General features: G+C 42.8%; 3 protein-coding genes across 5 annotated transcripts; 2 read left to right on the top strand and 1 right to left on the bottom strand.

Moving 5' to 3' along the window:
• The first annotated feature begins 2,621 nt into the window (after positions 1-2,621).
• PWP1 (PWP1 homolog, endonuclein) lies at positions 2,622-21,213 on the top strand. Of its 2 annotated transcripts, XM_061371815.1 has the most exons (15): positions 2,622-2,760; positions 2,845-2,903; positions 4,829-4,983; positions 5,424-5,509; positions 7,761-7,857; positions 9,114-9,224; positions 9,860-9,990; positions 11,304-11,377; positions 13,590-13,686; positions 14,646-14,707; positions 16,635-16,746; positions 17,730-17,820; positions 18,668-18,789; positions 19,786-19,891; positions 20,621-21,213. In XM_061371815.1, the coding sequence occupies exons 1-15, from the start codon at positions 2,695-2,697 to the stop codon at positions 20,719-20,721; spliced, it is 1,470 nt and encodes a 489-aa protein (XP_061227799.1). In that variant the 5' UTR covers positions 2,622-2,694; the 3' UTR covers positions 20,722-21,213. The 2 variants fall into 2 exon arrangements, with proteins under 2 accessions (XP_061227799.1, XP_061227800.1); XM_061371816.1 differs by lacking the exons at positions 2,622-2,760; positions 2,845-2,903; positions 4,829-4,983; positions 5,424-5,509; positions 7,761-7,857 and having other exon boundaries at positions 9,113-9,220.
• Positions 21,214-22,650: 1,437 nt separating this feature from the next.
• On the bottom strand, positions 22,651-40,725 carry PRDM4 (PR/SET domain 4). Of its 2 annotated transcripts, none has more exons than XM_061371812.1 (11): positions 40,471-40,725; positions 38,799-38,932; positions 37,962-38,147; positions 35,112-35,906; positions 31,659-31,808; positions 30,312-30,451; positions 29,492-29,577; positions 28,231-28,358; positions 27,368-27,682; positions 25,274-25,442; positions 22,651-23,861 (listed from the first exon to the last, which is right to left on the bottom strand). In XM_061371812.1, the coding sequence occupies exons 1-11, from the start codon at positions 40,479-40,481 to the stop codon at positions 23,552-23,554; spliced, it is 2,424 nt and encodes an 807-aa protein (XP_061227796.1). In that variant the 5' UTR covers positions 40,482-40,725; the 3' UTR covers positions 22,651-23,551. The 2 variants fall into 2 exon arrangements, with proteins under 2 accessions (XP_061227796.1, XP_061227797.1); XM_061371813.1 differs by having other exon boundaries at positions 30,312-30,430; positions 40,471-40,724.
• A 5,942-nt stretch (positions 40,726-46,667) lies between these two features.
• Positions 46,668-49,858, top strand: ASCL4 (achaete-scute family bHLH transcription factor 4). Its single transcript, XM_061371814.1, has one exon. It carries the CDS (start codon positions 47,977-47,979, stop codon positions 48,541-48,543), a length of 567 nt encoding a protein of 188 aa, XP_061227798.1. The 5' UTR covers positions 46,668-47,976; the 3' UTR covers positions 48,544-49,858.
• The last annotated feature ends 11,090 nt before the right edge of the window (positions 49,859-60,948 follow it).

Genomic DNA, 60,948 nt, shown 5'->3' with positions numbered 1-60,948 from the left:
AATGGGTCTAAGAGAGATTCCAGGCACAAACTAGTGCTGGAGGAGAAATACTGCTGTGTCTGGATTGATCTCTGATGATGGGGGGGGGGGGGGGAAATTAAGCCTTCAGTTTTAGAAGCTAGTTTTTAGAAAAGGCCCAAGGCCACCCCAGAATGGACTGTGATGAGAATGTTTGATGACAATGCTTCTGGTCAGAGACCCTTTATTTCCAATGGTCCCTTCCTGGGACAGCCATTGAAGTCCTCGTCTCCTGTTGTATGTATCTTTCTTCATGGCCATTTCTTCCACCTCACAGAGATGCAGAGAGACTTCTGTCAGCTACACAGACTCATTCCCAATTAGGACAGCTCTCTGAGTTCATCCCAAATTTCCTCCAACGGTTGTGTCAGAATTCCATCCAAATTAAGAAATGAACATCTGCTTTCTTCCCGAATCTTCACACCTCTGTGGCCAAGTCATCTTTGGACACTAAATATCAAGACCACTTTTTACTGGTGTGTTATCACCTATGAATAGTCCTGGCTGGTTCCTTGGGGTGAGTGGGCTGTACTGCACTAGCTCCCAGTTACTATACCAAGTGTCTCCAGGGAGCACCTTTTCAACCAGCTCTCTGTGATTCCCAAGGCACCCTGGAACAATAATATCTTTAACAGATTGGTATTTCTTTCCTTAAGACTTTAAGACTCAGCTCCACACCCCCAGCAAGTGTGTGACTGAGAAGTACTAGAATCACGCAGCATTTTGGACTGGGTCTTGAAAAAGAAGAAGATTTATTACTTCTAGCTGCAGTTCTCTAAGCTGTAGTATCCTACATCAACTGCACAGTTGATACCTATTTTCCTTCCTTCCTCCTTCTCTAACTCTCATTTTTTGGTACCTCTGTTGTTAAGCCTCACTGCAGTACGCTATTTTGTGATTATGTACACAACAGGAGGGAAGGTAGAGCATGTGTGCCCCCTTTGGGTATTGCTTCAGTAAAAGCAAGTCTGGCTCAAGTGTTTGCTGAGCAAACCTCCACACTGTAAATGTATATATCTGCAAAAACACATACCTAGGAACCACAGCCACTGGAAAGTAACCTTGCTTTCCTTGTCTTGGCTGCATAATGCTCCCCTCTGCTTGCACAAAACTGACAGGCAAACCATAGCCAGCTCATGTGTGGAAGGACAAACAGGATTTCTTGACGGCTGTAAGAGAAGGTGACCAGTAAAGCAAATAATAACAGCCCAGCAAAAAGGCAAGCATACCAAAATGCAAGACTGGTCATTATAGCCCCCAGGTAGGACTAAGATGCCTGTGCTACAGAGTAACACAAGGAATAGCTAGAAATAAGCAGCTTTTGCCTTAGTATGCTTGTGTCTACACTAAGACAAAACGTAGCAAATGGGTGAAATGCACAGGGTATTTTGACAGAAATGTATTTCTCTCTCAGGCCAGAACCACAGAATAATCAGGATAAAAATAATGAAATTGAATACAGTTGTGCTGCCTAGTGACATGTGGATGAAATAACACAGCCATCCTGTCTGCCAAGCTGAAGTTCAGTTGCCAAGTCCTTGAGCTTTACCATGAGAAATGCTCCTTCCCCTAACCTCAGCGGCCCATCCATGTAATTTGCAGTTATCCCCTGAATTAAGATCTTGGTGATGGAAACAACAGTGGTTTCTGCATGTTAGTAAGAGACTACCTTCCTGTGCATTCCAGTTGGCTTTCTATTCTCTGATTTAATAAGTTAGCTAGTATAGGAATCTGACACTTGGGAGGGCAAAAAGCAGCACCTCCCATGAAGACACTGGTCCCTCCAACTTCTGTAACTCCCTTTCACTGTTGACTGTGCACTGGTTTCATGGATCAATTTCAGGAATCAGTAAGAAGTTTCTAAACCTTTACTTTTGGTGGATCACTACTGGGGTGCTTCAGAGCCAAAGTGAAAGCCAATGTCAGCAGGGCAGGCTTCTCCCTGCAAGTGGGGAATGCCGGGGGGGAAATGGAGGACCTGAAAAGGCTGAAGATGGGGTTGTGCACTGATGTGACCTGAGCACCTTCAGCTGCACAAGGACCTATTGCATGGAAAAGCATTAATTTCTGTTACTAAGAGCCTCTTGGAGCTCCAGCTGGGCCCAGCCACAGCTAAAGATAGCAGGGTTACCATGTGGGCCAGCCTGGGCATGAATCATAAGACAGAATCAAGCAGGTTGGAAAAGACCTGTAAGATCATCGAGTCCAACCTTTACCCCAGGACTGCTAAGGTCACCACTAAACCATGTCACTGAGGGCTTCACCTACACGGTCTGTGAACACTTCCAGGGATGGTGATTCCACCACTGCCTTGTTCCAATGCCTGACCACCCTCTCGGTGAAGAAACCTTCCCTAATACCCAACCTAAACGGGATCGCCTCAGGGATGCCAACAGCCACCCGCCTGTCCTCAATGGCCGCGCAGGCCCCACCCCGCTGCCCCTCCCGCTGAGGCCCGGCCCCGCCGCTCCCCTCCCCTCCTTCCCGGTTCCCTCGGCGCTGGGTGATGACCTCACGCGGCTCCATCTCCGCCCGTTCCGTTTTCCTCCGGTGCTGCAGGCGGGGTCTCGTGTCAGACACGTCACTCGGGGCGCGCCGCGGCCTCTTGCACGTGTCTCTGCGCACCGCACCGCACCGCACCGCACCGCACCGCACCGCACCGCACCCCGCACCGCCATGAGCTGCCCGGTGACGTGCGCCGCCTGGGTGCGCTGCGGCGTTGCCAAGGAGACGCCGGAAAAGGTGAGGCCGGGGCTGGGCTGAGGGACCCCCGCTCGCTGTCGCCCCCCGCCATTGCCCTCACGCCTCTGTGTGTCTGCCCCGCAGGTGCAGCTCAGCCAGGAGGAGCTGAACGACCTTATCGGGGAGGCCCAGGACAGGATGAGGTGAGCCGGGGCAGCGGGCGCGCCCGTCTACCGGGACCGGTTGGAGCCTGCCGCGTCTCGTCCCCACTGACGGAGCAGGGAAAGGGAAGGGAGGAGGGGGGGCGGCGGCACAAAGCTGTCACACCTTAGGGTTTTGTACATAACAGAATGGTTTGGGTTGGAAAGGACCTTAAGATGATCTAGTTCTAATTCCTCTGTCATGGGCAGGGACAACTCACACTAGACCAGGTTTCTCAAGGCTCTGTCCAGCCTGGCCTTGAACACCACCAGGGATGGAGCATTCACAACTTCCCTGGGCAATCCATTCCAGTGCCCCACCACCCTCACAGTAAAGAACTTCCTCCTTATATCCAGTCTAAACTTCCCCTGTTTAAGTTTGAACCCGTTACCCCTTGTCCTGTCACTACAGTCTCTGATGAAGCGTTCCTCTCTGTCATCCTTGTAGGCCCCCTTCAGATACTGGAAGGCTGCTATGAGGTCTCCACGCAGCCTTCTCTTCTCCAGGCTGAACAGCCCCAACTTTCTCAGCCTATCTTCATACAGGAGGTGCTTCAGCCCCCTGATCATTCTCGTATCCCTCCTCTGGACTTGTTCCAACAGTTCCATGTCCTTTTTATGTTGAGGACACCAGAACTGCACACAATACTCCAAGTGAGGTCCCACAAGAGCAGAGTAAAGGGGCAGGATCACCTCTTTCAACCTGCTGGTCACGCTGCTTTTGATGCAGCCCAGGATACGGTTGGCTTTCTGGGCTGCAAGCGCACACTGAAGCCGGCTCATGTTCATTTTCTCATTGACCAGCACCCCCAAGTCCTTCTCCGCAGGGCTGCTCTGAATCTCTTCTCTGCCCAGCCTGTAGCTGTGCCTGGGATTGCTCTGACCCAGGTGTAGGACCTTGCACTTGGCATGGTTAAACTTCATGAGGTTGGCATCAGCCCACCTCACAAGCGTGTCAAGGTCCCTCTGGATGGCATTCCTTCCCTCCAGCGTATCAACCGAACCACACAGCTTGGTGTCATCGGTAAACTTGCTGAGGTCGCACTCAATCCCACTGTCCATGTCAGCGACGAAGATGTTGAACAAGACCAGTCCCAACACCAATCCCTGAGGGACACCACTCGTTACTGATCTCTAGCTGGACATTGAGCCATTGACCACAACTCTGTGTGTGGCAAATGAGAATTGTCTTTACTCATTGCTGCTTGGGAATCCTGAGGGCAGAAGGACAGAAGTACAGTGTATTCGGCAGGGATGAATTCCTCTGGATCACGTTCCATTGAAACATCTCAGATGCCTATTAGGCCCTCAATTAATCTTTAATGCACACTTCCTTTTGCTGAATTCCTTGCATGTGGAATTGTTCCACCTAAGTGCCAAGTTATTCAGATGTTGCATAGTTTACCCCATAAGAAATAACCCACAATATGTCCCTACCTAATGAATTTTATGTTGTTTTTTCTTCTAAGGTAAGTATGGGAAATATGAGCAAATAAGGTCTTGAAAATCTTGAAGAAATGCAAGAGTCATCACTCATGACCGGGCCTGTGAGTATGGGAGAAAAAAAGGAAGGAAGGAATTGGACACATGCAGATGCACACAAGTGAGGTTGAGAGCGTTGTATGCATAAAAAAATAAAAAGGTAAGAGAAAGGGATTTAGACACACAGATTATCTCTGACAACCAAAATGTGTGGCAGTTTGTCATGAAAACTTTCAAGGAAAGCTTTCTTTGGAAGCCTGTGTATAATGGTGCCATTTATTTTGGGAAAAGATAGGAAAGGAGTGGATGGATTTCCAAATTATTGGCATAAAGGCTACAGCAGGCAGGATTGGGTGCTGAAATCTTGTAAGCAGTCTCCTAAGCAGTTACCTGGAAGAATTCTAAATGCCTGCCTTAGTTTCTCAGGGATGTGTATCTTTCAACAGGGATGCTGCTGATGGTAGCGATGAAGGCCAGATGGCATCTGATGTGAACGTAGATGTTCCTGGCAGAGCTGAGTCTTCTCATGAAAATGAAGACCCACCTGATGATGAACTAGATGAATATGATTTGGAACACTATGATGAAGAGGAATGCACAGGTAACAAAAAATGTTAATATCAGATACACAATATAAGTGAAGAACCTTTTCATGTTTTCGTTGTATTTAAGGCATTTGTATCCTAAAACTTCACAGGTCTATGTTTCAAATGCTGAAAATCCACATTTTTAGTAATCTGTTTGTCCTGGTTTTGGAAATCGTTTAGTGAGTGAAGCCCTTCAGTGTTCCTCTCCCTAATGTTTTAACCAAGAGCATGTTGGAAAGATTATCACTCCCCTTGCTGTAGTGCTGGAGCAGAGCAGCAGAAGTCCCCAAAACCAGTAAGCAATGTAGCTTACTGAGGTTCTTATGTTTGGAGCTTGGAAGTTAATTTAGCCCACTCCTTTTTTACAATATAGGTAATCCAGGTATTGGTACAAGAGTTTCTAAATTCACCTGTCATTGAAACGTGTTAAAGATGTTCTGAAATTCCCACCTAGGTGAGCTAAAACTTGGAGACTCCTTGGCTACCCTAGCAGTATATGGGAATAATGATAATGATCCTTACATCACTCTAAAAACCACTGTAAGTATTATAAAAATGTTAAACATCTTAAACCATAAACTTAAAAATCAGTTAAATTTTCCATGCTGCCTCAGGGTCTGTAAGTGCTTGCAGTCCTTTTCCAGAGGTGTGCCAGATTTTTGATCAGATGGAACTCCTTTTATAGTTGCTTTGTGCAGGCCCCTCTACATGTGCTTTTTATGTTTGAGTCAGCTGTTATGTGAAACTGGCTCATTATCTAACCACACAGTTCTGTGTGTGGTGTGGTTCGTCATTTGTCCAGTAGGACACAGAAAATTCTTGGAAGAAGTAACAAATCTCAGGCCACTAATGACCCAAATATTAAAACTTCCCAGAGTACAAGACTTTTACACCTTCTGCCAGTTTGTGGAAGAAACCAAACTAAGGTAGACTCAGGTATGGCAAGAAGAAATATGTCCCTGTGAAGCATACATGCCCAGCATACTGTGTAGTTAACTGCTTCTGCCTCTGTTAGTTTCCATCAAGTATCAGATGGGAAGCATCTTTGCAGGAGCTGGCTTTGTAAGAGCTCTGCAGGGAGTGAAGAAGTCTCTGGCTGTAGTCTAACAAGCTGTGTCAGCAGTGCTGTCCTGTTATGCAGCCTGTTTGTCTTTCTCTAGTGAACATTGGTACTGCCACGGCTAGGATATTTGGTCCTCCTCAGAAAAGATAGGGAGCAATTCCAGAGACTATCCCACATTTTAGTTCAGAAGGATAGATTGCAAGTTGCGATTGACTTAATTGACACAGATCACTTAAATTAGTTGGAAGATGAGGTTGCAGGAGAAGATTCAATGTAACATAGAGCAATCAGGAGAGACTATGGTCATCTGGGTCAGGGTGAAGGTATAGGTGAATTTTTGGGACCTCTTGTAAGCATAAAATTTTTCTGGGTGCTGTTTAAAAACCTATTTTGGAGCCTTACAAAGCTAGTAAGAGCGAAAGAAAAGAGGAGTCATAGGTTTCTGCCACAACATCTAGTTTGTGTGTCAGGGGGCTTTATCAAATGTGTGGTCTTGGACAAGGAGTTGTTAATGTGACTTCATATACTTTAACAAAGCTCAAGGAGGAAGGCATACATCTTACTTTAAAATGAGGTCACTTTCTGTGTTCATTTTGAGACACTCTATGTTTTTTCTGTGTTCCACTGACTGCTGATGATTTTTCTTGTTCCTGTGTAGCAGTAGAGGAGAGAAATGCTTTCAAAGTGATTTTTATAGTCAAAGAGGTATTTGCACAGGGCTTCAGAGAGAATATGAGCTGCATATATTCTATGTCAGAAAAGCTAACATTCTTCCAGACAGAAGGAGTGAACATCTTTTTCTTGGGCCTTTCTTGCTACACTCAGGACCATTACTTAAATTCTGAAAGAGAGTATTTTTTAGTCTTTAATGTGCATTTTATATTGTCTTTTGGTATTTACTGCTAGTACTGTTGAAGGCTAAGTATTGTGTAACATGAAATTGATTAATTCAGAAAAGTGCAGGACTTGATAGAATTGAAATATTGAAAAGATGCTTGCAGTGAATAAAATAGGAATTAAAAAGCTTGCAGCAAGTCCAAAAAGTCTTGTATGTGTTGTATATTTGAAGGATGGTACTCTGTGTAAGACTATTGACTTTTATGTACAATTCTTAGTTTTCCAGTAGCAAAAATTCCCTGAATGCCTTCCATTCCTCAGTAACAATGAAAATTAGATGAGATGTTACATCTGTTCTGGTACAGCTGAATGCCCAGTATAGCTGTAGGCAGCACTTTTTGTGAGATATTTTCCATAAAGTAGACAATGCTTCAGTGCTCTTGGAATTGCTTCTTGGATGTGAGGAGCAGTTACAGTATGCTTATTGTGTAAAATGATGTTACACTATATAGATGCTCACGGCATGAGAGCACAAGGGAAATAAGCTGCATGTCTGGCCTCCTGGCAGTGATTTTCTTTTCAGCAATGGGCTGCATCAGGGTAGCCTCAAAATATGGTTTCATATTTGATAATTAAACATCTCTCTAAATCTACCTAGGTCCACATAAACAGTCCTTCAGTCTCTATAATAACTATCCAATTCCCCATGACTGAGTCTGGTTCCTGCCTTTCTTTGTTTACCACTGTAGGATGGCTTTAGGCAGGTGGGCAGCAGGGTGTTGGGTTTTTGAGTGTTTTCAGTTGCAGTTAAAAATTATTATGGATTCATGTGTAGTTTTATGCATTTATGTGCTCTGTTTAATATCCACTGATCTCCTTTTTGCTGTTCAGGATCAGTATGAAGAAGAAGACTTCTTGATTAAGCCCACTGACAATCTTGTCCTTTGTGGCAGAGTTGATAAAGACTACTGTAGTTTGGAGGTCCATGGTAAGTAACATAGGATTTGTTCTTTACAGTGAACTTAGGGAGTGTGTCTCGCCTAGCCTGTGCCATATGGCTCTGTAGAAGGGGGAGAGGGTTGGTTTTTGGAAGGTTCTTTTTCTCCTTGTCTTTCCTGTGTCATGGTGCTTTAGCCACTTTCTGGAACTTGAGTGTTTCATGTGGTGGTATTCTTATTTAGAGGGTAAAGTGTTTTTTCAGCTATATAGCATTTGCTTTTCTTACTTCATTTCTAATGGCACTTAGAAAATACTATGGCATTTTTATTCTCTGAACATATGATCTTTCTTCTAAATCATGCGAGCTTCCTCTACTGGCTTCATGCTAGGAGCAGAAGAATCAACACCTCTATCATCGTAGTTTTAGAAGAGATGATCCTTAATGAGGTCTGAATACCACTTGTTCTAGGGATGGTGTTTACAAATTTTATTAACTGTGTAATTTTCCCAGTATACACTTATAAAACAATAGCACAGGTTTCTGCTGTTTATAACGTAGGGTGGTCCTGTCTTAGTTAACTGCTAAGACTGCTTAGTTAACTGAAGACTTCAGTTACTATCTACATCTGCCACGTGCACTTAAAAATGGCACAGTGATTTTGTGTATGTGATGATACCATGTTATTAAAATAATTAATGGGTTTCTCTGCTATCCAGTTAGTAAATTCTTTTATTATAAGAAAAAAAATAGCTGGCCAAAGGGAATGCTGTATTTAGTATATGGTTGCTTTAGCAAAAGTCCTCCTGCAGCTCAGTCAAAACCTGCTAAAGGTAACTTCTGACTTCTTCAGCTTTCTCTAATTTGCAAACTGTTTGTCTTTTATCTTCATTTCCCCTTTGATTTCCTCTCAAATTGTTTCTGATTGTATCCTGATGTAGAGAGGGTTGGATATGGAACATCAATTTTGAAGTAGTAGAAACAAAGTAGTGTAGTATGCTCAGAGTCAAGTGTCTAAGCTTTGTTGAACTTGTCACTTCTTTGTCTAAAGTATGCGTGAGAATGTTTATTTGTTTTGTGTAATTCACAGGCCATAACATTAAGTAGGCATAATATTAGTAGTTGGAGGCACTGGCCTCTGCGCTAAACTCTGAATGTACTGAGTTTGTACTGGAATGTAAATTTACATTCTAGATCTCCTTGACAATTTAGCTTTTGCTACATCTCCCTTTTGCAGAAGTGAACTGTTCATAGTTGCTTACTTTTCTTCTTCACTGATGTCTTGTATGTCTTTAATTCTTTTTCAGTTTATAATCATGAAGAGACCTCATTTTATGTACATCATGATATTATCTTGCCTGCTTACCCTCTAAGTCTGGAGTGGCTGAATTTTGATCCTAATCCTGATGAATCAGTAGGTAAATTACAAAGGATATTGTAAATGTCCATTTTTTTGTTTGTTTTGGCGATACAATCATCTTAGTGATGCTGCCATAACAAGTGATTTTGCTGTAACACTGGCTTTATTACAGATAATTAAGTTATTGCCAGTTAGACCAAAGCAAGCTCTTCTCTAATTTGCTTTATTTTCCATTTGCAAATGAAAAGTTGCTTTTGTTCAAACTCATTATGGCAAATCCAGTTGATTAACTGTAAAACACAGCAAAATTTTTATGTATTTATGTATTCAGTAACTTTTTTCCTGTGTTTTACAGATTTTTTTTTCCAATAGTACAGGGAATGTGGGATTTTGTTTGTTTTTTCATCAAAAAATAAACCAAAACACGTGGAACTGTATACAGCTGCTTTGGGCAGTTACTTGTACTGAAGGAGGAGAGCAAGTAATCTTTAATCTTTTTTTCTGGCAACATCTGCTGTCAGTTGATTTTTTTTAAAATTGCTCCTAGTCAGTTATAAACATCAAATATGTTCAAATGGAAAATTCTGGCACATAAGTTTTACTTAATCAAAGAAAGAAACAACAGTTGGATTGCCAAATATGCTGTTTTGTAATTTTAAATAAATGTGGTCACATTTGTGTTTCTGCTTGTAGGAAATTATGTTGCAGTGGGTAACATGACCCCAGTTATTGATGTTTGGGACCTTGATGTAGTAGAATCCTTAGAACCAGTCTTTTCTCTTGGAGACAAGAAAGAGAAAAAGAAGAAAAAGAAAGGGAAGAAAGTAAGTATTGCAAAATTGTTTATCTAAATCGTAGATAATTGGATTTAATTCAGTCTGTCATGTTGAAAGATGGTATTTAGACAGGTTACGGAAGATAATGTCATGGTCATCTGCAGTAGGTTAAAATTGGTATTTTCCTGTGACTCGGAGTTGAAAAGGCATTGAGGAATAAAGGACAAAGTTTACACTACTAAAATACATTTACTCAGGATTCACCTTGTTAGCCTTATCTGTCTAAAATTTAAGCGTATTTCAAGATAGTCATAGAAATTGAGGTAAAGGCATAGAGGCACAACCTGCGAATGGCTCAGTTTCTCTTAGTGGACTACCGAGAAAACTTTAACCACCAAAGAGGAAGAGTGAGGTTGAGACTGGATGCTAAGTTATCTGAGATGAATGTGATCCTAATTGTATGCCAGAATGTGCTATGATTTATCCTAATCCTTTGGTATATGAAACAAGTCTGGAAGTTGACATCACTTAAATTTGCTAGATTTTGTGTGTAGTAGATGCTTCAGGAAGTGCTTAAAGACTCCCTAGAGTAAATAGGGAATGTGGATGCTAAATATATAGCTAATCTTGGCTTCCCAAACGAAGGAGCACTACAGTGTTAGCCAGATAAACAACCTTTTTATTAAAGAACTTTACTGTCATTGTGTAGGGGGTTGACTACTGCAGCTCTCAGACCTAGTAATTTTAAATATAATAGAGAAAATATCCTTGGAAGGGAAATTTGTTCTATGAAACTTGCTTCTGAAAATCCCTGGGTTATCAGAATTGCTGTTGAAGATACCATTCATAAATGTTACCTCAGATTGAAATGCTAATTGTTCTCTGCATGGATAATTAAAACCTGGAATTGAGAGGAATGGGGTGAGTTATGGGTGGTTTCCTGTTGCTGTCTTTGAAGCTTAACCATTTTAAGTTAGAAATTGTAGGAGCTGGCAGTTACAAGGACTTCAAGCTCAGTGAATTTGAAGGAGTGAGGGAACTGCCAGGAGTGTTTAGAGAGAAGCTGAAGAAGCTGCACATTAGCTGGAGACAATGAAATTCTGCTACTAGCCTGAAGGGAGTAACCAGTTCTATAAGTGCAGCAGCTGTGAATGAAGCGATCTGACATCTGGGATAGGAAGTGAGGTGCAGGTACTGAAGAAACACTTCTACCAAAAACCTTGTTGCAGCAAGTGAGAGTAATATAAAATATGAAGTTGCTTGTGAAGGTATTAAGAATTTCATACTAACGCGTTATAACGCTTGACTTCCATTGGAGCTGTAATTTTCAAAAGTCTTCTTTGTTTTGTATCTACATATAGAGCTTATCTTCAGGGGAGACAGTGAAAGGACATACTGATGCTGTGCTTGATCTTTCATGGAATAAACAAAGCAGGTAAAAGAATACTTGAATAACAATGGATGTTTACAAATTTGTGTGTTTAATTTGGCATGCATTTTTCACAGAAATCCAAAATATAATGTAGTATAACATTGAACTTGAAGGCAGTGCTGGAATGAATCATTTCTCAAAACTACACCTCCCTCCCCCCTTTTTTAACTGGAAGTCTTGATTATATATTTTTTAATTATTATTATTTTTAACCTACATATTGCTGCAAATCACTGTGTGTTTGCAGGTTGTGCAGGTGAGTGCAGGGCTAAGGTGGGTTTAAGCCATTTGTTAAATGAGCTCCGTTTAGGTCAGATGCACAGACAGAGAACCAGAGGGCTGCTGTCATCTGTGCTGATCTGCCAGTGACCTAAAACACCATTTCAGCAGATAGTAGTAGATTTGTAGAAGGAAAGTCCTTGCTATTCTCTTGGGGTTTTTTAACTGTGGCTTTTGCACCTGAACTGTGAGCAGAAAAGTTAGTGTAAAAGCCCTAATAGCACAGTTACAAAAATGCCTCTGACCTTTGGGTTATCCTAGACAGAGACAATTCTTTGTTGCCTGAACAAACTAGCAATCAAGTGCTCCTACTGAAGCAACACAAAGCTGGCCCATCTTGGGTGAGGGGTCAGGGGCAATGTGATGACTGAAGTACAGATGCTGCTGGTTTTATCAATTAAGGTAGTTGTTAACAGTTCAGCTGTCAGAGGATCCTCAGCGTGGGCCCTGAAATAACTTCTTCCTTATATCTAACCTGAACTTCCCTGTTTTAGTTTGAACCATTGCCCCTTGTCCTATTGCTACAGTCCCTGATGAAGAGTCCCTCTCTGGCATCCTTGTAGGCCTCCTTCAGATACTAGAAGGCTGCTGTGAGGTCTCCATGCAGCCTTCTCTTCTCCAGGCTGTAGTCAACTCTGTATAGTCCTAATGAGCAGGTGTAAGCCTTCATTTGTAATGACTTTTACCTAGATACTGAAGGAGGAAACATCCATATAGACATGCAATAAATGTACATAGATTGCACTCTTCATTTACAGCGCTTTGCTGTTGTTCCTAAATTATACACGTGTGCACAGTGTGGTAGTGATCTTTCTGTCTGTCTTACCAAAGAGTAGTTTTCACGTACATATCACATCTGGTGATAATATAGAGACAAGTCATAAAAATTAGAGCTACAATAATTAAGTGTTTGGAATGCATAATTCTGCAATGGGCTGAGTTACAGACTTATTGATACTGGTAGATTTTTCAGGAAATTAAACCAGCCTTGAAGTAGGAAGCTTATGGAGCAGCTTGTATTTAACTGTTTTGTTTGTTTTTTAAGCAAGATATACTGTGACAGCTCTCTATAAATAACTTTCTGCTTGTATGTCATAATGATGCTACTGTAAAATGTTTTCAGAGCCTTCACTATGCATTTTCTTAACTTTCCCTCACAACATTTGGAAGGACAGTGTTTCCAGGAGGATGTTAGCTCTTTCAGTCCATAATGCTTCATTAATACACAAAAAATAAGGTGATGGGGGAGCAGTTTTGATCAGAAACAACATGTTGAGGTAATAAATCAGGTTTTAAGAGCAATAGTAGTGGTACTGTGTATTTGACAGGCCTTTGGGAATGTTTTGAGGGGTTTTTTTCTGATTAAAATTCTAAATTGCATGTTTATTGCTCTTAACACAGTTGGCCAAATTTAAGTTGAAATAGGGGGTCTGTAAACTAACTAGTATGTTAGTGGTTCCTTTTAGCATTCTCAGAAGGGTGTACAGTGTTAAGTCTTCAGCAGGTAGATAAACACTCAGATATTAGAGATATAGAGAGCAAAGTTATTTTAAAACCAGGTTTGTCTGGCACTTGGCTGTATGTGTATGTAAGCAGGGCTAAGTTGCTAAGGAAATGAAATGCTTAAAAGCCTTTCTCACTTCATTTTGTTCAAGAAATCTTCCAATGAATGATATTTTAAGTGATGTCAGGGGGGAAATACAAGCAAAACTGTCAATGTTGTTACTGTAAGTGTTAAATAATGTAATATAGTCTGTTTGTAGTCTTGTAACTTAGAATTACCTTCAGGGAATTACCTGTCAGGCTTGAGAAATACAGTCTATAGTCCAGAGCATACTTGATCTCAGAATCGGGCTCTGTATGTATTTTGGACTTTTGACCATTTGTTTGTATCTGCATAAAAATACTTAAAACTTGTTTCTTGATCTGTTATCAGGAATGTTTTAGCAAGTGCATCTGCTGACAGTACTGTGATTTTGTGGGATATGTCTGTGGGTAAGCCAGCAGCCAACTTGATGCTACACACAGACAAGGTAAGTAACAACTGCTGTGTTTCTTCCACTGTAAAATACAGAGAAAAAATAAATGCAGTTTTTCATTAACTGCTTGGCGGTGAACCCTTACAACAACAATTCTGTAGTTGTTTAAGAACTGTGCAGAATTCTTTAAAGTTCTGAATTAGTTGCCTTTGCAAACAATATTGTATTTTCTTTTTAAAATGCTGTTTGACTTGTCCTTTAGGTAGTTTGTGAGGATTTGCAGCAGTTTTCTAAAATGCCATTTTTGTGAAAGCCCTAATGGTGGGAATCTGATAGTGCTGGAATAAGCTCCAAAAAATAGGTCTCTGAGAATAAGTCAAACTGTAATTCTCTCTGAGGAAACAGTGAGTGTCAGTTCTAGGTAAGAAAGGTTTAAAATAGATGATACTAAAATACCACAGTGGTGGGTACTTCAGAAATGAATTAATCTCATAGTAATTAAAATGTGGAAGTTAGTTATTAATAGCTGTAACCTTATTCTGCTGTTAACAAAGTCACTGCTCTTGGCCAACTCCTGATTTTCATTTTTTGCTAACATCTGTGTTTTTTCTATAACTGGAAGCAGCTCTTTTTTTATCTCCTCTGATTTTGGGGTCTTTTGGGGTTTTGTTTGGTTGGGGTTTTTTTTTTTTTTTTTTTTGATATCCAGGGCAGAAGGGGGCCATGTGGTTCTCTTCAGTTCATTTATATATATATACAAATATATATATATAAAACAAGGAAAGTACCTTGTTTCCACTGGGTGGGGGTGTTTCAGTAAAAACAATGTGCCTCTCTTGCACTGTTTAATGAAAAATCTGAGTATCAACAAGCTTAATAGGATCGACTTGGTGGGGGGAATGTGCTGTCTTTGGGAAGGAGGGCTTGTGCTCTTGTTTGTTCAAAGATAGATGATGTATGTGCGCATTGTATCTCAGTGCTTATTTTTAAATACAGAATTTTCTGTTATCTAGGTCCAGACATTGCAATTTCATCCATTTGAAACTCAGACCCTTATTTCTGGATCTTATGATAAGTATGTCAGGGTCAAATGTCATTTTCATTGTCAATTCTGGATCTTATGATAAGTATGTCAGTATGTCATTTTCAAATGTTACACATAGGGAGGGTATTAGTATTAAATAAAGGCTGTTAAGTTGCTTCATGTTTTCTTTTTCGTTTGCTTCTAACTGTGCCAAATTTGAATAATGCTATTTATTTTTTTCCAGCAAGCTAGCCAGGTTTGTATGTGGCCAAAATGTAGTTTTCCTTACCTCTTTCTCAGGACTAGCCAAATGCTTTAACCATCTGGACCAGCATTTTCTGTGCCAGGTGTCTATGCCAAACTGAATTTATTCCTTAATTTGGCCTTATGGCATTTTCTGCATTGAGAACGTGACACTGCGTATTCCTGTGAAAACCTGTGCAGGTCTTGCCAAGCTGTAGGACCAGGGTGGGTGCATGAGGGACCTTAACATCCCAGTCTGCTGCCTACAGCCTCTATTAACAGGAGTGCCATAGCCAATGTTTAATGGGCTACCTCCGGTGACAGCAGGCTGGAGATGCTGTGAAATGGGTTGTGTCTGCACGCTTTGACTAATGCTGTAACTGCCAGTAGCTTATAAGCCCTGCCAGCCCAAAAACTTCCCCTCTGTTCTCCCATCCCATAGGGGTAACTGTTTAATTTTGTTCTGTAACTGTGATTTTCTTATATTGACTTTTTTTTTTTTATTCTTTTAAGACTTTGTCCTTGTGGTATTTATAGACTTGTCAATCTTTAGCCAGGCCTTTATATTCTCTAGCTTCTATTGTGCTCTTGCTCCATCTGCTTAAGTGAAAGTAATGGAGAAAATCCTTTTATTGCTGTTAGGAGCTGCTCTGCCTGCTTTCCTCCCTCTTGACTTCCTTCAGTAGAAAGAAAAAAGTCCACACCCTGAGGCAAGCTACTCAATGCTATTTTAGCTAGCCCTTTGATACCATGGACACCTGTAAACCAGTTTACTGTCTATACACCACCTTTGTGGATTTTTTCCTATGAAGCCTTGCAGAAACACAGGCTATTCAGTGAATATTGGCAGATGCATTCATAACCTAAAAGTCAGACCATTAAAAATTGCATGTATGCTAAAACTGTTGTAAAATGCCAGGTAATAGAGATCTAGATCACATCTCTTTGGTTTTAATTATAGGATAAAGTAGGAGCTAGTTACACTGTGGATGCTGGTTGTGATGAGATGCTGCAAGAGTGACATCATCACACCTCTCTTGCATTCATACCCAGGAAATTTTTGGGTTGGGACACATTCTGCAACCACTGGTCTAAGCACATACCTGTAAAGAATCCCAGGGGACCCATTAACTTCCATCCACTATTTCTCCTTGTTGGAGCAGCGTTTCCCTAATCCCTTGTAAAGATTAATTTTGTATTTCTTAAAGCATATTTTTAAATGCTTGTTTATATATATGTATTCCACAAATGTGGAAGGTGTCCTTGCCCATGGCAGGGGGGTTGGAACTAGATGAGCTTTAAGGTTCCTTCCAACCCAAACCGTTCTGTGATTGAATCCTGAAATGGGTTTCCTAATTAGTGCAGTATTTTTGAAAGTCATTGCTTGACTTTACTGAAGTGTGTTCATAATTCAGTGATATATTTGCATAATTATGGTCTCCTGTGCGGTAAGTATCTTACGCATTGAGTAAATTCAAGCTCTATTTGCTTAGTTTCAGTAGAACAGCTGTTTGTAACCGAGATGAAACTTGGAAGGCATATGGGAAAGTCTTGTGATTTATCTGAGAAGTTTTCATCTATTGTTGAGTTGGAAGACAGTGAAGTTGTTTCTGTTTTAACTTTTGAATTGTAGTTTATGTGGGCCTTCTATAAATGCCAGTGGTAAAACAAAATTTGTAAGGTGTTCTACCCTGATTTTTCTTACTTATTTATTTCCTCTCCCTTTTTCGCATAGATCAGCTGTGCTGTATGACTGCAGAAACCCACAAGATAACCATCGCGTGTGGCGGTTTAGTGGTCAGGTTGAAAGAGTAACTTGGAATCATTTTTCACCTTGTAACTTCTTAGTGAGTACATGCTCTTCTATTCTCAGTTTGTAGACTGTTGCCATTTCATTTAGCCTGTATTTTTGTGTTCATAATGTTTCTGAATCAAATAATGGAGGTGATGGAGTTGGACTGTTGTTGTTCCTTATTTTTAAGATACAGTGCATGTGAGGATGGTTTTGGGTAATTTTTTCAACAAGTATATGAAGACCAGCTCTTTACCCAATACCTTTATTATGACAGTAGAAAAGCAATTGATACTGATGCTTTTTGACTCCAGAGGTGGCATCTTTGCCATGTTGTTATAGTGTTCAGTGGCTGGGATATATTTTCCCTTGCATAGTTGCTCTTGTGTTTCATGTAATGAAGCAATTGCAGCTGAGAAGTAGATAGAACTAAGATCCTGAATATTGTTTCAAATCAGCACTAGAGGGCATTGTCCACCCTGCTGGGGTACCTTGGGTTTGTGAAGATTTTTATAATACAAGTTTTAAACAGAAATTAAAAAGAAATAATTTTTATTACCTCAGTGGTTGCCTGGTTCTCTGTTGCTTTATATATACAGCCAAAAAAAAGCAGTTGCTCAGTTCTCTTGGGTTTGTGATACAGATCTCTCAGTGTTGTGTATGGCCATTATGTACTCAGTGGATAGCTCCAGAAGCTTTCAACTGCCAATTAGGAGACTAATGGCTCTGTATTTCATTGCCTACCATGACAGCCAAGTGTAGTAGTGTATCTTCAAAATAACAATTTGAGAAATTTGTATATGATTAAAGCTTCCATGTAAGTCAGTGCAGCATAATTTAGGTACATAGAACAGCTCAGGCACTAGCTGGATGGAGCTTTTTTTGCGGATGCAGATCCGTGTAGTATGACATGCCCTACCAAGAAGTGTAAGTCTGTCTCAAATCACAGGGGTTTACTAGAGGGTAGGTGTTACTTTGTAGGAGCTTTTTTCCAAATGAGTGACTATGGCTGTTTTCACAATCTTGTGTTTTCCTTAGGTGAGCACAGAGGATGGCTTTGTGTACTGTCTGGATGCTCGTTCTGATAAGCCACTGTTTACTCTGAAAGCCCATGATGAAGAGGTGTCAGGTAAACACTCTGTGTGTGTGTGTTGTTTGTCCCCAATGGCGAGGCACATCTGGAAGATGTCTTTAATGGCTATGACTGAGGTGGTAGCAATTCGTTGCTTAACAAGTTGAGGTTGTGCAAACTCACTATGGGTAACTAGCGAGTGAAACAAATCTGCTGAGAAGCTGTTGTAAGCAAAATATTTTAACAACAGTGAACTTTTCTCAGTGAATGTCATGAATAAACATGTCAAAGCAGATCTGTTCACTTCTGTTCACTTGGGACACATTCCCTGTGGGGTTTTTGGTGAGGAGGAACAAAAGCTATGGAATCTGGTCCAGGATCATGAACTATAATGTTTACCTCCTCTATCAGTAATTATTTTATACTGACATTCAAGCTGGAGATGATTCACGTATAGCACTTGGGAAAGTTTATACACTGCCTCCTTCAGGCTACTTTAATTACTTGATCAGTGTAAGAGCCCCTAAGAAGCAACTTGAAACACCTGATTAGGTGTCTGAAATGAAATTTATATATATGCCCCATTATCTTGGATAGCAAAAGAGTCCTTGGCAAATGAAACCAGAGAAGCCAGATTATGTGAAGAAAGAAGCATAACAATAGCATCCTTGCAGTGCTACAGTTGTTGGAGTGGGAAACAGAATAGGGTGGCATAGCATCAGTTTGTTGTCACTATGGGAAGCAGTGGCAGCATGAAACTTTATCACTTTGCTCCTTTTTGCTGGAACAATTTAGTGTGAGGAGAATATTTGATTTCTTGTGACTTTGCTTCAAAAAGGGTCCTCATCTCTGTGAAGTAGTGATTATTTGGTGCTATCACACTGCTGTATTCTTAATCTTCCAGGGCTACAGCTAAGCAGTCAGATCAAAGGATGCCTTGTGACATCATCTGCTGACAAACATGTGAAAATCTGGGATATCCTGGGGGACAGACCAAGTTTAGTCCATTCCAGAGATATGAAAATGGTAAGAGTAATATTATTTTAATTCCAGGAAGGTTTATATCTGCTTATTCATTTTTTGTCTAGCTTGAATCATGTTTTACCTAACATACTAACTTTTAGGGGAAAAAAGTCACACCTGTATATTCTGGGTAAATCACTGTCATTACAGTGCAGTATTCAATTCATCATCTAATTGGCAGACCTGAATATCAGATGCAGCATTCTGAGTAGAATTGTAGGTGCTCCAATATGTAACTTCCAGGTTCAAGACAAAGATGTAATTCACTGTTTGTAACTAGCAGCTCCTGAGTTTAATTTTGTGTCTTCACAAAATCAGTTTCAGGAAACTGTTGTGGTTTAAGCCCAGCTGGCAACCCAGAACCATGCAGCCACTTGCTCCCTCCCCTGCTTCTTCCCCTCAGCCCTGGGGTTGGGGAGGAGAATCGAAAGAATGTAACTCCTGTGGGTTGAGATACGAGCAGCCCAGTAACTAAGGTATAACACAGACCACTACTGCTACCACCAATAATGATAAGGGAAATAACAAGGGAAGAGAATACAACCGCTCACCACCTGCCGACCGATACCCAGCCCGACCCAAGCAGTGATCTCACCCTTCCAAGTAACTGCCTCCAGTTTATAGAGTGGGCATGATGTGCTGTGGTATGGAATACCTCTTTGGTTAGTTTGGGTCAGGTGTCCTGTCTCTGCTTCCTCCCAGCTTCCCCTCCTCCCTGGCAGAGCATGGGACTCACAAAGTCCTTGGTCAGAGTAAACATTACTGAGCAACAACTGAAAACATCAGTGTTATCAGCGCTGTTCCCAGGCTGAAAGTCAAAAACACAGCACTGCACCAGCTACTGAGAAGGAGAAAAATGACTGCTACTGCTGAACCCAGGACAGAAACTTAGAGAGATTATATTTCTTAAAACTTGCTTGGGATTTTCAGATGACAGATTCATTTTAGGATGGTGAGTTTTAAAGTCTCCTCTTGTTTTTTTCCCTTCCATCTTCCCAGGGTGTTCTCTTCTGCGCGGCCTGCTGTCCTGACCTCCCATTTGTTTTTGCCTTTGGAGGAGAGCGAGAAGGGCTGCGTGTTTGGGATATTAGCAAGATTTCTGCGGGTAAGATTCTCATTTCTTTGGATCTTGTGATGCTCCCCTTGCCCCCAGGGTGTATTTGTATATTCAGTGATGTACTGTGGCTCTGAGAGTAACTGTAGGTTAGTATTTTTAAATGCCCCAAGGCTGCAGGTGTGTCACATTTTCAGTTTAAAATAATGGGATTTTTTTCTAACTTGGAGACCTGTGTTTGCCATATGATTTTCTTGTAGCTGAAGTGTAATACCTGATTTCTTGTAATACCAGTGGTTTACTTTGTTCTTAATGTTCCTGGTGTAATCGAGTACCACATTCTTGAGTACACGTAGGCATAAAGGCAAGGACTGGGTTTGATTGGTGGTGGTAGCTACATGTAACTAAACGGTGTGAATTTCTGGAGGAGTCTCTTAAGAGCTTGGTGGAAACCAGAGAGACTAAAACCAGAAATAAATCATTTAAACATAATGTTTTGCACTACAAAACTCATCCATTTCACAGTACAGGCACAGGAATTATGCAGAGGGAAACCTCTAGAGATGCTTTGGAGGAGAACTAACAGGACTTGTAATTTAAATATCATATGTGGGAGATTGTTCTTTAGCTTTAACTCCCTACACAAAGGAAGGGGAAAAGCTTTGCAACTGCACCAAGTTAGGATTTCCATTCCATTCCATGATGCTCACCATGCTCCAGCTGCTGTACTTCTCTTGCCTTTGGGAGAATAGCATGTACCAATCCCCATCTGTTTTGCAGTGAATGAAGTTTTTGGAAACAGAGAGAGACTTGTTCTGGTAAATGCCAACTCTGTTGCCAGCAGTAGCAGCAACAATTCGGAGACAGCAATGGAATCGTGATGGACCAAACATCAAAAATCAAAGTAATTAATGGCACTACGACTAATGTGGATTCTACAAGTCCCCCCATTTGGTGAGAGTTCGTAGAAATTACTCTGGTGTCTTGCAATCTGCAGGCTTCTTCATCTTAAAGAAACACGGTGATGGGGTCAAGCTCTAAGTCAGCAGTTCTAAGTTCCTGCCTCTGTTACTAGCTTTGAAAGATTAAATGACTTGCTTTTTGCCTGAGATTATGATCCCTGTAGCAGGAGCTACTATGTGTAAAGTTGATACATAAACTGAAACAGGCACTAGAAGAGTATTTTGCTACTACCAGAAGTTTGAATACTACAAAGAAGATAAATATCTTCTAAAGGCATAAGGAAAAATACTTCAGCCAGCAGGTGTGTAAAAAAAAAAATGAATGAAATGACAAGTGTAAATAGATAATTTATACTTGATTTGAGGCTAGATTTACAGATTTCTAATACAGATTTTAACAGTTCTATGTAACTTCTCTAAGTCTTAGCATATTTCTTGGGCAGTTAAGTTAGGAGTCCCCGAGTAGGATCTTGAAATGCCTTTATAACACCTTAGTTCACCAGTATCAAACCAGAAACATCCCGTCTCCATCCCGTCAAGATCCAGGGGTTCTTTTTTGTGGTTCCACAGCAGCTGAAGCTTATTAATGTCGCATGTGAATTGGGTTTTTCTTCAAGCTCCAAATGTTACATATATATGAAGGCAATTTGAACTGAAGTAAGGGGTTACTACTCAGAAGAGAGCAAGAGGCTGTCAGGACACAAAACAAGGATGGGGATCTCAGCTGGTCACTGGCACTGGTGAAAGCTGACCATATTGTATGCTCGTGTTCCTAATTCCTCCCAGGCATTTCTGCCTGAAATCTGAAGGCACAAAGGAACGTTTTGAATATCATGAGCCTAACTGCTGACTTTTAATCGGAGGTCAGCATGGAAAGGACCTTAAGATCATCTAGTTCCAACCCCCCTGCCATGGGAATGTGACTTAAAACACCCAAGTGCCTTACCCCAGGCCAGTGATTCTTCTGTCCTCCTGGGATGTGTTTCCCTGTCTTCATAGTGGAAGGTATCTGTGTGTTAAGGTGGTACTGCTGCAAGAAGTCCCTGTGTGTCAAAGCAGCCATAGTGTTCGGGCTTGTTGTTGATGGGATCTTACCACCACTTCCCATCCCAGCTCACTGTAACTCCTGGTGAGGTGGTGAGGCAGATCGACTGTATCAATACAAAATGCAGATGGTGAAAAGGCAGGGCTGGCAGTTTCCTTCCCATCCCTTTAAGTTAAATGGCTGCTTCTAAGTCCAGTTTAGTTGCTTCTAGTCTGGTGGCATGTACCTAGCATGGCTCTGCAGGAACCAAGAATACTTTGGATGTGTTGGGATTCCTGCTGCAGTCCAAGCAGTAGTGAAGGACGTGATGCGAACGGTAAATGAACCACCACTTTTGTGAAACTGAAGAAGGTGAAGGCATCAAAACCACCTCTGTTAAGTGCTCTCCCTCTGTTAAGTGCTCTCCACTGAAAATCTGTAAGTTTTTCAAAGCTTTCCTTTGAAATAAACGCTTTGTGTTAAGCTCTTGGAGGGTAGTTGTTTCGGTTACCTGTACCTCTGGTACTAATTTGCACTGTAGCACTAGCTTTTGCTTTTTGTTTTGGGAAGAAATTGTGTTACTGCAAGCAACACATCTTTCCCTTGACTAGATAAAATCCCTCAACCTGTCTTTCTGGAGCTTTTTATTCACATCCTGATCTCGGAGGGCAAGTAACATGCATTTATCATGGGATTCTTTGGGATCTCCCTAGGAAATACAGCGTACAGGTGATGAAAAAGTGGTGTTACTTCTCTTAGCATCACTATCAGAAATGGGATCCTTTTTCTTAAGAATGTGTAAATACTAAAAAACCCCAAAACCATTAGAAAAGAGCCACATTTTTAATTTTTTCAAGGGAAAACCACCAAGTGAAAATACATCTTAATTCCATAAATAATGTTAGCAGCAAACCCTCCCATCATTCCAGGTGGTACAAGGTTTACAGCATGAGAAGTAATATATACTGTAAACACCATCTGAGCATCTGTAAGCCTTCTCCTTACTGAGTCTGTATAGTCTTTATGTCTTCACCTGCTGCCATGTTCTTGTGAACCAGAGCAAGAAGAGGCAGTAACTGTTCTCCGAAAGCCAATGTCCAATTTTCTGTACTGGGGTAATTGCTTTGTCTGCAAATGTGATTTTTGCTGATTTCATGGGCTTTTTTTTCCTTTAACCGAAGTTTTGTTTGAGGTTTTCTTTAAGAAGGAGACCTGAGCATTGCTAAGTCTTTGCTTTGTACCAAACCACATCTTTCAGTTAAAAAGTATTAAAAAGCAGAATACCTCACATGCCACCACCATTTTTTGTTCATTTCTCTCATTGTCATGGCTTTGGCAGCTAAGGACAGTTGGCTTACAGGTCACTGCAATCACTCAACTACATTTCTTCTGGTTTGTGGCTCTTTATTCAAAGGGCTATGCAAGTTGTGTCATGTATCCCGGCACTGGATGGATTAATCTGAGTGATTTTGAAGAGGAAGTATGCACAGCGTGTGTGAAAAAGTCTGCTTGCCTCACATTTCCTTCTTAGCAACTCTTTGACTTGTATGTGCATGATCCATTCTCATTCAGTGTTCTGGCTACAGTTTAATAAGCAGTGGTAGTGTGGAGACAAAAACAGAAGGAAAAATCCTCATTCAGCGTATGCTGTTGACTGGGAAAATGAAGAAGAGGGTGTTTTTCCTCAAGTTACAATATCCGAGGAAATTTCCCTCTCGCTTTTCTTCATTTGTGTCCAGAGAGGGCATCACCAGTTGAACAGACCCCATTGTTAATCCTACAGTCTTCAGTCCTTATAGAGTCTATTAATTCCTCCTCTGAATCGTCTTCTTCTTCCTCCTCTGGGGCTGACAAGCTGGATGCAGGGCCTTTACATATTTTTAAGTGGCGAGTGAGGTGATATTTGGTTAGATAAGCCTTGGAGCATTTTTCACAGACATAGTCCCTCTTTCCTTCATGTGAATTGAGATGCTTCTTCAGATGATTTGTCCTCAGAAACAGCTTGTCACACTTGGGGCACTTGATCTGCCGTTCTCTGTAAGACATGATAACGTTAGTTACAGTCTGCTCCTGCTATAAGGCAGCTGTTCCTGTATTAAATAGCGGGGTAGGTGGTGATAGGAAGAGTGAAAAGGTCAGTCTGACTCCAAAATCTTACTTTCAATATACCTGAAGGAGGAGCAGACCAGAAATAACAGTGCTACTAGTGTAAATACTGCTCAGTTTTCTCACACAGTACACACACAACCATCTTCCCTGAGGCAAAAGTCTGGCTTTTTAGGTTAACTGCTAGCTTGGGACCAATTGTTCTTTCCCAATGACGAACTGAAAAAGAAAGAATTCTACAAGGGTTTTGTTTGTTGAGTAAGACACAGCTCTGGTTGAGCTCCATGTTTTGGCATTTGGAAGAAATGTCGCCATGGTGGAAAGGCTGGTCTCCAGCCTTCCTACCCTCTCACCCTGCATAAATGGGTGCAGGGGGGCAGGGAAAGAACAATGAAGCAAACAAAACTGCTGAGTTTTAACAACCCTCTGTCTGTAAACGCCAAGCAGAGGCTTACCAGATTGCAGCAGTCAAATTCTGAAGACGACTCTGCAAAACACCTCCCAGCAGTAGTGCTCTGGGCATAAGAACAAGCAGCCAAGCAAGACTGTCTGTCTGCCTCTCACTCATGCTAGCTGTGCTATCCTGTCTCCTAGGCAGCATGACAGAAGCAACAATCAATTCCAAGTGAGTACAACAAACAGATGCTGAAAACAAAGTAAGCAAAATGTATGGCTTTGGGTGAACAGCCTTTAAGGGAAGACCTTGTCTTGGGAGTAACAAAGCAGGATGGAAAAATCTCACAGCAGAAGGAAAGATCTGGCCTGGCAGAGAGCTGATGGGCAGGGGAAGACCTGTAGGTCTGGAGTAGGAGGACCTGTGGGTAGGGGTCTGCCCTGACCATGGACATCTCCCTGGAGGAGGAGCAGGAGACCAGGTGCATGTATGAGACCTGGGGGGAGGTAAAAGCTGGGAATGGCTGCACCCCACCCCAGGTGCAAACAGAGAGGAAGACTTCACTAACCAGTTACTCAGGATAACATTGAGGAGTTTTACAATTTTGATTTATATGATCTATGATTGGGGCCATGTTCTCAGCAGAGAACTAAATGTAAATCAACTAACCCCCTCTCTCTCCAAAATGATGAACACTCCAAAATGCCGTTTCATGGGACAACGTGCATGTCTGGAATTTACTGTCATTAAAATACTGTGAAGACCAGAATTAGGACAACTTCAGCCAGTAACAAGAAATTTGTCCATCTTCACTTCTCTGTCATTTCAGAGGATGAGCCTATACTCCATAGGCCAAACTATCTGCAAACTTGAGATTCTCTCTCAGACTGTCCAGCTTCATTATATATTGCACTGGCCAGCCCAATGCATCCTGTGGGATCACTTACTGTGTGTGAGTGAGTACATGCTGCTTGAGGTCCTGCCTCCGCATAAACAGCTTTTCACAGTAATCGCACTTGAGGTTCTTCTCTCCGGTGTGGATGACCATGTGCGATTCCAGGTGAGCCTTCTGGGTGAACGACTTGTCGCAGAGGCTACAGCGGTAATTCTTCTGCCCTAGGATTGCATATGTACACCCACAAACTGACAGTCAGTGTCCCAAGAAATACAGTAAGCAAACAAGCCTGACCACTTCCCAGAAATACATTTTACCCTGCAAAAAGCAGATTCGTTGTGAACAGGACCTGTTTCCTCCTGCAGTTCTTTTAGATTTACCATACAGTCTAGATTTAGCTATGCAAAACCCAGGCATGGAATCACAGAATGGTTTAGTCTGGAAGGGACTTTCAAACTCATTTAGGTCCAAGCACCTGCCACAGGCAGGGACACCTTCCACTAGACCAGGCTGCTCCAGGCCCCATCCAACCTGGCTGTGGAGCTGCCAAGGATGGGGCAGCAACAGCTTCTGTGGGCAACCTGTTACCATTATTGCCAGTGTCCAGTGCATCTGACTTCAGCATTCCCAAAGCTTTTCATGCCCTAGCCCATGCCCCCAAGCCAAAAGCCCCACTTGATGCTACTGTTTCAAACCACTGAGCCCTTCATGAGATGCAGTTATGCATCCTTATTGGTCCTTCTAAACACTGATTCCTCCAGTGCATGTGGTCAGCCAGCCTTTCCGATTCTTGCCTACACCATCTGTGCCTCCCTGAGGCATGTTCTGCATAACAAAACATAACCAGCAAGCTTGTAATTTTTCCAGCAAAGAGACTGAGGCAAGCACCTAAAAAGACCAGGGTTATCCAAGATGAATTCTTGAGGAAAAATAATGGTAGCCTCCCTTTTAATAGTAGCCATGGTAGCCATCTAGTTACTGTACAGTAGTACATCCCTATCTCCACTGATTACCCACTGGAACAGCATCTGATGCCTTAGTGGAGCCCAACAACATTTGATGTGCTGTACTGCCTTTGTCTAGAAAAACAAGTTCTCTTATGTAACAAACACAGGTACAAAGCTCATTGGCTCTCTGGTAACTTACGTGTTTTATCCCATTTTCCCACTTACCTGTAGTTCTTCCATTATTCTTTGCCAGAAAACCCCTACACACCACTGCATTCATACTCAGTTTGAATATCACTAGACTCCCTCTCCCACTGAGTATTCCGTGGTTGTGTATACCACATTTGATCAGTTTATTAAAACTCCTCTCTGCTGTGCCTACAGCTTCCTGTGCTTGACTCAAGTGCACTGAACTCCCAGTTTTATTTTGTTTCCAGCTCTGTGATTTGCAGTCTGCCATTCCCAATAGCTGTTTCAACCATACTGAAAAAAGGAGGCAAAAATGCACACTATTGCTAGCCTGTACTTGACCTTCACCTTCTCCCTATCCTCACACTGTGCTATATCCATGCTTTTTGTATTTCTTCTTACACAGATGAAAAATCTTTCACTTTTTAAGCTCTTTTAATGCTCATTCACTGATCTGCTGGCAACTCTGCCTTTATCCCCAAAGGCTCTAGAGATACCCAAATGCCCACAGAAGTCAACAGCATGTTCCAACCAATTTCAGTCTTGTGCCATTACCTTAAGATGAAAAACAGTTCAGGTAGGAAAGAGGGGAAAGATCTCAGACTTTATACCAAGGCCTGTAATGACAGGACAAGGGGCAATGGTTTTAAACAGATAAATTTAGATTTGACATACAGAAGACTTTTTTTCAGTGAGGGTGATGAGACACTGGAAGAGGTTGCCCAGAGAAGCTGTGGCTGCCCCATCCCTGGCAGTGTTCAAGGCCAGGTTGGACAGCGCTTGGAACAACTTGGTCTAGTGGAAGGTGTCTCTGCATAGGCAGGAGATTTGGACTACATGATTTTTAAAGGTCCCTTCCAACCCGAACCATTCTACAATTTTATGTTTCTTACAGCTTAGATTTATAGGCACAAGATATGCCCTGACAACTGGCCAAAGGATCAGAAAGAACAAACCCTGCCCCAGTGTTTTACTAGCAGACGCATCTATTTAAAGTCCCCAGCCCTTACCTGTGTGTATCTTGAGGTGTGTCCGTAAGTTGCTAGGATCACTGAAAGCTTTGCTACAGAAATCACACTTGTGTGGCTTCATGCCCATGTGCCCCATGAAATGGACATGGAGCTTGGACGGGGAGATGAAAGCCTGGGGACACATGGAGCACTTCCACTTCCTTTCCTTGCCATGGCCTGCTCCATGGCTGCTGCTGTGCCCCTGACTGGGGAGGTGGCTGTGAATATGGCTGCTCAAATGGGCCTTGAAGTCCGTATAGGAGGCGCATTCCTTTCCACAGTGGCAGATGTGCACGTCTGGATGTTCAGGTACACCTTTGGGCACAAAAGCACCACTGTTAATGAGGCACAGCAAGGCCTAACAGGGTGTGATCCATGTTAACACTTAGTCTGTGGTAACAAAACCACCTACAGAGATTTTCAGCCCTGTTCCTCTCAGCTCTGATGCTTGCTTTTCAGCACTTTTAGGTAGGCCATTACTAATGTTTTGGGGGACCAAACTTTGGAATGGTTTTGAGCACAGCTCCACCAAACCTACATTATCATAAGCACACATACAGGAGGATGGGAAAATCTTCAGCTAGCAAAACTCCTTTAGCACCAGATGGATGAACAGAAGAAGAACCCTTTTTCTTTGAAACAGCAATCTTTTACTCCTATCAGTGGAATTAGACAGTGAAATATTTCTTTCAGATGATGATACTCCTGTAGTCATGGAATATAAAAGGAAACTATGATGTGCATCACTAGGAACTGAAAAGGAACATAAGGTACTCCCAAGTCACGGTGCCCAGAGATGGCACGAAAAGGGAACTCAAGCCAAGTACTCCCTGCAAAGCCAACAAAGATGAGTGCTTACTTACCAAGCTGTCGTGCATAGTCCCGACTGTAATAAAAGAGAAGCTCGTGTTCAGGTGGGATGTCCCGAGAGGTGCAAAAGTAAATCTTTCCATCATGAGGATAAGCTACGAGATTCTGCTCTTCCCGGTTCCTGTGGGAATAATGAGTGTTATGAAAAAAAACCCTCCAGAAATAATGACTTGCAGAGAAAAAAAAAAAAGGAAATTCCTACAAACAGGTAATAAGAGAACCTCAGTGCTTGTCAGGACATAAACCCCTTCATGTCTGTCACTTCTGTCCTTGCTTATTAAAGGAAAGTAAAAGAAAACTGGACCTTGAGAGCCAATCTGCTTCACTAAATGATGTATTTTTCACAGCACTTTGGTATCTTGCTGAGAAAATTATTAATACACACTGGAGTGGGTTGAGAAAGGAGAGTTTATGATCTCTTAAGGAACTACAAAAATATATATATAAAACTCCCTTAACAAACAGATAACGCATGAGGGAGAAATAAATATCAGTAAAGCCTTAAAGCAAAATTATCTTCAAAAATAACTCTTGAAAAGCATTTCCAAGATGTGGTAACTCATCTTCTGAAGCAATTTTTTGCACATATTTGTTCCCAGTACCGGAAACCAGCAAAGCTGTACCCCACTGCAACGGGAGATCAAGCATTAAGTTCTTGACTCCTACATATAGCAGCAATGAAATTAATTGCAGGGAAAACCTACTCGAGTCACAGAACAAGAAGAAAGCCTTCCCAGTGGACTATGTATGGAGCAATGCTGGATAGGTTTCACTGCAGGCTCCAGAAAGACTGAAAAGGACAGTTCTTGTGAGCTGTAAGAGCCTGGAACTTGGCCAAAAGAACCCAGGAACACTTTGTTGATATATTATTAAAATCAAAAATACAATCAATATAAACTTCACAGATGTATCCAAAAGGACTGGGACAGAGTGAAGGCAGCAAACAAGCTAATACACAGAAAGCCAGTATAAAAAGAAGCTGGTTTAACGCTTTAGAACAAGAGAACAGAAGTTCGTGGACAGGTTTGGGGCTGTTTTACTACAGCATGTGTACTGGCTCCCCTGTAACATTCTCCACTGGATGCTCTGTTTCAGTCCAAGATGCCTGCATGACTCCTGAAGGGAAAGTCCCCTGGTCCCAAGCTCATTACCCTTCTGGGCAGTCAGTGCAGCAGTGTACATTCTCCAGTACATCCTCCTATGAGACCACAGCTCAGACTCAGAGATATTCAGCACAGTACAGGTAGTTCTCACCTGGCTTTGTGTACAAACATCATCCAGTTACATTCATTTTCATCAGTTGTAATGATGCAGAACTCCAGGACACCATTGTGGTAGATCTACCAGGAAAAAACAAATGCAATGTTAGGACAAAACACAGCAGGAAATGCAGTGAAAGCCAGCTTCTTTCTTTAAGAGAGGATATGTTTATCTAGAACAAGCAAAGAGGTCTCCATTGCAATTGCAAAGACCACAGCCCTGTGCTCACTTTCCCTTCCCACAGGAATCTTGACCTCTCTGCTGTCCAGGAGGTTAGAAAAACTTTATCAGCATCCTTCCTACACACCACCTTTAGCTCCAGCAGAAATGCATTTGGCTGCTTTTCTTACAAGCAAAGTCTTGTGAATGGTAGTATCTGAGCAAACAGTACATGTTTTATTTATATAGATCAATTTTACTTTCTGAACATGAAATGATGGGGGAAAGAAAAGCTTTAAAGCAGCTTTCCTAAAACAAATCATTCATCACCTGGGGGAACTTTCAATAAACAAGGATACAAAACAAACAAGCACTACCCAGTAATTCATATTCAATCTCTACTGCAAATGCACACAAATACTGGAAACCACATACAGCCTTTTAAAAGAAAAGATGTTTATTGTCTTTCAGAATTGATTACCAGTGTATTACACGGTATACAACTCTGCTATGCTGATGCAAAGTATTAAACAATCAGACTGCATTAATTTTGATTCTTGACAAGGAAGATAATGTTAAATCTGATGTGTCATGTGGTGACTTTCATGAGATAAAGGCATGTCTGCAGGCTCTATGAGATGCAACATCTGCTGACCTTCCAGATGTGACTAGCTGCTTTGTCTGTCCAGTCTGCCACCTCCAGAGAATGGCTCTGCTGCCCGATCAAAGGTCCAAAACAAGTCCTTACAGGAATGGTTTCTCGTGTCCACACACCTATCAGTAGAAAACCAAAATCTGCAGAAATCAATTATTTAAACAACTCATCATGCATAACAAGGAGGTAGGAGGTTTATGAGATAATGCTCCAGGGGTAATATCTAGGCATAAGATCATCAAAGCTTCTACTTCACATGTAAAACACACCTAAGGCAGAGACAAGAACCACCACCACCACATGACACTATTGGGAGCCGCTTTGTTCTAATTACAAATGTTTATTTTGTTTGTCAAAAGCAAGTAATTTACTTTTCAGTAAACTATAAAACTAAGATCCTAGCCACTGGTACCAACTCAAGTTTTCATGGCACTTTCTGCAGAAGCAGAAAATACTAGTTTCAGTAACTACATTTCGCCTACCTAATCCCCAGGAATTTCCAGAATTGTTGCTGGGCATTGTTAAGCAGCTTCTGCATTTCTCCCCAGAGGCAGCTGTATTTCTGTCATGGGCAGAGGGATTCCTGCGTGTATATTATTTATTATTAAACATTTATATATATATATGTCGGTCTACATGAATACACTGAATAGCTTTTAGGAATAAACTGGAAACTAGTGCATCTTGAAAAGATGTAATCTACTCTCAACAAGCAGCATCACTAAGCAAGCCAATAATCACATTCTCCTCTAGGCTTCAGATCCTTAGGGTATTGCACTGTACTCTTCGATTTCCAGGTGACAGTGGCGTGAAATACAGTAACAAGGTCCACATCCAATGACAAGGTCACAGTCTACATGCCAAATGTAAATAAGGGGAGAAAAAGAAAACAAACAAACAAAAAGAGGCACTTGTGATCAATACTACAATGAGAGCATCCAGAAGACCCCCAGGCAGCAATCCAGGCTGTTGAACAAGCAGACAGAAATCTCCTCCATTATTTATAACTGTTATCTTCCCCCAAACTGCAACTGCTGTAATGTTTGCTCATCAAAGCTGTGCCCAGGCTGCTTAGTGTGATAAAAATAAACACTGTACCTTGCTTGTGCTTGACCTTATGAAGTATTTCAGTAACTGTGGTAGCACGCTTAGAGTCTAGCTGAAGTCCAAGCAGTAATGAGAGGACAAGAATGTCTTCACGATGTAAGTAAGGGCAATTAGAGAAGAGGGAACCACCTCTCTATTTCAGTGTTTCTTTCCCACATTAAAATCCCTCTAGTTTTGGATTTCAGGCAATAAGTGTATTTTAAACGGCTGCATAGAAATACAGAGTAATTTGATTCTTACCCGCTTCAGCTCCCATGATGGACTGCCGGAGGACGAGCTGCTTAGGGAGAGAAAGCCTGGCTCGGCTCTCTATTGGGGTGTCAGGGACAAAGGTGACGGGCCCATGATCTGGGCAGTCTGATGGATACGCCTTGTCACACAGTGTGCACCCTGCAGGGAGGGGAAGGGACAACAGGGATTAAAAAGATGCAACAACCCTGACAGTGCAGTCAGGTTCCTCCCGTTCAGCTTATCAGTATCTTCGGCTATGCTCCTGCCAAAGGCTGGTTCCATGTGGTTTAACTTGTCAGCTATACTAGTGTAAAACCAGTAAACCAGGACGGACTAGCTTTTACTCAGAAGATACAGATGGGCACTAACAGACATGTCACCCATGTCATTGTTCCTATCCAGTTCAGATAGGTGAGGATCTCCACCGACTTTCCCAATGGCAGATTAATCACCTCTATTCTCAGTTATCCCTACCTGGGGCAATCTAGCAATGGGAGAGAGTTCACACTTCATAAAAACTATGGTAAAGTGTATGGTAGTCTCCCAAGAATTGGCAGTAGTGCTGATGATAAAAGAGCCACTTTCCCATCACAAGCAAAATGACCTTTATTTGCAAAAAAATCCAAGCCAAACACTTTCTATCTGGTTATGGTTTTGGAATTTACCAGGCACACACAAGTTTTCTTGCATGTAGAACCTCAAGGATATTCCTGCAAAGGGACAGTAAAGTCTTCCTGCTAAACTTCGTCCGTCTAATTTGAATGTACAAATCCCCTTATCTCCATTTAAATTCAGACGAAGTGCAAATCTTCATGGCAGCAAAAACTTATCTCAGTGCTGCTTCTGAAGGACTCACTGCACTAAACTCATACAGTATACCTCTGAGGGATGCCACTGAATAGAACAAAAACAAAAGCCGAAGAAAAATCACTTTCCAATCTATCACTTAGCAATAAGTACTCCTGAAAATCTTCTAATAGATCTAATAAATTCAGGAAAAAGCACAGCATAAAATGCTCTCATCTAGAAAAACTATGCCATTTTAATTCTCTATGAATGGAGCAACCAACACCTGTTCAGCAACCACCCTCCTGATAAATCATTCTTCTTCTGAGGAAAGATGCTCAGCTAATTAAGCAAGATCTCAACAAAGACCTCCTTCAGCCTCTTGATGCTCCAACTTCAGTATAAAGACCTATCACAGAAGTAGCCTTCAGCGAGCAGAAACAGCAGCTCCATTATTATTTGTTCAAAGAGCTTTTGGGGACAATCCCTTAATACATCAGAGTACCAGAATCTGTCCCCATACAATGCACAGTTTGAACAACTACACAGTTACAGATAGGAAGGTACTCAGAAAATCATTAGGAAGGGCTTACACAAGCATTGCTTCATGTGCATAGATGACATGTAGGAGTACAGTAACAACAGCTAGACCTCACTAATGAGAAACACTACCTGGACCAGCTGTTTTAAACACTGCCTAGTACACACCACTACAGCTCTGTGGAGAGGTCTAGCCCCAGAGAGAGGCAAAGCGAGTTTCAGGCATCTGACCCCTCCTGATAGAAAGTTTTAAGGATTCATACATTTTTAATAAGTTGAAAAAGAAAAAAATCCTACATTTTACAGGAAGCAAAACACACCATTTCCTTTCCACTTCTGCCCTTGACAAACAGTAAATAAAAATAAATTAAAAAAAGAAATCACAGTGATTACTTCTCTGATTTGGGTGCACAGAACTCTAAGCAAAGATCAAAGAAAGGGCTACTTAAAAGTTTCAGAAACATTCAGGACTGTAGCAAAGGCACACTGTTTCCTTCCTGCTTAGGAACAGTGTAAAATACTTTCTGAAAAGGGCCATGACTCCTGCCTTCTTAATAAAGAAAAACCAACAAAAGGCTCTAAAACAACTCCTCCTCCATGCTGTCACTTGTCTGGACACAAATTCATGTTTTATTCAGGAGAAGTTTAAAACTAACAACAAAAAGTTAAAATGTAAACCTTTCCAAGTCAAAGACCTATTTTGCAAATCCCATGAAAGCAGCAGGCATGCAACAGCTGCTATAACATCCCACCAATGGGGACCATCATCTGGGAAAGAAGACTGTTTTAAGCATAGTGACAACAGGCTGGCAAATCGAATCTCACTTAGGTAAAAAAAAGTGATTTCCTCATGAGCATGTTGGATATCATAGTATTTTGACCATTATTTGTTCAACATGCAAAAGATGTATGTAAGAATTTTGGAGTGCATCAACTGTAAAACTCTTCCTCTAGGAATCCCACAGAATACAAGTTTTAATTCAAATTCAATTTGCACTAAACTGCACCTCACCCACTGCTAACCAAGACACGCTTTCTTTCCATTCCATAAGAAATGTTCTTCAGGCAAAGCTTGTCACAATGCTCAGCACTCAGCAGTGCCACCATAATTAACAAAACTGAATATAAAAGCTGGCCTTATGCAGTCTCTTCTCTCAAGTAACAAGCAATAGGACAAAGGTAACGACCTCAAGGTGGGCCAGGGGAGGTTCAGACTGGATACTAGGAAACATTTCTTCACCAAGAGAATGATCAAGTATTGGAACAGGCTTCCCAGGGCAGTAGTAGAATCACTGTTCCTGGGAAGTGTTTAAAACCATGTAGGTGAGGCCCCCAGTGACATGGTTTAGTGGTGGCCTTGGCAGTGCTGTGGTAAAGGTTGGACTCGATGATCTTAAAGGTCTTTTCCAACCTAGCTGATTCTATGATTCAGTGGCAGGAAGCCAGACACACCATGGGTGGAAGTTTAAGTCTCTGTCCCACCAAATGAGAACTCTGTAGTTCTCCAGCACCACTCTTTGAATGATGTCAGGACTGAGCGAGTGTAATGTCCAGTGTTCCTCTCTTCTTAGATCAACTAACCTCTGGACTGAAGTCTTTTGATAAGAATAACTGGAAATATCTAAACTTCCCTTCCTCTCTGCAATTTTTCCCAGCAGGTCCTGTTGACAACATCATTTTCATGATGATTGTTCACAGTTCAATAATAACATCATACTCAACAACTATACCAACTTGATGAAATGTGTGGCTTTTGGTGGCATTTATTTTGTTTTTTTTCAATGGAGCAAGAAGAGTCATTTGTGATGTGACTTAAAAGACTTACTGCAAAGGGTAATATCAGCATACCACAAAAAGCTAGAGGTTCATAAAAAACTCAGCTTCCAACCTCAAGGCAATATGGGAGATGGATACAGAAAGAATGACACTAAAACATCCTATTATGTCCACTTCCAAATACTGTTGTTTCAGCACAGTTAATCTGCCACTGCAGATGTTCCAAGTTTCATGAACTTGCTAAATAACTAAATTTCTTCAACCAGAGATCTTTCATACTAGCAGCAAGAGTCATGTCATCCCACCAGACAACAGCTACGTAACAAACCCCACCCCAAAAAGCAGGAAATGCCCACTCACATATGGTAAACAAGGTTGCCATGTTCTCCTTGTTCGAATTGGAGTCTTCCATTTGCAGAGAGGATGGTACGAAGGCAAGATTGTCTGCAGACACATCCACGTGACTTGGGCCCATGGCTACTTCCTGATTCATGGAAGAGACCGCCACCGGCTCAAGGCTGAGGCCCACTTCGTGCAAGGCTACCGAGTCCAGAGAAGCTAGGTTGTGTGAGGTAGAGAGCGCCACACTCACAGAGTTGGTGCTCATGGCCACAGTATGAATGGAGTCATTTAGTGTGCTGTCCGGTATTCCTGCCACCCGCCCAGCCATGTGGTCGGGCTCCATGACGACAGGGAGTTCCAAAGTGCTACCGTGAATGGGAATGACACCGCCGTGTCCCACAGGGTCCGATGTCAAATTACTCCCCACCGTGTCTACGGTTAAAGGTTCATGGCTCCGGGAGCCATTTGGGATCTGTGAATGATCCCCAGCTACGTCATCCATGGTAAGTTCCTCTGCTATCCCATCTGTAGAGATGGGGCTGGTGACCCTCGATACACTCTCCATAGTGATTGTAGTATCCAGAGCTACCTCGTGGCTGTCACTAGGGTGCAGATTTTGAGCACCATGGGTGTTCACTGTGCGGGAGTCCATGGAGACAATCCCTGGTTCCAGCCCCACAGTTCCACTGGGCTGGTAGGGATCTAGGGCTGAGGGATTGCTGGGGACTGACAGTGCTGGATTGCTATCCACATTTATAGTGTTGGGATGGATGTACTGAGGCGGAGGTCTGTCAGCCAAGTAAGATAAAATACCTGACAGAACGAGAGGAGGAAAGAGAAGAGAGTGAGATAACATCAGTTTTCAAATCTTGAACAAAAATACCCCATCATCGCAGAGTAGTATTTTAAGAACTAGTTCCTTTAAGAAATGTTCTTTACATTGTGCCCAATTAAAAACAACTAATTCTAAAACATGGCTCACAAACATATGCCAACCCAACACTCCTGTCAAAGTATCATTTGAAACAAATACAGAGCTTCCATGCAACACGGCAAGTCTCTAGTTATTTGTGAAACCCTGAAGAGCCAAGCTTCTGGCAGCATTTAACCCCAGGCTCTTCAGTCCAAAGACTGAATTAGAAAGAAGTTGTTCACATTTTAGGCATAATTTTTCATTCTTAAGAAATAGCTCACGAAGGATGAAGGACTGCTATAGGAATCTAATATTTGATAATCTTAGGTTCACCTTTGCTAGAAATAGAAAGAGTTCTCCATGATACATCCTTTTTTGCTTAGGTATTTAACAATGACTGCTTCCTTCCTCTAAGACTAAAGTGCTACAACTGTCCATCTCAGAGATCATCAACTACAATTCTGAAGGACCAAGGTAAGGTCTCTCAAAGGTATTGTGAGTAATCTGCTGTCTTTCCTTATATGAAAAGTATGCTATTTCTCCTGAAACAACAGACCAGTTAAATTTAAATCAGAAACCCTATCATCTTTTCTCAAATTCTGCAAAGCTGCTCAGCATCAACCAACCTTAGAACTGAAGATACAAAGATATGCTAAGCTATATTTACATGCTACCAACTTCTCTTGTTGGATAAAGCTGGGAAAAAAAATAAATCTTTGGAAGAAATACATCAGCACATTCAAGTAAACAGCAGTGGCAGAGATGGATTTTGCAGATTCTGCAAGATCTGAGTCAGCACATTTCTTTCTGGCCTTGAACTCTATTTGTTATGTAAAACCATTTGTTATGTAAAAGTTTTCCATTCAAATATGTCCATTATTACAAGGATGCAAGCATGGATACTCCTTCTACAGCATCATCCCATTAAAAGTGGCTAAGCCAAGAAACCGACAGTTGAATTTAACCAGCTACATGAACCATTTCTGCATGCAATGCTGCCTTGTGCCTTGAACAAGGAGCATCCTTGACAGCAGCAAGATGACTGACAGAAAAGCCCAAAACACACTTCTGCATAAATTATTCCAGCTCAGAAGAATAGCAGATACCTTTGGTCCCTAAATGCACTGTCACCTCTTCTACACTTTGCCCACAAAATGGGCTGGCATGTAATGCAGTAGGAAAGGTTACTCCTAAACAGCTGCTGAGTTCAGCCACTAGTTAACACTAGTTGGATGAAATCTGGGCTGCTATATTTCTTTTCCTAACCTAGGTTGAACTAACAACACTCACTGGGTGACCTTGAAGAGATTTATCTACTCCCTTCCACCCTGTCAATCGTAGCCACAAAACAAAATAAGGACTACATTTAAAGCTCAGACTTCTGTCTTCACAGAAATAAAATTCTACATTTATACTCTAAAGCACATGTGAGACAGGACTCAAGAGAGAAATCAGTGTGGTAGGCCTTTGAAAATCAACCTTGACCAAAAATAAAGAGAACTATGTCATAGGTTAAACAGGAGGGAAAACACCCTAACTCCTCAGCTGATGGCTTGCTCTTTTTCACCTCTGAACTACTGCAACCTACTATTATGCACATATGGAGTATGGCTTCAGGCTACAGGAGGAAAAAAAAAAAAAGAAAAAGAAACAGCTTTCAAACTACAAGCCATCTGAGGTACAAAACAGGCATGCTTTGGTTTTTGTTAATCTTTAAAACAAAGCAGCAGGAGGAGTGATAAGAGGTCAGATATAAGTAAAAAATTACCTACAATTCATACACATGTATACTAATAGAGACCTGAAAATAAAGGTGTGTAAATGACACAACAGACTCCACACAAACTCAGGGAATTTACAGCTCTGCAAAATAATCAGTCTCACCTGTTTCAGGACAGAAACAGGTAGCTCTTAATTATATAGCTCTTCCCACCCATCAGCATCGCACTACTTACCAGGTAGAATGTGTCTGAAATAGCTGCTCTCCAGGTGAGGGTATGGTGGTGGAGGTAGGGTGTAGTTTCTCTCTGGTATACCACACATAACTCCTCGATCTCCAATACCCATTGGGAGCATCAGAGACAGAGCAGAGGGCAAGGAACTCAAGGAGGGGCCCAAGTTTGGAATTGCAACAGGCAAGCCTGCAAAAGAAAATGCCTATTTAAATTCAGTGGAAGCACTTGAATTTATGAACACACAAGCTAACAAAGAGGTTACTAATTCCTCGGGAGCTCCCTATGGATGTACAGTACGGTACTGTCAAAGTAAGGTAGCAAGCTTTGAAGAAAGGATCACAGTTATCACAACACCGAGGGACATCCCTTGGTGTTGTGCCTGAATGTGGCTAGATAATTTTTTTGGTACATTACGTAGGGCCTGCTTCTACTTCACAGCTGTAATGGACTTTTGTCTCTGTAGCCCCCTGAAGAAAAGAGCTAGGAAAGCAGTTCTGCTTTACAGGTGAAAAATCATTATTTTCACTTGACTGAAGTCAGACCTAGATGGGGGCAGTCTGTATTTCAAAGAATTATACTACTACCCACACAGAGTGCAAACTGCCACATTAGAACAGAACAAGACTCCCATTAAGGCATAAATCTGGTAAGCATACATCCCTTTTGCTTTGCCCACCAGTGTTTTATGGTTTACCCTTTTCCATATCACCTCATTTCCTGCCACAAAGACATGACTTGCTATCAGAGCAAGCATTGCTACCTAGTTACGAACACTCGTGTGACAATCAAACACTGAGCATGAGCTGCAGTACCCTCTGTGGGAGCTTTCCCCATTACCTGGTGCTGGTATGGCGTTGTGAGTGGGTGACGCTGCCAACCCCAAGTGACTCCCCGAGACCGGCAGGGCATTGCTCACAGAGGATGAGGTCAGCTGGTCCATCCCTACAGTACTCAAGTTCATTTCGTTCATTCTGAGGGCAGGGAACAGAGAGGGGAGGGGAAAAAGAGAAAGAGAAGCAAGAGCATTCCTGATTACTGACTGTACTGTGCTGAGGAAGGGCTGAGTAAACAAACTAAAAATCAGATACTGACAAGTTAAAAACTCTGCCTTAGAAAGCTAAGAATAAAGTACATCAGCCACACACACTGTGATCACATCATAATAAATACATATTGATCATATCAGATAGCAATAACAGGATTGAAAAGCCAGTTCAAAAAGACACATCAGACCCTAACTTTTTCCTTGCCATCCAGAAAGTTTCACTCCTAGTAGTCAAAGCTACTGTGATTGAAGTATTGTGAACACAGATCTATTTGCAAGCTGAACATCACAACTATTTGGGCAGCAGCATCTGATTTATATTTCATGACTGCTGGACACCACATTCATGTTCAAAAAACAAACCTTAGGGGAGAGGAGGGGGAAACATCACTTAACATTTGTAATAGACACAAACCCTCTAATTCGAACCACCAGTTCAAACCAGGCCAGTAGTGACAAGAGTCACCGCTGCAGAGTTTTAACAGGCTGCCTCAGTCTGGTTCTGCAGACATATCGCATGCTCCTACCACATCAAAAATTGGCACTATGGATGACACTGTATTTCAGAGCGACCAACCAGTCTTTCTTGAGTGCCTGTGACCTCTTAAGCTACTCAAGTGGGCATACACCTCATGCATGGCTCTAATGCTGCAGAAAATCCCAGGCTGCCCAATAGCCCAAATCCCCAGCCTTGGCAGAAACCATGCCGGCTCAGGGCACATCTGTCCCCTGGGGTGTCAAGCTGCACATGCAGCCTGAACGAGTCCACGGGGACGAGGCCATTGAGGAGACACAGTCCCCTCTCACCTGTCAAAGCTTTGCAAGCTTTGCCTGGCCTTAGCTCTGCTCACCCAGGTGCTCCTGCCCACACACCAGCACCTCCTCGGGCCACAAAGGCCGGCTGCCCTCACTGCGGTCACAAACCCAGCAGCAAAACCCCACACTGACTGCACCTCTCACATGCCCCTTGCAATCAGCAGGCCCAAGCTCTGCAGTACCGACAGAGAGCTGGAACTTGGGTTGCCCCTCAGGCAAGGAAAGGTATCGCTCCCCCTGGAGAAACAGCCAATTACACCAAACTCACGCAAGTTAACCCAAAGGTCTGAGCCACACAAACGGAGTCACCGACTTTCATGTCGCTTCTGCCCAGTTTTCGCATCGCAAAGCCTGCCCTTGTCAACCGCGCCACTCTATCCAGGACAGCTTTACAAGGACGTCGCCGAGGGGTCCTGCTATCCGGCGGGGCAGGCACGTACCCCCACCCCTGGCCCAAACGGCTGCTGAGGGTGGTGATACCCGTGGGAAAGACCCGGAACCAAGCTTCGGGGCCTGCGGGCGGGCTAAACGCTCTAGGGACCCCCTTCCCTCCTCGTTCCTCGGCCGGAGTGCTCGCCGCCGTCGCAAGGCCCGAGGTGCCCGGTATCCGCCCAGCCCACCTCCCCCGGCTCCCCGGCGGACGCTCACCTGGGGTGCATGGGGCCCGGCACCTCTCCCGGCGGCGGAGCAGCCGCAGCCGCAGCCGCATCAGGGCCCTCAGCCCCGGCCCGCCGCCGCCCCTCGGGCAGGCGCCTGCCCCCGGCCCGGCCGCAACCACCGCCACCGCCGTCGCCGCCTCATGGGCGGGGCCCCGACTGGCGCGGGCCCGGCCGCCGGTGAGGGGGGGAGCGGGGCGGAGGAGGCGGGAGAGGGAGGCGGTGATGGCGGAGGCGGCGGGAGGGGGACGGTGGCCGCTTCCGCCGCCGAGAGCCACATCCAGGAAGCGGCGCCACCGCCCCGGAGTTCGGGCGCTTCCCGAGGGCCGCCGCCTCCGGCGAGGCACCGTCACGGGTGGGGAAAGGATGCCTGCGGGGCCCGCCCGGCTCCGTGTCATCCCTGGCAGCCGCCGGCCCACCCCTGCCCGGGCCGGCTTGCCTGGCAGCCGCCGCAGGGCTCGGCACCAGCCACAGTGCTGGAGGCAGGGCAGGCCTGCCTTCGGTGTACCTCAGCAGCGCTTCGGCCCCTTCCACCCGCCTTATCTCCAGATTGCTCCCAGGACTGGGGCGGGAGCCGCCCAGGTTCACGGTAGTTCTCCCTTCCCGGAGGAGCAGCTCGGTTGGCACTGCCCAGGCATAAAGCGTTATCCACGGCCTGCTCGGCTGACTAAAACCCCCTGCCCTTGTTACATGCACTAGCTCTCTCAGAAGGGTGCGATGCTAACTCTTGGTTTTCCACACAATAGTCGTATCTCTCTCACTGCTTTCTCATTACGCCCTCGTGTCTGCTGTCATTAGAGGGTTGTGGTTCATATCCTCTGGTACCGTAAGCCCGCATGTCCCCAGCTGCCTTCTGCACGCCAGCCGTTGTTCAATTATTTAGGATTTATGGTTGGTACAATTCCTGCTAAGGCTACATTGCAAAGGGATGTCTTGATATGTGCAAGTGGTTTTGTAGCTCGCTTTCTCACCTGTGACACAAGGATATTCATCACATACACTGCCCAAATCAACTGCAAGTTCCGTAAGTGCCGGGGTGGACAGCTGTTTCCTGAAACACCGTAATGTGTTTCTGTAGTCTGATCATGCCTGGCGCTTACAATGCCTTATTAAATGAGACATCTCTTGATAGGATGTCAGCACAGGAGGAGACTATTTTTCTGCCCACTACCTTTTGATTTAAAGAACTTAAATGTAGAATCTGGAAGGGTCATTCCACTTCAGTACAAACCCATTGGTTCTTCTAAGGGTAGAAATATGCTCTCCTAATTTGGCTTTAGCTTTCAGGAAGTAAGACACCTTGCATAGGCTAGGTCTTCAGGCTGTTTCAGTAGGTCAAGGAGAGAAATAGGCTGCTGCTTAGAGTGCTTCATCCTACCCTGAGCTGGATGTCTGAGACGGGTGAGAAGAATTTGGAGCTGTGGCTATGGCCTGTAACTGGGACCTGTGCATTTAGTTTAGCCTATCACTTATAAAGAACTACATTTAGGCAATGTAAATACAGGTCTCTGCCATTCATGACCAAAACAATGACCTTATTTAGTTTACCACATACCCTGTAACATCTCCTTCACTAAGCCAGGTAATCCTTCCTCTAACCATGACTGAGTATATCTGGTTTGGCTCACAAACATATTTCATCAAGTCAGGAAAGAATTCATCAAGTCCTCAGGTTTTTAGGGACTGCTAAGCTTGTGATGGGGGGGTTAATCTGTGCTTCATTTTTATGTGTATAGTACCACATATTCACATGGTTGGTGCTAATACTTCACATCTTAGAAACTCCAGCAAATGATTACAAGCCTAAAAGTCTCTCTCTTCACATTGCATTCCTCAGTATGTAGGAGATGACTGGAGACCTTCCATTTTCAGTTGTCATCCTTTCAACTTCACAGTTATACTCAGTACATCTGAATTCTGTCCTGAAATGCTAGGTTATCCCAAGCTCTCAGCTTGCCTTAATGCCAATTATGATAGTTCTAATGCAGAACTGCCCTGGTGCTGAAATCCTGATGCTATTTCAACTGTCTGAGCTGAAAGCAATACTTTGAGCCTAGGAGACAGATTGGATATTATCGTACACAGATAAGAGTGTGTTTTCCTACTGTCATACATGAGTCCTCTGAGATTCCAGCTTTTTCTGTAGTCACTTTACTCCCTTGAACGAGTGATATCTTAACTACCAGTCTAAAGCAGAAGTATCAAAGGAAGCCAGCGATAATATAAAGTGTCAGTGAATGAGAAATTAATCTGTGTCTACAGAGATGTATGCTGCACGCCCAAGGTATTGTGATAAAACACATTTTAGAACTTTTTTTCTGCAAGGGAAGATATTTCTTTAATATAACAAACACTTTCATTGTATGTGAAGTGTTTTGATAAGACAACTGCACTATGTCCCCTGAAAGCTTAGTTTATTGACATTTATAGCCGTACTTGCTGTGTGAGGAACAAATTGCAGAGCTATTTTTCAAGTAGTCTTCAGATCCTGGAGATGTACTGAAAGATAAGGGAGACTTATAAAACCACGGGGGAAAGAGATGCAGTAAGCACACTTCAGTCCTCTTTAGTGTGAGCTGAAATCCCTGCTGGACCATGCCCACATCTCAATACAGTCAGTTCTCTTCTGCTGTTCCAAACCTGCTTTTGGGTTCCTTCTCAGGGTGAGCAGGATTACACTGAACGAAGATTATGCAAAAAGCCAAGATTGACGCCAACCATTTTAACATCAAAAATCCAGATTTCTCACCATCTTTATTGGCTAGTCAGTGCTTTGTAGGTGTGTATTTTGGTGATAGTCACAGCATGAAAGCTGGGTAGTTTAGGTGCAGCTCTCTCTGCTACCTATAGAGCTGGAAAGGGATGGCTTATGCTTAAGGATAAAACAGGATTAGAGAGGCACAGAACTACTCAACCGTGTATTCCTGGATCTCAGTCTAAATTGCAGTTATTACTCTAATTCTGTGGTATGCAGTTAACACGAGAAACTGCTAATTTCACAATTTCATATCTGTTAATGAATTGCAGCAGCGCAGACTAACTATAATATGTATTGTAAATACTAGAATTTGGTATAGTTATAGCACAGTAAAATATAACAAATCATAGAATGGTTTGGGTTGGAAGGGACCTTAAAGTTCATTCAGTTCCAACTCCCTGCCATGGGCAGGGACACCTTCCACTAGACCAGGTTGCTTAAAGCCCCTTCCAACCTGGCCTTGAACACTGTCAGGAATGGGGCACCTACAGCTTCTCTGGGTAACTTGTTCCGGTGACTCAGAACACTCACAGTAAAGAACTTATTCCTAATATCTAGTCTAAATCTACCCTCTTCCAGTTTAATTCCATCCCGCCTTCTCCTATCAGTATATACCCTTGAAAAAAGTCCCTCTCCATCTTTCTTGTAGGCCCCCTTTTAGGTACTGGAAGGCTGCTATAATGTCTCCTTGGAGACTTTTCCAGGCTGAGCAAGCCCAACACTCTCAGCCTTTTTTCATAGTGGAGGTGCTCCAGCCCTCTGAGTATCTCTGTGGCCTCCTCTGGACTCACTCAAGCAGGTCCACATCCCTCTTGTGTTGGGGGCCCAAGAGCTGAATGAACTACTGCAGGTGGGGTCTTACCATAGTGGAGTAGGGGGGGACAATCACTTCCCCCAACCTGCTGGTCATAGTGGTGAACAATGTTGTGAGGGTTTCTTTTTAAGCTCCTGATGTAATTTCTTTTTCTGTCCCAGTAATGTGTTCACAGGTAATATAGTTGAGACATCATCTATTGAGAAATAGGTGGACTCAGCTGACACTTGTGTTTCTACTACAGTATTCCCATGGATGACTTTCTTTTCAGACACAGAGGGACACAGTGTCAAGAAGAATCTGTTGCTTTGAGTAATTCAAAGTAATGCAAAGCAATCACTGTGTGGTGTCAGTAGTGTTATTCATGATTCTTGTGGGAGTGTGAATGAGTTGAGGGTTCTTTTGTACAAAGGTTACTACATTCTTGTAGATACTGTGTTAGGATATATGCAATTAAAACCACAACGAAGTTAGATCTGGAAGGAAGATGCCTCAATGTTTTGTTTTTAGGCATGTCAGAAATATTTTCCATTAATTTTGGCTGTGTAATTAGGTGAAGTAAAAGGAAGGAAAGAAGGAAGGGAACCTCTTTGAATGCCACAGTCAGTGGAGTATGTAAGGAGTCTTCCAGCATCCCAATTTAAACTTTGTATTCAAAAAAAGCAAACAAAACAAATAAAAAAAAAAACAACCCCCAAACAAACAAAAACAAAAGCAAAGCAAAACATACAATATATATAGAAACAGTGCAACTTCTGTCATTGCCGAGCAGTGAATGACACCTGGTTTGTACCACCTGGAAAGCAAACCAAGCCATCTGCTTTGTATCAGCATGAAGGATATTGCATTCTGGAGTAAAAGCATCATCCAGGCAGAGGTGTGAAGAGGAGTTCATTGGAGAAACCGTGTAAGAAAGAAGATCAAAGGTTTGCCTTAGAAGAGGCAAGAGTCTTAACCTACTCTTAAAATTAAAAGGAATGTGTATTAGCCTGTCACTTTGGTGGGCCAGTCCTGCTACTTTCACTGAGCCTGCATGTGCAGACACGTTGAGAAAGGTCTGCTTTGTGCAGAAGTCGGTATGGGAATGATACGTTGCTTTAATCCTACTTGTGCTCTCAACAAGGACCTTCAGGGGGATGTAAGGTGCATTGGCCTTGTATGGCTCCCTGGCCAAGGGCAAATCCCTTTCTGAGCAAGTGGCATTATAGTGTCAACAATGATACAACAAAAGCCTTTGGCATATATTCTTATTTCCCTTGCACACAGACAAAACCAGACTACAGAGTCCATTTGGTATGAGATCAGCTTCAATCATTCAGATTCATAAGTAACATTTACCTGTAGCTTTTCTTCATCTATTTCTCTAAAGGTTTAACAGTGTGGATTTTCCTGTAGGAAGAACAGACGTCTGTTTAGTACACATGCAATTCTGACACTCTGGGAAGTGCCAGTGACCTGCATTTACAGTAAACATAGAAAAGAGGTGTGGTGGCAGGGAATAGTGCATTTGCATGGCAGACTGAAATGTAACCCTGCCTTTTGAACCTGGCTAGTCTTCGGGCAAGGTCATGGAGATCTGTGAAATGATCTGGCATCTGAGACCCCCAAGAGGCATGCTTCCATTTCCTCACAGGAATATTGCTAGGGAGCAGCATTTTAAGTGTAATGATGACACAAATTATATGGCCTTTTCCTACTTCAGGTATCTGGCTAGAGGCTGACATCCTCTTTGTTTTAAGAAAACTCTTAAGTCCTGGTCTCCCTTAGTGCTACAGTGAATGAGTTATTTTCATTTCTAAGCATTTAATGAATAAGCATTCATTTCTGAGAACATTTGGACTGGACAACAGAGTTTATAGTGAAGTGAAAAGCCTGGACTGTTCAACTTTTCCAAGGTTGGGGTTTTTTTTAAGGCAGAAAAGCTCTCATAATCATTTGATCTGAAATGAGTTGTGCATACCATGGGGTGTTCCCCAGTAATTCTTCCCTCACACCCATGCCTGCTATATGAGCTATGGCACATGTTTTAGAAATACATTTATTTGTGACCAGAAAAGATCACAACCCCTCATGGAATGCATTAGCTAACTCTTAGGTAATGCTACAAAACCTCCAGCTTCAAACACCACCTCTTGCTAGGCTATGTTGGTGGTGGAGGCAAAAGTAGATGGACAGTTGCCCTGTCTTATGAGCCATTTTGATGCTGACCCTGCCCCTGGCATAAACTAGAGTCCAGGGTTGTTCTCAGTCACGTCTGTCTAGAATGGTCTGCCTGTATGTTCTTCATACTTTGAAGATTATCGTTGTTTTTTGAAGCTGCAGGATAAGCCAGCAAAGATACAAAGGCTGACTTGAAAATGAATGCTGATGTGATTGCTGCTGGTTTCTGACTCAGCAGAGACATAGATGTGTTTCTCGGAGTGGAGGATGTAGTTTCAGTTACGCTTCTGAGGTAGTTTGGCATGAAAGGCTGAACAGGGTGGAAACTTTCACTTTGAGCAAAAGAACGGTTCTAATGGAGTCTACGTGCTTGTACTTTTTCATGTCTGTCCCTTCCCACAGCTCTCCCAGACCAAACATTCAACTCCCCAAACTGATGGTGGCAAAAAAAAAAAAAAAAGAAATTCAATTAACTGTGAAGATGTGTTTTCAGAAAAAAAATATAACTATGAAGCCCTTGAACACAATGTGGGGAAATGTCAAAGACCCTTCATTTGCTGCAGAAAGAGATCCCAGCACAACTAGGTTAAGTTAGAGGAAACGCACAGATAAGGACATTATGCCCCTACAAACTGCCAAAAGTCCTTTTCTTTTGTTCGCCTCTTCTCCTCATCAAAGCTGATGGCAAACTGGAGGATGCAGCACAGATCTAGCACAGTCAAGAAGGATTTTCAGCTCCCCAGGTAAAGCACTGGGTAGGGTCCATCAGGTAAGCCAATGCCCATGTAGACATCTAGTAATAGCTACACAGGAGGCAATCAGGGCATCACCTTTGTTTTTGTTTATCTGAGGCAGGTGCTCATAGTGGTGATCAGAACTTCCCTGCAATAAGAAGAAACATGCAAAATGGTGAAGATTTTTTGAAAATCCTCATGTTCAATTTGTGAAACTCACTTTTATTAAAAAAGCCTCTTTGGGTGAAGAGGGCAGTTTTTCTGTTACGCTTGCACGTGTGCATTCTTGATCTGACATGACTTGCAACCACAAGAGAGCACTCTTTCCTTTGAAGATTTCTCAGTTTCCCCAGAAAGCTAGAGACGAGCCATATAAGTTTGCAAACAGCTTGTAAGCTGTTTCAGTTAGACCAGAGCAGCCGAAACAACAAAGCTTGCAGTTGTCTTTTGGATTTCGTTGTGAAAAGCCTTTGGGTAGTTTTCAGATGACAGAAGATCCTTGGTTCCTGAGAGGGAGGAGTTCTGCCAAAACTTTGAAGATCCCTGTAAACTTTGCAAATTACCCATCTTTTGGAGACAATTATATCAAACGATATCATGGATTACAATACATGAGAAGTATTCAGAGCCTGGAAGATTATTTATGTTTGGCATTAGCTCTTATGGTCATAATTTCAAGCAGAGAGAAAAGGAATACACAGGAACCCTCTTATTATCTTTTGAAATATGAAGATCAGAGGAAAAGAAGGGTTTAAAGTGTGGAGTGATGGTCCTCAAAACCTGTCTGTAAATTAGCTGGTATCCAACTTCTATAAAAACAACAAGGCTTAGAGCTGACTTCCACGCACAGAGTGGACCTCATGAATTCTTAGCAGTGTTTTGAGATCTGAGTTTTCATACACTGCAGGAGGAAATCGCAGCCACTGGGGCAGAGTACCTCTACAAATGTTTCCTCCTTCCTTGGACTGATACAAGATTTGGAAGCCAAATTCAGGAACTGACATTCCACCGGCTGGGAATAAAAAAAGAAGCATGGACAGCAGTAAAGATGATGATGGACTACTGAACAGGATTGCATTTCCAGGACCTATGTCCCTGGCTAACAGCCATGTGCATCCCCATAGGGTCCCCCTAAGAGAGCCCTTTGGGGTTCCCTTCCATCTGGACCCATCTTACTGGGAGCAAGCCTATAGCGGGCACACGGGTCGCATCTCCTACATCCCATTCCCTGGCTACGTGGGCATCTATGACTATTCCTTTGAGCCTGCCTTCATTCGAAAGAGGAATGAGAGGGAAAGACAGCGGGTGCGCTGCGTGAACGAGGGCTACACACGCCTGAGAGAGCACCTGCCCAAGGAATTTGCTGACAAGCGCCTCAGCAAAGTGGAGACTCTGAGAGCTGCAATAAGCTACATCAAACACCTACAGAGCTTGCTGGACTGTCATCCCTTAGGGTCGAACAGTAAAGAAACGCTGTCTGCCAAGGAACTCCCAGAAGCTCCCAGTCTTGGTCCCCCACGGGAGTGCAACAGTGATGGAGAGTCCAAAACCTCATCAGCTTCATCCCCCTACAGTGAATTTGAGGAGACGGGCAGCTAGGTAACAGCCTCTCTGGAGACAGAAAGCTGAAAACCAAATCTAAAACCCTGGGGATTTTTCTACAGATGAAAATGAATACCAGGAAAAGGAAAAGCAGCTAGGGAAAAACAGAAAAGGTATTTTCGATCTGTCAAAGGACTAACTGTTGTCTGTACAAAACCTGAAGATGATTTGTAAGCAAACAGATATATCTCAGGTTGCTTCAGCCGTGTTACTAAACTTCCTTTGGACTGTTAAAACTGAAGCGATGTTTGCATTCTATTTTTCATTCAGCTTTTATTCTATTCCTCTATTTTCTTTTGCCTTTCACTTGATGAGACAGCAAAACGAGATGAATGCATTTAAGGAAATTCCCCTTCCCTTTCTCCTGCTTCCTCCTGTAAGTTTTATTGGTTGGTTTTCCTGACTGCTAACCTGAGATAAACTGGCTTGCAAAAGCATGGACTGGGAAAGGTAAGATTTAGATAAAATGCCTTTCCCTAAAATTTTTAGGAAACTCACAGAAATACTCATGTTTCTGAAAAGACAATTAAAAAATATAAATAAGGCTGTATTTGGGAAATAATTTATCTTATGGCATCTTTGAAAGTGAAAGAAGAAACTCATTCATTGGACACTGGCTATCTGGTGATTATTTGAAAGATAATTTTCAGGAAAAGGAAATCTGACACTTTCATTTTAATCAATATGAAAAAGAGGAAACAAAGTTGTGTAAAGCTGCACCTTCAAAAGCAAAGCTCTGCTCATTATACTGAAAAAAATGTTGCCAGTCTTTTTCTTCCTTTTCTGAAAATTGAGTTTGTGGACAAAACAGTCTTGACTGTGTCTTTTTGGCAGGTCTGATAGAAATATGCTGTGGTTAGATATATAGTGGTTAGATACCAGTGTGTACAAAAAGGGTAACACTGAATATGTCAGTTTACATCTACATGAAAATCTAGGTATTTTTAATTTCGTTTAGAATATTGTAATACTTTTTCAAAGAATACGCCTTATAAAATTAGTATCTCAAGTTCTGTGGGCTACCTTTAATGTGGACCATGTCTACTTAAAATGAGAATTTGTCTCCAAACTGCCCGAAAATCTTCCTTTCTCCAAGGCCAGACTTAAATAACATTTGGTTAGTTTTAAATGCCATGCTGAATATGGGATAAACGCCTTCTTACCCATACACTTTCAAAGAGACTCTTCAAAATTCTGCTTTTTTTGCCCTATGTTGGTGAAATGGATCTGTACCTTTTTGTCTTCATGTCATGCTGACTCAACACCTGAAAAAATGCTCTTGTATAAATAAGAACAAATACTGATGAAATACCTCAAACTGTGTCTATAAATTTCATTTAAATAAAAAATTGAATTATTCCTGCCTGTGTTCTTTTTCACTTTTCAGTTGCTAACAAATGGGACAGCACTGTTTGCTGGAGTAATGAATTTTCAGGAAAGAAGAAAGAAACTAGATAAGTAAATAGGAACTGCTACCTATTAAACAACATTTTAATCTAGATTTTTAAATCTAGATAAAGAGCAGGTTTGTGCTAATAAAAATTATTGGGTATAAAACCTGCTGATTTCTAGCAGATCATTCTGAACATTTGTACTTTTAGATATTGTGTCCATTGCAGCCACAGGCTTCATTCTTTATTCTTTATATGGTAAACAGTTTCCTTTTCTAATGTCTATTTTGTTTTTCTTGCTACTTTTGCAGGGTCTGTTTCCCATACCCAAAGAGTAGAGGTCCAGTTACCTGGACAATTCAGATCCAGAGCCAAAGCACTCATTTCTGAGTGCGTGTTGTATTTGTTATCCAAGAAAGGGGAGGGGAGCAAGGTAGTGGTCTGAATGTCTGGTTGGGAACCATTATCTCATGTCCTTTTTTCTTTCCTTTGTGTTTGCTGACAGAGATTCAACCTCTCTCTGCCTCAGTTTTTTGATTTCTAGAAATACGGTGGTGCTGCTGGTAACCTTGTCAGTAAGCCTCAATTGCACTGTTCTGTCAGAGCAGAGGTTAAATCTTTGCTACCTGCGAAAACCATACACTTCCTCAGAATATCTGAGACAAGTTCTGTGAAACATAGTTGTTTGTAAAGCACTCTGAAGGTTAAAAGTGGTTAATGTGCACGTAGTGACAATTCATAACCAGATCAAACTGAATCAACATAAAAATTACCAGAATGACCGTTACTTCCTGGGCAGGCACATCAGATAACGCTCCAAATAGTTTTTTAGGTCAGATGGTTATCACGGAGGCTTGGTCCCTACAGAGATATAAGTAGGAGCCACAATCCTTTGATTTCAAATGCTAGAGCTAGTTAGGCCATCCAGAGAAATGAACTAGGCTGTGGCTCTGCCCCCTTTCAGCTTCATCTCAAATGGGATGGTCCTCAAAGGGAGTCTAACTGAGTGACAATCATCACAACCTGTGCCTGTGCTTGGCTGTCACTGCTGTAGAATGTCTCTTCCCCTGTGAGATGCAGGCTGATCAGCTGCACATCTAGATAGGACTGGTTTATTTGTTGCAGATCCTAAATATCCTGCAGTCAGAACCAAACCTGGACTTTGTGAAATAATATTCTGGAAAATGCCTCTGGACTTCAAGGAGACTGGTTAAAATCTACATTTAATAAAACTATAGCTCCTTTTATGTATATATTGTACATCTCTGGGGATGTCCCTAAAATACCCCCAATCGGACCTTAATGCTGAAGTTGTAAAAGCTAGAATGTCATGTGTAGCTTAATTTAATTTTAAAGGAAAACTGATTTCTGGATGAAGAGGAAATTCTGTGTGGGAAAGACTGTCACAGGTTGAAGTACTCTCCTTAGGAAAGTTTTACCTTTCTATTTCTCACAGTTCCTGTTGTCACGCAAATCCCTTGCACATTTTTAGCACAAGGAAGTAGAAAACAGCTCAAGATTTCCCAAAGATGGATCAATGCTTCCTACAGACGTCAACAAAGGTTTAAAGTGAACGCTACGTTTCAAAAGCTTTCTTAAGCTGTGTCTGTCTAGACAAAGGTTTTCTTCAAAGCTTCTAAAGTGTATCATTATCAGACTTTGAAAGCAGACAATGATCCAGCTTGTCACCATGAGAATCAAAGTTTCAATAAAAATGTTGACCAGGGAATTCTCTCCATGTGGCACAATTACTGTTTACAAGAAAGGTGAACACTGCTATCTGTAGGCAACCATGCTACAGATCTATCGAACTCCTGCACACCAAATGCAGACACTTTAATCTTTGTATCAAATGTGAAAGAAACCCCACACATCTGAATTCTTCCCTCTTCTGACATTAAATTACAAATCCATTTGCTCTTTGATATTATCAGCAGTTTAAAGATGTGTAATCCTGGCCATGGAATTGCTTTTAATCCCCTAATAGCTATTTAGCTGATTTCTTTGTAAAAGCCCATCCACACTCCTTTCATGTTATATTACCCAGTGTCAATAACATGGCCAAAGAAAACCAGAGGCACTATAGAAAAGTCATGTTCAGGCAGTAAAGCCATCAGAGCCAGTTTATCTCACTGGAGTAAATGAAAAGGGAATGTCCACACAGAAAAGAAAGACTGAAAACATTTGACACCAGCATACTTGCAAAGGAGACAAAACAAGATCCAAAACATTTTGAGGAGAGGCTTGCAAGTTGTACCAACAGGAGGGCCCTGCTGAAGTTAGCTCAGGTCAATCACTATAGCTGAGCAAGGTCTTAGTAAATCTCTTGAGAACAGAGTCTAAGCAAATATGACTTCAGCAGGTGCTCCTCACCATAACCCTCAGGGTATAGATAAATGGCTGCATCCAGTGGTGCACTGGGTGGCACTGGGGTTCTGGAGAGGCAGATGTTGGCAGGGTGGGTGTGAGAACGGCTGTTGCTACTCTTAGAAGAAGTTGGGGAGTGAGGTGGGAGCTACTGCTCCCTAAGAGCAGGAGTCAACAGGCCCTGTACTAGCAGTACTACACTTCAGTAGCCTTTACCTATTGTACCACTCAAAAGATTCTTATTTAAAAAGCCAAGTCAAAAAGCAGGCCTGGAAAAAGACAGGGGAGCTTTAAAGGAGTAAGTCTGTCACTGAAATCAAATGAGCTTTTCTCACTTGATAAAGCTCTGTGTGGAAGTCACCTGGTGTCACACCTGAGCTGGGTTGTCACCCTTGTTAGAACTTGTTCTCCATGGTCTGAGCATGCAGTATGAACACAGGCAAGGTACAACCAGCACCAGGGCAAGTACTTGAGCATATGAAGGGTGTGGATATCTGCTTCTACCAGGCTGAAGCTAAGCTCTAGCCTGGCAGTGAGGTGCAGCCTTAGAAGACAGAACCTTTGCATGGTTGCGAATCAAGTAGAAAAGTGAACAACAACTGAAGTCCAACTTAGGAATAGATAGCATGAGTATGTGCAGAGGCTGGATTTCTTGGATATACTTCAGAGAAAAAGCACAAGAAAACGTTGGTTTAATTGGTTTCCCTTTATTTGTCATGGCTTACACAAGAACCATTCTTCCCTAAGCAACACAATAGCTGCATGTGTGTGAGCTGGAAAGGCTGGGGTACCCATGACCCAGCTCTGGAGCAGTGTTCTGCCACTCTGTTTTTTGCTTTTCCTGGGGAGAACAGGAACTTCATGCAGTCTCACACCTTACAAACCCAAGGCAAAGCCCATTAGCAGGTTTTTGTCTGCTTTCCAATGAAAACAAAGCTCATGTGAGACATCCCGTCTCCAAAAGCTTCTGAATCTCTGACTGATTTTCAGCCAACCCCAATGGGGAGAACATCTCAAAATGCAAATCAAATTTCTTCCCCCTCACCACCAAAAGAGGGGTTGGGCAGAGGTGGGGAGCTCAGCTTACTGCTTATGGTGATGAGCTGTGGTGCTTCATGCTGGGTCATCCTGTGATGCTCAACTGCTGGAGGCCACAACCCCTGGGCCAGACACAGAAAACAGGCAATTCATTTGCTCTTCAGCCACTTCCAGTCATAACTCGGTATATTATTGTAAACTGAGGGGGTTTGTCAGGGTTAAAACACCCATTTGTGAAGCTGAGCAGCTGAAGACTCTGATTCATTACATCCCTGTCTTTAGCTATGCCTGAACGGGCAAATACCCCCAAAACTGTGGGTTACAGGGATAGGGAGCAGCCAGGAAGCCTCTATCTCACTGTGAGTCCCCTCAGTCTTTTTCAAAAGCTTTGAAGCCAGGCTCATGGAACTCACTGTCATTGGGGAACGGTTTTGTATTTGATGAAGCACCAAGATGGAAGTTTGTTAAGCTGGTCCTTAGTTTATCAGTTATGTTTTTGCAGCTGCAGGGAATTAAAAGATATATTGGTATGGATCATGGCTTTTAACCAAGCTAAAAGAAGTCCATATATCTCTCTGCTAGTCTACCCCATGCAAATTTTGGACACCCCTCAGCTTATTTCAGGTATGACTGGTGGTAAGGGTTTCAAAGACATGAAATTGCTACGCGGTCCATGAACACTGGTGGCATCAGAGTAGAAAAACGTGCCAAATTATAGTCCTGGGAGTGTACAATACCAATCCAAGCCAAGCTGCATTTGCTGTGCTACTCACAAAGCACCTTACTTGTCCCCATGATTTTATTTGGATGTGTTGTGGTTCTGGGCATATACAGCAGATTTTTGTCTTCCAGGGCTGTTAGCAATCGGTACTGAACCCAAACCAATCTCTTCCATCTGCACTGAGATTACAAAGAGAACAAGTAGTTACAAATAAATTGAATTTGCACATCTTTTAATGCATTTGTTTTACTGCCAGAATTATGCTATATTAGGCTGCTCTCTAGATGTAGCTTTTTGAAATTAAGAAGCATTGAAGAAGTCTCAGGCTCAGCTGCAGAGGGTTTGTCCCAGGGGAACACTCATGAGGAGGTGATGTGTGCATCCCGGAGGTGTTAAAGCTCAGTGGTGCTTAATGAATTGAACTGATAATAAACAAGGTAATGTATAAATGAAAAAAGCCAGATGTATAAACACAGGAGTGTGTGTTGTGGTGTCTGTGCATGGGAAAAAGAGGAAGGGTGGCAGAGGGGAGGGAGAAAAGAGTGCTATTGAAGTGTGGCATACTGCTTGATAACAAACCAGCCGTGTGGCTGAGACAAGGGAAATAGCAACCAAGTAGATAAGATACTTTTTGGGGAGGATTAAATCCTTACAAAAAATAAAAATACTTAATATATTTGCAGGCAAACCCTGTGAAGATATAAAAAGGCTGTGAGATTTGAATAGCAGAAATGCAAATGACAGCAAGCAAAGCAGCAACTCTCATGAGACCAGGATTTAGAGGGAGCCATAGACAGGACTGGAGAGAGATATGACTCCTTCCCTGCCACAACCATCAGCCAGTGTGAGTGTTTTCCACCATTTAAAGTGTTTTCCTCCTTCCCATGGCATACTTACTCTCCTCCACTGGAAGGGAGGAGTGCTCCTGCCCTCTGGGCATTTTTAGCCCTGGGGACCCATGAGTTTAGAGAGGACTTTGCTCACTTGAGGCATCCCTGACAAGGCTGGCTAGATCAGCTGGATCTGCTCTCTGTTATGAGGCTGAAAATGAGAGGGGAGCAGGCTGGGGCTGAGCTACAGGGTGGGCCCTAATCCTGAAGGAGCAAAACAGAATAGTGGGGAGAGTAAGAGAAGCCAAGCACCATGATGAGGAGTCTGGAGCATGAACAAAAGCCAAGCACAGGAGGTGTCTCTCCTAAAGGAGGAGTTGCACCACTGGCATTATTCTGTCTCCCTCCTCCTCCATCCCCCAGGCTGGGAGTCAGGAGTGCTGCTGGAAACCATGGGGACATTGTGGTGGGCATCTCAGGGCAAAAGGAGAGCACTGGTTCTGTGAATGGGGGTGAGGGGACAGGGGCAAAATCTGTACTGTGTATGTCCAACCTAGTGCAGTAACACATCTTCTAGGAAGAGGAACAAGATAGCTGTAGGCTAGGCATGGTCATGTAAAAGCCTCGCAAAGCTGAGAACTGTAGCAAGGGATGTTCACTGCTGTTACTGTTTTATTTTAGAGGGTGGATATAGGTTTACATCATGGTGATAATGCCCCCACTTTCTTTACATTCTGCTATTCAACATCAATCCCTATTGTTTTCCTCCTCTCCCAGCCCCTGTAGCTGTGGCTCCTGCTATAGAGGCAAGGGTATAGAAGCATCCCCTGGCTGTGTATTTTGTGTTCTTCTCATACAGCAGCCTGATTCTAGCATTCCTTCTTGCTAACACCTCTCTGCTGATCACACTATGTGCAGCCCTTGATGAAAATGGACAAGCCTTGCAGTAGCTGGGCAGGGAGCTTCTTAATAAGCAAAATTTAAATCAAAATAAAATGTCCAACCCCTATCGGAAAAGCAGCAGCTATATGATTTTACCACCAGCCATTGTGCAAAAATGGCTGAAACCACACTGTTTGCATGAGGATGAGTCTGTCTGCCTGCACCTCAGACACACCACATTTATCTGCCTACCATCGCTTCTCCTTCATCTTTTCCTGTTCATCATTGCAAAATACCTCCAAGTGTATTTCTTATCAAAGTGCTGAGCAGTTGTGAGCAGGCTTGTGCTCTAGCTGGGGAGCTCAGCCCACCTGCCATCAGGAGCTGAGTGATAAACCCAGGTTACTTCAGCCCTGGATTTTCTTTCTGTTTCAGTAACAGTGTGGCCCTCTTGCCACTTGTCCCTGTGCTGAGAGCGCCAGTAGATCCTGCTCCATCTCACTGCAAAATATGGACCAGGCTGTCCCTGTCACACTTTACCAGGAGCTGGTTGAAGCCATGGCTCTGCCAGGAGCTAACGGGGCTGTTTGTTCCCTGTGTGAGTGGAATCTCACAAATAAATTTGCCCTTGCACATTACCCACATCTGGTATCACAGAGCTGGCATCTGCATCTGCATCTGTTCTACTCTAATCAACTGTACTCTGATTTACTCTCTATTCTCTTCCATTCCATTCCATTATGATCTATTCTGTTCCTGTGCATTACAGTTATAGTGAGGGTGGCAGGGACAAGGGCAAGGAAGTCTCTCTGCCAGTCTGTCATGCCAGTGATGCCACCAGCATCCTCCTTGCTATGAGCACCCTTATTGCTGACTAATGCAAAAAATTGCCAAAGCCAGGCAAAAAGCCATAAAAAGCCCTGCCCAGTTCTACTACCACATCCCTCAGCACCCTGGCCCCAGCCATATCCTCCCAACACAGCTGGATAATGCTGCACTTCTGGTTCGCAGGGGCGATGCCCCGTGCAAGCAGTGGTGGCACATCTGCAGAGGCCTGTTAGATCAAAGCTGAGCACCTGCAGCATGTCATGCTGACAAATGCAAGGCATTTACCTCTGTTTATGTGCAGAGTGCTCTGTAGCTTTGCATTTTGCAGTGCTATGAAAGCTTCAAAAGTTCCATTTACGTTAACAAGCCCATAAAGGATAGCGTTATTAAATGGTGTTTATAGTATGCTGTCTGTGAAGCTAATTTAGTTACCATCTGGCTCAATTTTTACTAAATGTGAGTTCCATCAGAGTGCCAAGTTGTAGCTTTGTCGGGAGAGTTTGTGCTGAAAGGACAAGAAAAACAATGGCAATGCCATCCCCAAGCAATGGCTGAATTACTCTGTAGTAGGAGTGGTCAGTGTTTTCAGAGATGAATATGTTGGCTTTCTGACTGAAAAAAAGAATATTGTGTTTAAGCATTTTTAAAACTATTTTTGGTAAAACTTTTTTTTTGTTGCTATTTTCTGCAGACTTCACTGGAATTTGACTGAGGTCACAGTTTAGGTCATTTCATCATCCAGTAATCACCACAAAACAGGGTATCAGAAGCTGTGGCTGGGCAGGAGATGGTCATGCAGAGTGAGGATTAGGTGACAGCAACACGGCCAATGAGGCATTGTATGGAGTAGGCATTTGCAAAGAGAGGCTGAACAGGAAGGGCTGGAAAAAAAGAGTTAAAGGAGATGCATCTTGACGTGTTTGGGTAGGATCCCAAGGCTTCATCCACATGGGCGTGCTGAGAAGGTGACACTAAGCACATTCACAGTCTCAGGGTTGTTTTATTTGCTTCCAAGGAGGAAGTCTGAAGTGGGGTCTCAGGCCAGACTTCCCATGGCTTAAGGACGGGGTAGGAAAAGCACCTGTAGGAAAGTCACTGCTGAGTTTTCTTCACAGTTCTTAATTGCAAGAGAGAAAGAGTTTGGCAGTTAAGGCAGCAGCCAAATGAGCAAGTTGCTCAGGTGTGACTACAGCAGCAGCAACCTGTTTCCAGGAATCATCAGGATTGTGTGTTTTATTTTATACCTGAAATAAGTTTTACAGATAAGAGAATGTTTATTCTGAAGGGCATTTTCAGTTTGCAAGATACAGTTGAAAACACCGTAAAAATCTATTTGTATTGAACCATGCCTGCAAAACAGAGGCAGTGTTGGTTTTACTTTTTCATGAAAGCACTTCTCTCTTTCCAGCTCGCCCCAACTTTTAATACTGAGAACAAAACCCACAAGCTTATGCTTAAATATTGATGGTGACTTAATCACAATTAGGGAAGTAACTTGGCAGATGTGAAGGTTTTAGGCATTCACACCATGAAAGGTGCGAATGGAAATCCAATGGACTTAGAATTTACCTGGAGAGGTGTAAGGAAAGGCAGTTTGTAGGGTAGAGTAAAAAAGCTCTAAAGCTTTGGTGAGTCAGTGTGATCCCTGGAAGATCAGATGCTGTATTTTTATGGGACTCCTTGGGATGGACTCTTTGGAGAACAGGTTTTGTAGAGAAATTTCCAGTACCTCTTTGTTTCAGCCAGGTTAGATAGATAAAAGTATTACAACACAGATGCTCCAAAGGTTAAGCGTGTATAAACCGGGTTATCAGACAACACTGGAGTATATTCTACCTGGCATGTTATGGATGTGAGATATATAGGTGAGACAACACCTATATGGTTAAATTATATCCCTTCTCTTTATTTTTTAAGCCTAGTTTCAGTGGGACAAACTCATCCCCTCATGAAAGATCTGGCAGCTCCCTCCAAGTCCTGAATGCTATCCAAGTGATAATTACACCTGTTTGAAATCTAGGAGCTGAGGAGTAGCCTCCAGCCACTCAACAAAGGCTCCTCCAGTGCTCCGAGGAAGTGGTGCCGACACTTCCCTTCTCCTGCTGAAACACATTTGCAGAGTTTCCTGAAGCCTCTAAGGCTTTTGCAGAGATCTGGTGGAACCAGAACTGCTATCTCATGAAGTATCATCACATGTAAAGACAAAGAAACACCCCCACAGGCATAGTTAATGCAGATAAACTTTAATGGCTTCCCTCCCCCCCCCCCCCCTTCTTTTCCCTCCAGTTGTAAATGTATAATTAATCTCAGTTCAAATTTACATGTTTGATCTGATTCTGTTAGTCTTCAGATGTCTTTGAAGGAAGGGGAAGACCCTGTGATTTGATCTGCAGTGTGTAGGATACACTCAGTGTTTACGTGGACAGATACCCCATGCCCAGTGCAGGTTGGATGTGGAGCACTCCTGGCTTTCAGACATGGGGTGGGATGACAGGGGCTGAGGTGCTCAGCATCCCTTCATCCCAAGCCACCATTTCTCCAGGGCTTCCACGGACAATGAGTGCATCTATATCCTAGTGATGGAAATGTTCTGCAGACAAGGGCCACGGCAGGAGCTAATCTGTTCTGCTGCAAACAGACCCTCTGTGTTCTCACTTACACAGTGCAGAAGAAATGAAAGGTGTAGAGATGAAAAACATATCCACTTCAAACAGGGGTATTTCCATTTGAAGTACCGTCTTGAGTCAAATCCTTCCCAGCAGCAGCACTTCTTTCCCCCTCAGTAGTGTGTGTATCAATTTCTTCTGACAACAGCTCTGGGGTAAACCAGCCCAGCTCCATCAGTATTATATTTTACAACTACAGACAGACCATGGAGATTAAAATTCCTTGGCCAAGTCACCAAAGATGGGGAGAAAGGAGGCAGGTCTGCCAGGCGCTGTGAAAGGCGACATGAACCCAAACCACACTGAATCCAGCCTTTCATCCTCTGCTGCACCAGGGAGAAGGCAGATGCAGGCAATGAGTGACAAGGGCAGACCTAAAGGGACACCATCACAAGGGTGTCATCCCTGTGTGCTGTGGAGGTGGATTCCTGTCCTCAGGGCTGACTGAGGGTTGGGGAGGCTTCAGGGCTCTTCAGTCCTTATGGCACAATATTAATTGCTTGTTTCCTTGGCAAGCATGAGTAGCTGAAGAAGAAAATCATTTCTGGTTGATCCACAAGGGTTTTGGTTTGGTTTTGTTTTCCCACTGGAACCAACAGCCTCCCTTTGTGTTTTCTTCCCCGAAGTGCAACATTTTGGTTTGATCTCCAGATTTTTGAAGTCCTTCAGAAAGTAAAGTGAAGGAGAACCCCATGTTTCCTGCTGCAAGTGTCAGCCAAATGCTGTCCCTTTCCCTGGTCCACCTTCCTTTCCCTCCATCCCAAGTAAACCCACTGATGAATTTGATGTGAAGTCTAGATGAGTCAAATAGGCTTTACCCGTAAAGATAAATCTGTTGGAAGCCACAGGTGGCAGCTGGGGCTGCGCTCCGCAAAGGGGTACTGTATTGTTCACCAGCACTCATAGGTGCAGAAGGAGACAGTTCATGAATCTGAGCTTGGTATTTAAATAGGATAATTATATATATATATTTTAAAAAACCCTAACAGATAAGAAGTGAAAGTAAAGAAAGTGATTTTTATCCCCATTTGAAGGTAGGGCACCAAGACATAGGAAGATGAAGTGACTTGGTAGAGGCTGGACAAGTCTGTGGTGGATAAGAGCACAGAAAGCTGTTCTCTAGAGATGTACCCAAATGCCGTATGCCACAGTGTTCACTCCAGGACCCAGTCTGTGAAGGAAGATTCACATTCTCCCAGAAGAGCAAGGGGGACAGGAGACAGCAGTGATGCTGTTGGCTGCTATTGGTAATCATCAAGCTCCTGCCTGAGGGACAAGGAAACAAATACTTGTCTCATAAACAAGGCTTCATGTTTCTCAATCCAGATAAAACTTCTGCCTCATCCACTGACCATTAATGGCAGAGCCTGTGGGGCCTGGCAGGAAGACCAGCCAGAAGCCTGTCTGTCTCCTGAACTAACGGGATTTGTGGAGGCTTTGCTCAGGTCACCTGGACCTGAGGCAGGGCGGGGTGGGGGGGAACAGGAGAGACAGAACCTCTCCAGAGTAGTGCACAGCTCCTGGCACACCAGGTGCCTGTGAGCAAGGGTGTCCCTCCCTTCCCACTGTTCCAAGTGCCTTACAAGCACTACCATCTCCTGAGACCCCTTCCCTGGGGAAGATTCTGTGCTATGGAGGTGCCCACTGAGGCTTGACAGCACCCAGCACAACACTGCCTG

The sequence above is a fragment of the Neopsephotus bourkii genome, unplaced genomic scaffold, assembly GCF_033783945.1.
Source record: "Neopsephotus bourkii isolate Nb327-2 ecotype Australia unplaced genomic scaffold, CSIRO-AGI_Nbou_v1 NB_1589, whole genome shotgun sequence".
Taxonomy (NCBI): Eukaryota; Metazoa; Chordata; class Aves; order Psittaciformes; family Psittacidae; genus Neopsephotus; species Neopsephotus bourkii.
The sequence above is the reverse complement of the archived record's forward strand: the minus strand, read 5'-3'. Positions and strand labels throughout refer to the sequence as shown.

Coding starts and splice junctions, on each gene's coding strand:
- PWP1 (XM_061371815.1), top strand. CDS start 2,695: ATGAGCTGCCCGGTGACGTGCGCCGCCTGGGTGCGCTGCGGCGTTGCC. Junction 11,378..13,589: donor TCATGGAATAAACAAAGCAG/GTAAAAGAATAC, acceptor ATCTGTTATCAG/GAATGTTTTAGCAAGTGCAT. Junction 16,747..17,729: donor TTTCACCTTGTAACTTCTTA/GTGAGTACATGC, acceptor TGTTTTCCTTAG/GTGAGCACAGAGGATGGCTT.
- ASCL4 (XM_061371814.1), top strand. CDS start 47,977: ATGGACAGCAGTAAAGATGATGATGGACTACTGAACAGGATTGCATTT.
- PRDM4 (XM_061371812.1), bottom strand. Junction 31,809..35,111: donor GGCAACCTTGTTTACCATAT/GTGAGTGGGCAT, acceptor CCCTCCCTGCAG/GGTGCACACTGTGTGACAAG. Junction 30,452..31,658: donor CATCATGGGAGCTGAAGCGG/GTAAGAATCAAA, acceptor TGATTTCTGCAG/ATTTTGGTTTTCTACTGATA.